This window comes from Rhinoraja longicauda, chromosome 8 (assembly GCF_053455715.1).
Source record: "Rhinoraja longicauda isolate Sanriku21f chromosome 8, sRhiLon1.1, whole genome shotgun sequence".
Classification (NCBI taxonomy): domain Eukaryota; kingdom Metazoa; phylum Chordata; class Chondrichthyes; order Rajiformes; family Arhynchobatidae; genus Rhinoraja; species Rhinoraja longicauda.
The window spans coordinates 54,291,384-54,352,331 of NC_135960.1; the positions used below are offsets into that span (position 1 = coordinate 54,291,384).

Here is a 60,948-nt window from a genome sequence, read left to right on the forward strand (position 1 = left end):
ATAATGACTAGAAATTATTTCCATAGTATATTCCAGAATTTCCATCTTGGGATGGGAAAGGGAAAAAATATATTTTGAACTGAAAAGGTAAAAGTCCGTAATAATATATTGGTGTTTGTACTTGCCAAGATGTGTTTTTTAAATTCTCTTTTCAAGGTGGTTATACCTCCTCTGGTGGTGGAAGTAGTGGCTATAGTAGGAGATACTGAACACATTTTACTGAAAGGTAAATTTGAATACCAATTCCATGAAAGTGTAGTGTCCACAATGCTCGGTGCAATGAATAACTATCTTATCCTGTATCATTCAACAGGCAACAGTTCTTAGCAGGAGAGGATGAGCCAGGAGTTGTCAGGAAAGCTGCAGGTTACTTTGAGACAGAATATCGACCAAGTTCATTGTAAAGGCTGCCCACAGGAAGAGCGATGGTCCGGTAGTCAGAGAAGTCACTGCAGCATTAACATTTCTTGTTCAGGACTGTTTCCTGTAGAAAGATTGCAAAAAGTGCAGTTGTTTGTTGCAATGTAGTTGCTATTAGATGTAAATTCCTGAGGTTTTTTTTAAACTATGTTCTAACAATGTCTTTATTTTCCTCATTATCATAGCTGTTGAGCCTTGTAATTTGTGGTAGCCAAATTGGGAATAAAAAGGATAAGAACTTTTTAACTAAATGATCTGTGTAGTCAGTTTTTCCTTGATTGTAAACCAAGACAGGTGCTCTTTAATTTTTAGCTGTGTCAATACTATGGGAGTTTACTGGAAATTCTAGCCAAAGGTAATATGTTCAGTCTTCTAAACTTTAAGGGCAAAATGATGTGTTAATATGATCTTGATATTTCAAAACAATTAAGCCACTCAATCTGTGCTATTGGTGTTCTTTTATAAAGAAAGCTGGCTAATAAATACTTCGTAATTTAAAATAATGTGCTGAAAATTGCAGTGCAAAATGTATTCAAAATATTTCTGAATTGGGAGGTATTTGTTTTCTGATCCAGTTGTTCGTTTTTTTTTAATCACATTAACAAGACAAACTGTACCTGAATTTGAATCATTGGTGGAACACAAGTCCACAAATAACTTGTCTAGTTTTTGATTATCAGACACAAATGTATATGATTTTTGGGGTGCAAAGTTTTTTTAAAAAGTTGGATAGGACAATTTTCTTTACCAGAAATGTAAAATCTGCTTGCCTTTGCGTAATAATGCAGGGAATTCCTATGGAAGCATGGGATACAGTTATTGTATCCCATGGAATTAAGAAATGGTGCTACATTGCTGTAATGAATCTTGAGTGAGTTGCATTAAATGGCAAGAATATTTTTATTCTAGTTGAATTGTATTTCATACCGTACACATTTCCTTGCTTCCTGTGATCTCGCAATGCCTAAGCTATTTTACTTTTAGTTATAATATTTGAACGTTCTTTTAAAATCTTGATTCCTTTCTCCAACTTGTATTCTGGCACGTGTGCAATAGTCCAAGATATTGATAATGTTTGGAATAATTAACATTATTGAAAAGAATAATGGGCTAAATGTCAAACGCTCACCTTGTATTGATTCTGTTGGTATGGTAGGCTGGTGGTTCCAGTACATAATTTTACTGCGTCATTGGTTTTGGTGGAGACTGTTTTTGCTTTGACATCCAATGGAAAACTAAGTAGTCTTTTAAATGCACTAACTTAAATAAGTGAATCGTGTGATTTTGATCACTATGGATTTTTGGGCAGAGGGTGTCATAAGAAGACTTTCAAATGTAATGTACCAATATAAATAGGACTGAGTGAACAGAATTGCATGCATTTCAGTTATTTTCAGATTAAACCCTGTAAATGATTGCCTCCAGAACTGAATTTTCCAAGCTGCAGATGCAAACTTTTTGTAGAGGACTGAAAAAAACTATGAATCTCTGCAGTCAAGCTACATTAGCACAGTAATACATGGCCGTGCACTAAGACAGGACCACTACAACCATATTCAAATTGGACATGTCAGCATAATTAAAGAATAACAAGGCAGGAGCAAGAGCCACATCGCCAAGGAAGGAAAAGCAGAACATTGTGCTGTTGGACAGCTTGTTCTTGGCCTTGAATGGCAGCTGAAGTATGGAAGAGAGTCAAGCAAGAGCATCCAAACTATGGAACCATCTCGGCCATAGGTACTAAAAGGGACATCAGGGCAGCATACACACTTGTAATAGGACTAACAGGCAGATCTGAGAGGAAAGTGCCGAGTGTAGGTAAGGTTTGACTTTTTTCCTACGTGTTTAATAACCTGGAGAAATTCATTATTTTGGATTAAATCGAGAGAATAATTGATCTGCTTAATTTACAGATTGGCTAAGAAGTCATCATCCATTTTTAATGTGACAAGTTGCTTACTACGATAATGTTCAATTTCAAGAAGGGTAAGATCGGTGAAAAATGTAGTTTAACTACAAGTGCTCCTCAACTTACGATGGGGTTACGTTCCGAGAAACCCATCGGATAGTGAAAATATCGTAAGTTGAAACGCATTGAATACACGTGATCACGGGGCCGGAAGCAAGCTATGGCTCACTAGGGGTTGCTGCCGTATGCACTATCGCAAAGTCGAAATATCTTAAGTCCAAGCATCGTAAGTCGGGGAGCATCTGTATTGTAATTTTTTCTTTCCACAAATTGATGCCAAAGTATGATATATTCTGCAACCAGATATAGTTACGAGACAATATGTATACATAATACATAACTTCGCCAAATCTCATTTAGCTCAAATTTCTTTGCAGACAGATCTTGCTCTAAACACATTATGAACCATTAACAAACACAGTTCTGATCAGTCAGCCTGCAACATGTTGGCAAAGCATGTAGGGTTGCATAATTTTAAGTTACAGAGAAGTTCATAATACTGGAACAGAGAGGATGGGTTTAATTCTTGCAGGATTTACATGCTTACTGGATTTGACTGCTATCTTCTGAAATTAAACCTGCATTTAATAAAGGTTTGTGATCTTGTCTTGTTAATGCTATACGACTGAATGTTCTGCCTTCACTTCTGGTGGCCCCTCATTTCATCTGAGGTTTCAAATTCTAAATCTGTTAATACAATGTGAAAATTGTAGGAAAAAAAAGAAAACTAAAAACTGCCTCTACAACATTGTATATGTGGTTTGAAAATGTTTAATTTTTATATGCAAAATATTTAATTGAGGTGCAAAATTTGTACTTAATTTTGTACACCAATCCCTTACATAACTTTTCAGCCTTCAATTACTATTCTTTTCCTCTGCAGCTCGATGTCACACGTGTAATTCAGAACACTCATTATTGAGACACAAAATGGTCTTGACAGAGGAAGCCACCTCTGATTGAAAATGGTGATTATAAATCATTTAGTGTGGCCTGAATACTAGATTCATCTCCTGACTGGTTGTTCCTTTAACAGGGTGGGGATTTGATATATGTCAGAAGGAACTGCAGATGCTGGTTTAAACCAAAGATAGACAAAAAACCAGAGTAACTCAGCAGGGCAGGCAGCATATCTGGAAAGAAGGAATGGGTGATGTTTCGGGTCGAGACCCTTCTTCAGACTTCACTATTTGATATAGTTTGGAAATAAGTTAAACAAATTTGAACAACCAAAATGTACATCTTCTAGATGCTTTAAGAACAGATGTTACTCCTCGTGGCCCCTTTCACCTGAAGCATGTCTTCTCAAGACAATTTTTCCCGTATTTTTTTAAATAGCCACCTTTCAATGGTACGTACTGGTAATGTACACTGCTTTTTGACTAAAAATATTTTTTGTAACTGATAGTCACATTAGCCTGTTCCAGAAGCATATTGCAGCTCGAAGTAGATGTTTAGGTTCATGCATTAGAGGCACACAAATGTTGGACAGAACCTTTTTAAACTTGATGATCAAGATTATGATTTGGATCTTTTGCATCATTTGGGCATATAATGTTTTTTCAATTTCCTGAACATGCCAACTGTTGAAATCACATTACATTTTACTAAGACAATGAGATACAACTTGAATCCATATCCTTCTGATGTGAGTGCTAATTATATCAAATGGTTTTTTTATTGTCTGAGGGTTAGAACATTAGAACATAGTTGGTAAATTGGTTGGATCATTCCACTTCACATCACTTACAGCCTCCAGTTAAAATGATGCTCCTACAGTTAATGAGTAGCGTTCTCATTGGAACTTGAACTGTAGAACTTTTTGTGCGTGATGGTACGTGCCACTGTGCAGACCATGCAGCTAGTTAAGGTTAAGAATGTTATAACTAATAGAAAGATTATTTGGTCCCTTAAGTTTGTCCTATGAACCACCTTAATCATGTAAGGTAGCTTCAACGAAGAAATCATGCTTGCGTTACAGCATTACATTTTGTAGCAATACACTGACAATATAAAATGCAAGTTAAATTATGCCAAACAGCATACTTTTTGATATATAATACTACTTTCAGTTTGGATTTCATTTACCTCTAATTTTGAATTGTTTAACTAGATTTTTTTTTAATTTTGGAATTTTAAGGATCTTTTGTAGCATTTGTGTAGTTTGGTTACACAGTATTGTTGCCCGCGCCCCCACCCCACCACCTGACCATCCCCCATTCTCCTGTGATTTAACAATCTCGACTGTTTTCAAAAATACTTGAACTGCCTGATTGGAAGACTTGGACTTGCATGTATGAAGCACAACATGTAAGGAACATGGTCAACTGAAGAGGCCAAGTGGGTGTTGGATGAAAACTTAATAAAGGCTGGAAATTGACCATTTAACTAATTCTAAATGCAGCAGTGCTAATTGCCTTTTTGTATCATCAGTTAACATGCTGCTGGGTACATCTTACAATGCACATCTGAATATTTTTATGTTTACTAGAAGAGCAAAATGAAAATGTGTTTATTACTTGTTATTTTGGTCACATGTTAATATGCTTTTGACGTTGCTACAAGCTTAACCTCACCACAGAAACAGCAAGGTTGGTTGTACATGAGTGGAGTAACCATTCCATGGAAGCAGAAGAAAGTAAATCTATCAACTCGCTGGGCTCTGTCCGGTGGGACAAGTTTGGTAAGGGCCCTCTGCAGAACATATTGCATTCCATCTGCAGAGCATGTTGCCAGACGAGTCTGTTTGAGCACTTGGAACTTTTAACACTTGAATTCGGTTAACTGCATACCAAGAGAAAGTATGCATTGTCAAATCCTGTTCACTAACGTTTGAATTATTTTGCTGCTCTAATTGAGAGTATTCTAATATATCTGATGTCTATTTCTGCTCTAAGCTTGTGACTTTTATTGGGAACTGTGAAATTCAGTACTGCAGCTGTATGCGATACTGTTTCTGGCACTGATATGCTGTTTGATAAGATCATTACTGATCCAGACTTCCCTCTTTTCCCAGAGCTTGCTTTCTCATCAATGAACAAGCTATCCTGATCCCCATATTCCCTTTTGGTGATTTATAAAAATTACTGAGTTTGCTCTTGTATGCATAACCACACCCATAGTCTTGGAATAAAAATGTCCAAATATTATAAACTAAAGGAAATTTATTGTATCCCAAGTGGCCAATCCTATGTCTTTATCATCCAGTTGCAAATCTCCCAATACTACTGCATATCAAATAGGTACAGGACCAAACCATAACCTGTTTCCTGATGCTGTAATGTGTATAATTTATGCTTTCCTTTTTTTGGGACTAAATTTATGGTCAATTGCTCTTTCTGGATCACTCAATTCCTCTTTCCCTTTTGTGGACAATCGTCCCTTCACTGTTCCACCAAGCTTTGCATCCCAACTATCTCTGCAACAGCAGTCAGTTATATTGCAGGTGATTTGTGATGTAATGGTAATGCACAGCAACTTAAACTGGGTGTTTTCTGAAAAGCTTTTTTGGGTCATTTGAGTTCTAAACTTAGTTGAAGTTTGGATCTGAAACAATGAGCACCTGTTTTGTTCTCTATTGGCCTAGGGCATTTCATTATACTGCAGGAGCATTATCTTGGAGCATTAATTTCTACAACCAAATTAGAATGAACGGTTAATTTTGTGATGTATTCATGTGTACAAATTGCTGGATTAATTTAATTAGATGTGGATGCCTTATATCGAAGATAACCACACAATCCTAGAGTAACTCAGCGAGTCAGGCAGCATCTCTGGGGAAAAGGAATAGGTGACGTTTCAGGTCAGACCCCTTCTTTGGTCTCCAGAAACAATGGGTCTGCCAGGGCAGTTCTGCTTATGGATTTAGGGGAAAAGGTTAAAACCTCATGCAGGGTTGGAGAAGACACGATGGCAAACAGCCGGCAGTGATAAAAAGTTACACATGGGCCACCACCAGGCAGCGAACCTCCACAGAACCCACTTGTCAATTTTAAATAAACCGGTTCCATGGTTGTCTGGTTGCTTATAGTTATCATTAATAGGGTTGAAATCTTCAAATCACATTTATTACTATAATTAAAAATATTGGACTTTGAGTAGCTGTCTTGATTTCCTTCATCTAAATATCACTTTTTCTCCCAATTATTGTATTGTTGAACAATTCCAATTCCTCAAAAAACCGCCGTGTTCAAACTTCTTGTTTGTACATTGAACTTGAAGTATTAAGCAGCTGAATTTTATCGTACATAAATGATAGAAAACGTGGTCTTGAGGTACCCTACAAAATGAACAGAGTAGAAGATTCAAATGATTATGCTAAAGAGCACCATAGCACATGCAGGGGAAAAAATGGTAAGAAAGCGTGCGTTTTTAAAAATGTATATCTAAGGTGACTGAAAGGATAAGGAATCAAATCCTGTAATGTGGGACATTCAATAAAATCACAAGATGTATTGAAAGTGGGTTAAAATGCATGAACTGGTACTTTGTAGACTGCAAGAAAGTCATGATATCCTTTTAAGTACAACAAATCAGTAGTGTCTAATTCTGAGCACCACACTTTAGGGCAGGAAGCTGATTTGAACTACTTTGATATTCAATGTTGAATATTTAAAGGTAATGGATGATTGCCTCATTGTAATCCAGAAACCATATTGTGGTTCTGTCAAATTATCCGTGAGAAAATGAAATCGCACATAACACAGAAAATGGTAACACCCTGATTTAAGAATTAATTGAATATATGGTAATGGTACAGTTGGAAATGCAGCACAAATATTTACTTGGGTGCTTTTTATCATTTGGGCGGCACGGTAGCGCAGCGGTAGAGTTGCTGCTTTACAGGGAATGCAGCGCCGGAGACTCAGGTTCGATCCTGACTACGGGTGCTGTACTGTAAGGAGTTTGTACGTTCTCCCCGTGACCTGCGTGGGTTTTCTCCGAGATCTTCGGTTTCCTCCCACACTCAAGACGTACAGGTATGTAGGTTAATTGGCTGGGTAAATGTAAAAATTGTCCCTGGTGGGTGTAGGATAGTGTTAATGTGCAGGGATCACTGGGCGGCACGGACTTGGAGGGCCGAAAAGGCCTGTTTCCGGCTGTATATATATGATATGATTCAAAGAAATTACCTTTTGCATAGAGAAATCCAAACGGATTTTTTTTAAAAATCCAGTTGGAAGAATGGTCAGAATTTTGAGTAAAGTCTGAGATGGCCATTGCTATCAGTGCTGCAGTACATGAAGAACCAGTGCTATAACAGAATGTAAATCTAATTATTTAAAGATAGACACAAAATGCTGGGGAGTAACTCTGGGTAGAGGGAATGGGTGACGTTTTGGGTCGAGACCCTAAAGACGCAAATTATTTGTATGTTTAAATATCTTTTTTAACACTTGTAGGATTACTGTCAAAATGTGAGTATTGGCGTTTAACTAAGATACCAAGGAAACACTGGGGATTTCAAACATGTTTGCTGTCACATTAGTGTGCGAATTGTGGGAGATCCCGGTGTTGCTATTCAAACTAGCAGTTGATATGTATTTGAGCAAGCAGGCATACTTGTGTATTAGTAATCGGGTAAACTACCTCTTTAATACCTTTTGAGATAAAAGAGGACAATGAAGGTTATATTGATTTCAAATGCTCAATTCTGTACAAGTTTGTAATTTATGTGCACTATTTTTATATTGTTATTGGTGTGCCTCTGATGTCAAGATGATGAGTGGGGAGGTTGGAAAGAGTTAAAAGTTTAGATGTCAAGGCTTAAATATCAAATTTCCTATGACCTATGATATCTAAACACAATACAAAATGGCCAAATTGGCAGGCAACATTAGCGAGGTGCACAAACATATCAAATGAGAGATAAGAGTGTCTGACTGCTGTAGAACTAGTAAATGGCATTTGGAGGAAGATAAGCAAAAAATAAAATATTGATAAATCCACTCAGGCAAGTTGATGGCACTAAACTGTCAGTGAGTTGGGCCAATAAGACAATATGTTTCTTGAAGTGGATGAACCAAATTATTATTTTTTTCAGAAATCCCAAAAGAAACATCTATCTCCCATTATCAATATGCCTTGGGGTGTTCCAGCTCTATTCTTAAAGCTTTTCCCTGTGTCCTGTCTCCTTTAAAATCCTTGTAATTTGGTCATACCTCTTGGTATAGTATCATCTTTAGATCTTCTGGTTAGTTTCAATTTATTTCTACATCAATAGCATTGGAGGCATTCAAGATCATCTTGTGAGAAGGTGTTGGGGACATGAAGGACCTTCAAACAGTCAACATTTTCTTAAAATTCAGGTTGTGATTAGAGGCTGCAGGTCGTTTTTCTAGTATCAGACATCAGAGAGCCCAGTAAGTGAGTGCCCACCAGTGCAGATGCCAGTGGACTAGTGTTATCAAAATGGTTGACTATCTTCTCCATCTAGATGTTCTTCACAGGGGCTACCCTGGGGATGAGGGATGTGCTGCTGTGGGATCTCTATCCATTTAAAATTAATCTGGATTTGGACTGTTTTATACATGCAGTTAGATTGAGTAACAATGGAAGGGAAATGTTAGCTTGAGATAGATTGCGGGTATTTATTAGAGTTTAAAAGGGCTTCATCGGATTTGTAGTGGATATGAAAAGTATGTTTGTTTTGGAAGTTAGACGATTAAAATTGTCTTGTGTCTCCTTGCCGCATCAGTCCAAAACAATTTAGGACCACATAAAACGGCCACATTGCTGTTTGTTTACCCAGATTGTGTTTACTTGACAAGGAAAATGTTTTGGTTGGGTATGTCTCTTAGAGTTTGCTTGTTTGTCAGCTGAGGCATTGATCCTATTGAACAAGTGCATTTTTGCCTCTGATCACAAATAAATTTTCTTATTCTCTTCTAATGTTCTCCCGTTCTCATTCCTTACATTTTATATTTTCCATATTACTTTCATTGATGCTGACAAGATATTCTTTTGTTATATTTTAAGTTTTTTTTATTCTGCCTTAGTTGGCAGCATTTGATGGTTGAAATCCGAAAGATTTGTTCCTTTGCCTCTTCAAGGTTTTCTTAGACCATTTATTTCATGCCTTGTATTTTGTTTCCCTGAGGGGAAGAAGTCAAAACATTACCAATACATGACTTTTTTAATGAATAAAAATGCAATTTTTAGCTGAAAATGCTCAGTTGGCCACTGTAAGATCTGAGAAGTTTTCCCTCATTCTGAAAGCAACACCAAACCAAAGAGCTGCAGTTTGGACATTTTAAACGGGAGACTGGGGCTGATAGCGGAGAAAGGCTGCGGTCAGTTTACCAAGGGATGTCACAATCTGTGGGTCCTAAGGTGGCTGCAGGACCTCGTGACCAGCCACAAAAGTTAAAAACTTACAGCCCAGTCTCTAGGTTTCTGCAAAGCCACGGCCAGAACAATGGATGGGTATTGGCCATGCAGAAACCTGCGAAACCAGGTCGAAGTCCAGACACTGGGGCGCTGACATCAGCATACTCACAATGCCCCAAGCCGACCTACACAGTTAATCTCGTTAAGGGGGCACAATAGCCCATAGAAAACTACCTGGTAGGTGATGGGAAACCAGTTAAACCCATCACCTCGCAACGAAATACCAATTAACACCGTCTGGCCATTCCCGGTACCCCCGGACATAAGCGCAGATCAGAGAGAGAACTCATACATATCTTTTTGAACAAAGATCCCAAGATCTGGCGGGAGATAGGACGGGTCAGAATAGTATAACTGGCCATGACTTTTGGGTTTTAAACTCAAGAAGAAATACTGCAAGAAGAAACCTGCAACTCGTGCGAGGCAGAAGTCAAAGGAATGCAGGAGGAAGAAAAGACAGGCAAGAAGAAGCGAAGTGCAAGAGAGAGGAACCGGCACGCAACTCGAGAAGAAAACCTGCAAGAAACGGAAGGAAGAAACTCAGGGGACAAGCACGACCCTCACGGAAAGCAGCGGAGAAGCAGCACGAACAGCCAGTAACCCCAGTAATAGCCCAATGGTGAGCATGTACCCCAATCCTGCATATCCTGGACATAGTTTAGTGTAGAGGGGAGGGTGGTTTGAATAAACGTGGGTGTGTAAAGGAATATGTGTTGGTCAATTTTGCGATGTGTCGTACGTTCCCCATCTTACAGTCGTGTATATGTCTTGTAGAACTGTGTTTTATGATTCATAGTCAAAAGTATTCATGTAATTCGGTATGTGTCTTATAGAACTATAAGTATTCATGGACAATAGTCCCAAGCGTTCAATAAAAGCCTTTTCCATTTAAACCCTGGTCTTCAAATCTGGTCTGGTTGAATTTTTCTGCACTATAAATGCTCCTGCATCTAAGTCCAGTGTCTAGAACCGTAAGGGGTGAGTGGGTCGAACCACTCACGGGGAACCAGTGTGCGCGGCCTGGTCAAGGGATCAGAGCAAGGCACGGGGACCTTAGGTCGGGCGAAAGCTCGGCGCAGAAACCTCTTACAGATAATGGCGACCACGAAGGGACACTGGCAGCAGGATGATAGTGTACCAGAAAAAGATTTTAAAACTAGGGATGTAATGGACGAGCGCATTGCGGACGGACTATGTTTTTAGCAAGGTGAATATCACCAAACAATGGATGTGTGGTTTGTTAGAGGACAAGCGCCCACTGGATGCAGCGATCCGGTGGACGGCCAGTAAAGCCCACAAGAGATCTGTAGAGAAGGCGGTCAGGCTGACCTGCTATAAAAAGCAGGTCCAGCTTTTGGACCGCGTGGTTGTGGCACAGGCAGCCCAGATCAGGGACCTTCAGGAGGAGGTAGAGGAGAAGGCTGCGGGTGGGAACCAATTGATCGAGGCTCTGGACTCTTTAAACAAGGAGCGCCGGGTCGTGACCAACCGCCACGAAGCCAGGGTAGAGCTGATGGAGTGCCAGATCACTGAGGCCATGCGCAGTAAGGGCAAGCTCAGAGAGCAGTGCGCTTCCCTGAGCCGCCAGCTGGAGACCCAGGAAGAGAACCTCAAGGGGGTTAGGGCAGCCTACAAAATGGTTTTAGAGGACAGGTCGGAAGGGGCCGACCACGGGGCCTGCCTCAAGGAGATAGAGGGTCTGCGGAGTGCTTTAAATAAAGCAAGCGGGCTGGTTTATCTAATGAACCCCCCAGCGGGCCAGTCGCTGGTGGTTGCGAAGGTCCCGGTTCCGGTCCCCAGAAAGACCGTGGTGGCTTCGGCCCCCAGACTCCACAATTCCCCTAGCTACGAGGCATCCTGGGAAAGGGGTAGTGTAGGGGAGAGAGAGAGAGGGGAACTCCCGGTCGAGGACTCGGCACCGGCGCCCATGTGCCCGGTCCTGGAAACCACCGCGCTGAATGAGGACGCCGGACCCATTCAGAGCGAGATCGTGGTGCCCCACAGCTCCCAGCAGTTAAGAGCTATGATCGGGCATGTTGCAAAATTGTCCGAATCAGGGGACCCTTCATTGCATTTCAGGGAGATAGAGCAAACCGCCGCAATCAACGGTTGCGACGAGGGAGAACGGGCAAAATTGTCGCTGTTCTCCCTGGACAGCTCGATCCTCCAATGCCTCTCAGATGAAAGCAAAAGAGGGACCAGGACCTACGATCTCCTACGGGACAAGGTCCTGGAAGTCTTGGGGATGGGCGATGAGGGTCCATTTGCCCGATTAGGGAAGACCCTCCAGGTGGAGGGAGAACCCCCAAGGGTTTTTGCAGCGCGACTGTGGACAGTGTATCAGAGCAGTTGCCCGCACGTCCCCGCCCGGGATGTCCTGGTCGGGAATGGGAGAGCCCAGTGGCTCTGATGTTTGGTATCAAACAGCCTGGCGGCCGTCAGGGAGCAGGCGAAAGCCTGGTTTGATCCCACAAATAGCACGGAGGAGACGGTTTTGGACCGTCTCACGGTAGGGTATAGGAACACCCGGAGTACGTCTACCCGACTAGTAAAAGGGAAGGTGCACGTAGCGGAGGCTACTGCACCGGCCCAAAAGGGGTGGCGACAGGAGGGTAACCCTACCGCACAGTCCAAGTGTTTTAGGTGCGGTAAGGTGGGGCACTGGCGGAAGGATTGCAGGGCCCACACCAAGGAAGATAGGGTTGGCACCACCCAGCGCGCCGAGGTCCCAGTTAAGCCCGAGATCATCGAAACGATGATCGAGGTGATGCGGTCCCTCATGACAGCACTGGGGAAAGTGGCAGTCGCTACCGGCTCCCCGGGTGCGGGGGGGGCACTGGACATTCCCCAATGACATCAGCCCGCCTACCTGTGTCCTCTCCGCTACGATGCATGGAAGAGGCCGCTTGTGGAGATGGTAGTGGAGAGGCAAAGGGGCAATTATCTGTTGGACACGGGGGCTTCATGCACCGTGGTCCACACAGAGGAACCCTTTGACTCTCCCCTGTCCACAGGGGTCCCTTTCGCACTGGCGGGGTTCACAGGGAAGGAACAGGTTGGCGCACGTTCCATCCCGCTGTCCATTCATTTGGGGGCACTCCATACCACATGGGAGTGTATCCTGATGAAGTGGACAGAAGGGGGTGGAAAGGGGATCATTGGATCCGATTTTTTGGTAAGCCATGGGATCCTTATGGACTTACGGAGCCACTGCCTTTGGGTGGACAAGGGCGGTAAGGGTGAGATAATGGTGATTAGGGGAAAGGAGGGGAAAGGGACTCTGTGCACCATGAAGCCGCCCGAGGGTTACGATCTCTAGTGCATGGTGGCGGAGGTCCCGGCCGAACTACAAGAGTGTGTGGGGAGCAACCTGAACGCGTTTGCGACCCACAAACACGATTGTGGTAGGGTAGTGGGGTTCGAGGTCAGCATAGATGGGAACCCCATGACCAGACCCCAGAGGCAGTACAATTTCCCCAAGGAGGCGGAACCCGATTTGGAGATAGCCATATCTTCACTGGTGCAGCAGGGCGTGCTGAGGCCGATAGCCACACACGTGAACTCTCCATTGTGGCCGGTTAGGAAACCAGATAACTCATGGAGGGCCACGGTGGACTACCGGGTCCTCAACAGTAATATCCCCGCCTGCGCACCCACGGTGGCAGCAGTTGCCGACCTCATAGGATGTATCCCAGCATCCGCGACCACGTTCACGGTGCTGGATATTTCAAATGGGTTTTGGTCCATTCCGCTGCGGCGGGGGGACCAGTACAAGTTTGCCTTTACTTTTAAAGGGCAACAGTATACCTGGAACTGCTTACCACAGGGTTTCCACAACAGCCCCAGCATTTTTCACCAGTGTATGGCGGATAGCCTGAGGGAGTTTAGCCAGCGCCACCAGGTCGTGCAGTATGTGGACGACCTCCTCTTGTTCACAGACACAAAGGAGGAACACGGTCCACTGCTGGCCGAGCTGCTGGCTAGGAAGGGTTTTAAGATAAACCCGAAGAAGGCACGGATCGGTCTGCCAGAGGTAAAATTCTTGGGTCTGACCATCCGCGCCGGGGAAAGGGCTATAGATCAGGCTAGGAGGGAGTCAGTGCAGGAGTTGCCGATTCCCTGTACAGTAACGGGTGTGAGGTCTTTCCTGGGACTGACCGGGTATTGCAGAGACTTCATCGAGGACTACGCGGCCACCGCAGCCCCGCTACCCCGACTCCTACACAAGGGAGTGGAGTGGTCTTGGGATGAGGGTTGCCAGGCCGCGTTCGAGAAGTTGAAAGGGGATCTGCAAACCGCACCAGCCTTAGGAGCCATAGATGGGGAGAAAGGGTTTTCTCTGGAGGTGGCAGCCAGTGGGGGACAGCCTGAGTGCCGTGCTGCTGCAGGAACGGCACGGTAGGCTGCGACCAGTGGTGTACTCCTCCAGGGTGCTCACCGATGTGGAAAGGAGTTTCTCCAATTGCGAGAGGCACCTTTTAGCCACGCATTGGGCTGTGAAGAGGGCTTTAATCTTCACAGGTACCTCTCCAATCACTCTCCTCACCCATCACACACCCACCCAGATGCTTCTGGATGGAAGGATGGGACGGTCAGCAGCGCCCACATCGCGCGCTGGACCCTCCTCCTTTCACAGATGAATCTGAAGATTGAAGGTCTGTGCGAGCCCAAGCTCGCGGCAAATTTAGTGTATCCCGGAACGGCCCATCGGTGTTCCGTGAAGGGGGTCTGGGACGTCGACATAGGTCTACGGGCTGGGATCCATCCCACAGGCCGGGAGATCTATGTGGACGGCTCCAGTCTCTAGGTTTCTGCAAAGCCACGGCCAGAACAATGGATGGGTATTGGCCATGCAGAAACCTGCGAAACCAGGTCGAAGTCCAGACACTGGGGCACTGACATCAGCATACTCACAATGCCCCAAGCCGACCTACACAGTTAATCTCGTTAAGGGGGCACAATAGCCCATAGAAAACTACCTGGTAGGTGATGGGAAACCAGTTAAACCCATCACCTCGCAACGAAATACCAATTAACACCGTCTGGCCATTCCCGGTACCCCCGGACATAAGCGCAGATCAGAGAGAGAACTCATACATATCTTTTTGAACAAAGATCCCAAGATCTGGCGGGAGATAGGACGGGTCAGAATAGTATAACTGGCCATGACTTTTGGGTTTTAAACTCAAGAAGAAATACTGCAAGAAGAAACCTGCAACTCATGCGAGGCAGAAGTCAAAGGAATGCAGGAGGAAGAAAAGACAGGCAAGAAGAAGCGAAGTGCAAGAGAGAGGAACCGGCACGCAACTCGAGAAGAAATACTGCAAGAAAACCTGCAAGGAACGCAAGAAACGGAAGGAAGAAACTCAGGGGACAAGCACGACCCTCACGGAAAGCAGCGGAGAAGCAGCACGAACAGCCAGTAACCCCAGTAATAGCCCCATGGTGAGCATGTACCCCAATCCTGCATATCCTGGACATAGTTTAGTGTAGAGGAGAGGGTGGTTTGAATAAACGTGGGTGTGTAAAGGAATATGTGTTGGTCAATTTTGCGATGTGTCGTACGTTCCCCATCTTACAGTCGTGTATATGTCTTGTAGAACTGTGCGTTTTAGAATTCAGAGTAAAAGGTATTCATGTATATGTCTTGTAGAACTGTGTGTTTTATGATTCATAGTCAAAAGTATTCATGTAATTCGGTATGTGTCTTATAGATATGTCTTATAGAACTGTATAAGTATTCATGGACAATAATAATAATAATGCATTACATTTATATAGCGCTTTTCATATACTCAAAGATGCTTTACAGAGATTTAGAGAACATAGGGAAATGAATAAATAGATAAATAAGTAAATAAGTAAACGAACCGAGAAAGGAGACAGAAGGTGAGGTGACCTTCAGTGGTTGAAGGCAGTACTGAACAGGTGAGACTTCAGCGATGTTTTGAATGTGGTGAGTGTGGAGGAGTCTCTAACGGTTTGGGGTAGTGAGTTCCATAGGGTGGGAGCAGTGATGGAGAAAGCCCTGTCCCCCCAGGATCTGAGTTTGGTCCAGATGTGGGGGGATAGGAGATTGGCAGCAGCAGAGCGGAGGGTGCAGGTGGGAGTGTGCCTGTGGAGGAGGTCGGTCAGGTAGGATGGGGCCAGGTTATGGAGGGCTTTGTAGGTTATGAGGAGGATTTTGTACTGGATTCTCTGGGGGATGGGGAGCCAGTGGAGTTTGTAAAGGACAATAGTCCCAAGCGTTCAATAAAAGCCTTTTCCATTTAAACCCTGGTCTTCAAATCTGGTCTGGTTGAATTTTTCTGCACTATAAACGCTCCTGCATCTAAGTCCAGTGTCTAGAACCGTAAGGGGTGAGTGGGTCGAACCACTCACGGGGAACCAGTGTGCGCGGCCTGGTCAAGGGATCAGAGCAAGGCACGGGGACCTTAGGTCGGGCGAAAGCTCGGCGCAGAAACCCCTTACACCAAGAAGAGACAAAATTAATATTTCATGGCTAACCTTTCATTAGAACTGAGCCCTAGGTTGAGTTTATGGTTTCCCATTTAAACTTCGTAGTCAGAGTTGGTAATCCCACTAGTCTGTACTAAGACTATATACTTGCACATCTTGCTTATTTGAGGGCCTGTCTTCAATCTGATTTCCCCCAGCATTGGCAGCAAATTTCCAAGTATTGACGACAGTATTTTTTTCTAAGTCTCCTTCAAAATTACTTTTAAAACTTCCTCTGTGCACATAACTCGGGTCTTCAATTTGGGCAATATCCTTGTGATCCCCACTGCGTTTTATCTGTCACTACTTTCCTATTAATATTATATGGCAGCCAGAACAATACTGGTGCGGTGTAACTACACTATTAACTATTATAAGTAATGCCCTGACCTGTGATTGCAAGCATGCCATATGTCACCTTCACCCTATCGTTACGTTGACAGAACAATGGATTTGGATCCCATGATCGCTCTTTCATCAATGTTCGTTGGTACGCTACCATTTATTGTAGATAAAAGGTCACAAAGTGCTGGGTAACTCAGCAGGTCAGGCAGCATCTCTGGACAAACACGGATAGTCCCCAGTGCACCTATCCATGTTCTCCAGAGATTTTGCCTGACCTGCTGAGTTACTCCTGCACTTTGTGTCCTTTTGTGTATTAACCAGCATCTCCCGTTCTCTACATTTATTGTGGATATCCCACCTCTAATTAAAGTGCCTCGCCTTGTTGTTGAAATTATGTTCTATCTGCGAATAGCTTTCCCAACTTTATTTAAGGACTTTGCTAATCTTCCTCGAACGCTGATCTTTAGTGTCATCCCAGAACTTAGCCTTCTCGACCAACCTACCGTGTGCGGGGCTTTGTTAAACGCTTCAAAGCGTCCGTATGGATAACATCGGTTTTCTTAGTTGCCTCTACAAACCAAAACAAAATCCCAAATGAGTGAAACAAAATTTCACTCGCACTAGGTGATTTCCCCAGTACAGTCATTTCCGACACCAATGAAACTTGTGCTGTTTCACGAGCTTGTTGCTGGGAAGAATCATTTTTACCAAGGGTGTATGAATGTCAAGGAGCGTGTGAGTGCGGAAATACAGACCGTGACTGAGGCATAAATCAGGAAAGTTTAAAACGAAAGACGTGGAAATGCTACGATAGAAAAGCAAAGAATGCATTTTAAATAATTTTAGAGGACATGGATGGATGGGGATGCGATAAAATTTCTATTCGTTTCGCTTAGCGATACAGCATGGAAACAGGCTCTTCGGCCCACCTAGTCCGCGCCGACTAGCGATCCCCGTACAATAACACTCCTACACATTAGGGACAATTTACCAAGCCAATTAAGCTACAGACCTGTATGTCTTTGGAGTGTGGGAGGAAACGGGAGCACCCGGAGAAAACCAACGCGGTCACGGGGAAAACCTACAAACTCCATACAGGCACGGAGCCAGTATCGAAACCGGGTCTCTGGCGCTGAAAAGCAGCAACTATACCACTGTGCCACTTTGTGTCTGACATTTCCACCTCAGGGAAAAGGTTCTGAATGTCTATCCTATGAATGCCTCTCATAATTTACAAAATTTCAAACGGGTCTTCCCTCAGCCTCGGATGGTCGGGAGAAAACAATCTCATTTTGTCCAACCTCTCCTTAGAGCTCATATCTTCTAATCCAGGTAGTAGCCTGGTAAACCTCTGTTACACCCTTTCCAATGCCGTCGCATCTTTTCTGTAATGGGGCGATCAGAACTGCGTGCAGCATCTTTTCTGTAATGGGGCGATCAGAACTGCGTGCCGTCGCATCTTTTCTGTAATGGGGCGATCAGAACTGCGTGCAGTATCGAGTGTTAAAAGTGGACCATTCGTAAACTATAGGAGCATGATTGGGCCATTCGGCCCATCAAGTCCACTCCGCCATTCAATCAAGGCTGATCGGGCGGAGCTGGCTGCGGCGAGGCAATGTAGCAGGTAAATGTACCCGCCTGATTGGATGGGACATCGGCTGAGAAGGGCAGAAGAAACTGCAGTTGCTGATTTACAAAAAAGACGCAAAGTGCTGGAGTAACTCAGCGGGTCGGGCAGCACCTCTGGAGAACATGAGTATGTGACGTTTCGGGTCGGGACCCTTACACTTTCTTGAGCAAGTCATAACAGAGTGGTCCCGTGACAAGATCTCGGTGCCTGGCTTCAAATCGCAGCCGCTGCAGCGGCCAGGTAAGTGCACCACGGCTGAGGAACAGAGCAAGCGGCAATCATGCCCACAGCCGCAAGTCCGCCCATAGTCAGTAATTCTGACTTAGTTTAACGGCAAACACAACAATAGACAATAGATGCAAGAGGAGGCCATTCGGCCCTTCGAGCCAGCATCGCCATTCAATGTGATCATGGCTGATCATTCTCGATCAGTACCCCGTTCCTGCCTTCTCCCCATACCCCCTGACTCCGCTATCCTTAAGAGCTCTATCTAGCTCTCTCTTGAATGCATTCAGAGAATTGGCCTCCACTGCCTTCCGAGGCAGAGAATTCCACAGATTTACAACTCTCTGAAAAAGTTTTTCCTCATCTCAGTTCTAAATGGCCTACCCCTTATTCTTAAACTGTAGCCCTTTGTTCTGGACTCCCCCAACATTGGGAACATGTTTCCTGCCTCTAACGTGTCCAACCCCTTAATAATCTTATACGATTCGATAACATCTCCTCTCATCCTTCTAAATTCCAGTGTATACAACGACGGGTTTGAACTGATAAAATAAAAAACTAACGCTGTTATTAGGGAAACATATTGGCATGAACAACGATTGACAGGTAGCGATGAAACCACGGTTGGGTTGAGGAAAGATCAGCGGCCGCAGTGGGTAAGATGCATAAATCACACGGGGATGGACCCCGAGCGGTGGGGCATATTTAGGCACCAATGTACGAGCCCGATGACCGGTTCAGACATCCACCTAAAACGTGCGTTAGTGCTCCTTCCTTAAGTTAGTGAGAGTTTCCATTACCGGGTTGGAGCAAAATAAAAGTTCCAAACGTCACCTATCCATGTACTCCAGGGATGCTGCCTGACCTCTTGAGTTAGTTCAGGCAGCATCTGGAGAGGGGACAGGCCACGTTTCGGGATCGACAGCCTCTTCACACTGATGGGGTAGTGGGAGAAAGCTGGTATTGAGAGGTGAGGGTAAGGAGCGCACGATTTGGAGTAGCGAGGGATAGGTTATGAGCAGAAAGAAATGGGTATCGGAGGCAAGGGTGGTGGAAAAAAACTGTGCGTGGAGCAGGGGGGAGGGCCAGTTTAGGGGTAGATAAGAAGGAAAGGTGGCAGTTTCTATGAACCCGGAAAATTCAATTCTCATGCCATTAGGTAGTGGCTACACAAGCAGAATATGAGATGCTCACTATAGACATAAAGTGCTGGAGTAACTCAATGGGTCAGGCAGCATCCCTGGAGAAAATGGATGGGTGGCGTTTCGGGTCGGGACCCTTCTTCAGACCCTCTGTATGAGTTGCTGTTCTTCACAGGGGCTACCCTGGGTGGACTGATGCGGCCCCACAGATCACAGATAGGAAAAGGTACGGCGTATTTGGAAAAATGTTAATTATGGAATCAAGTGGTTGAAGATTTTCTGGTTGGTCACCTTGCCATTGAGTCTCTGTCCCCCCATGTCATGGGAATCACCAGAGGCTCTCTGCAAAGCGGATCTGTCACAGCACAGGAACTGTCCCGTTTCCCCCACCCTACCTACCTTTCCTGTCCATATGTCTTTTAAATGTTATTGTGTCTGCCTCAACCACCTCTTCTGGCAGCTCGTTGCATATACCCACCACCCTCGGTTGTGTTTGGGTTACAGCTTATCCTGATGCACATCGATTTGTCAACAGATAAATAACTGATAACATTTTCTTCCCTGGAAGGAGGCCTCATTTTCTGGCCTTCCTTGATACCACAATCTCCAAAGGGAAATGTAGAACCGTTTATCACAAGCCTTTGTCGTTGATGATTTAGGCTTGACTAATCTTATTGAGAACAGATGATGCTTGCCCTTCACAACAACTAATGCCAACCATCTTAACTAATGCCACCACCCAGCTGGCAATGCCAACCATCTTAATCCAGCAATCTCTAGTGCTGTTCTCCAGTAACTCACGTAATGTTGTACAACGTTGCCTCTTACAAAGTTACTAAAGTGAGTAACACAGTCAAAGCACATTTAATAATAATAATAATTCATTACATTTATATAGCGCTTTTCTAAACACTCAAAGACGCTTTACAGGGTTTACTAAAACATAGAAAAGAAAGTAAATAGATAAATAAGTAAGCGAACAGAAAAGGAAAAATGACTTTCCCTATTGCAGTTAAGACTGTTCTTCGAGGCCAGTAAAAGTTTTATTACCATGTCGCTAACAAGCTTTTGTGTGAGATGCCATTTAAAAGTCCACATATGTGATATTTGCCGCCTATTTCTTATTTCTCACCACTTCCAAGTTTTTTTATATTTAGCCTGGTTCTCACTATTATTGATCCGATATGTTATACTCCCTCTGAGAAGTTTAAGTTGGTTCTTACGGAAGGCAGACGTAAAAATAATGCCACTTCTTTTTTTTTTTAATCAAAAATATTTATTCAAATATTAAAATAATATATACAATACAATAAAACCAAAACAGAACCCACCACCATAATACTATACAAACAAATATACCAATTGAAACTATTATACAATTATATTACAATCCCCATCCAGGATACATCCAACCACCCGCGGTGCCCAGCGGTCCCGGAGATCCTCCAGGATGCCCGTGGACGGCGCGTAGTCCCTCCCCGGTAAAGGGGTAGGCAGCTGGCTCGGGTAGAGCCCTTCCGCCTGGCGCCGCGAGTCGCGGATGGCCAGCTTGGCAATAATGCCACTTCAGCTGAGGAAGCTCCTTTTAACAGTCTGAAGAAGTTTCCCGACTCAGTTCATTCTCTTCACATCTGCTGGTGGACCCGCTGAGGTCCACAAATACGTTGGAACGAAGACTCAAGGCACCACAGATGCTGGAATCTTGAGCAAATCACAGTCTTTAATGGGAATGCAATACAGCTCTTGTGAGAAGGTGGAAGGTGGATTGTCCAACTGAGCCACGACTGAACGGAACCCTTTCTTGCAGTCTCATCTGGAAGCTTTCTTTATGGCCAGTGATGGCCAAGGCACCCACTCCCTTGGATTCAACGTCATTATGTCCTTTTCAGAAAACAATTTGGCTCAGGACTGTGTAGGAACTGCAGATGCTGGTTTACAACCCAGCAGCATGAAAGTTGATTTCCCTAATTTCGAGTAACCCCTGCATTCCCGCTCTACCCCCCCCCCCTTTTTCCACCTCAGCTGTCTTACCAGTTCCTCTGTTCGCATCGCTGCATCATTTCATTATCACCTCTTCTCCTGCCCACTTTGGGCCATTATGGGCTCCACCCTTGGTCGTCTGTTGCAGGCCCCGATTTGTTCTGGCCTTTACTTACCTTCAATTCCTCTCCCCTACTTTTAGTCTGAAGAACCCAACCCAAAACATCACATATTCCTTTTCTCCAGTGATGGTGCCTGTCCTGCTGAGTTACTCCAGCACTTTGTGTTTATCTTTGGCTCAGAACTTTCAGGATCGGTTGGTTGCTAATAGGCTGTCTGTGCTTCTGACTAAATCCCCCTTCTCATCATGACAATTGAACAACAATGCTCTCAGGACTAAATACTTACCAGGTCGTCTACATTCTCCCTCAAAATACCAAGCCAAAGGGGAAGAAGCCAATCTGGCTGGGAGCAATCTCCAGTCAACTATAGGCTGTTAGCAGCAGCAAACTCCTCTGGAATGGTGTGTGACTCAATGTCTTGGCCTACCATGCAACCAGAATGAGCAGCCATAAACAGGCACTTAATGAGCTGGGAACAGTTACATTGTCACGTGATAGGAGGGGATTGGGGTTGTGAATGCTTGAGGTGAAAAATGACATTAAACATTAATTGGGCGGTAGAGTGATGCAGCTGGTCGAGCTGCTGCCTCACAATGCCAGAGACCCGGGTTCAATCCTGACCTTGGATGCTGTCTGTGGAGTTTGCACGTTCTCCCCTGGATTTCCTCCAGATGCTTTGTTTTCCTACCACATCCCAAAAATGAGCAGGTTTGTAGGTTGATTGGCTGCTGTAAATTGTCCCTGGAGTGTAGGGAATGGATGAGAACCTGGCATAATACAGAACTGGTATGAACAGGTGATCAATGGTCGGCATAGAGTTGGTGGACCTAAGGACCAGTTTTCATGCTATATCCCGAAGTAATGACAGTTAGGCCAAAGACTTTGCGAGAATAATGTGTTCTCATTATAAAATGAATCACTGATCCACTTGGTTTTGTTTCTCTTTGCAAATAGTATACTAACTTATGGCAATAGGAAATTGAATTTCTGCTCCCACGATGTTCTAGGAATTGGAATTAAAATAATTGCTGGTAATTTAGCCCTGAGAGAAACACCAAAGACAAATCTAGAGACACAAGAAACTACAGATACTGGAATCTTGAGCACAACTGGAGTTAGACAAATGACAATAGGTGCAGGAGGAGGCCATTCGGCCCTTCGAGCCAGCACCGCCATTCAATGTGATCATGACTGATCAGTTGCTGGTGTAACTCAACGGGTCAGGCAACAGTGGGGAAGGGAATGGACAGGTGACATTTCAGGTCAGGACCCTGCTCTAGTTTGATTTATATTGAGCAAAATTGGCTTCCATCCAGTCTAAAAACGATTCCCTTCAATATTCTTTAATTCTATGGTCTTATGCCCATGACCAGTTCAGAGTATAACGCATAATATAATTATGCTTATAATTATAGGTATAATAGAACCAAGAGTAAAACATGTTTATTATCCAACTTCGCACCAACCCAGGACCACTTCAAACCAATTGTCCAATTTACATTTTAACAACACAAAACTCTGAGTTGGAAATTTTTTCATGTTAACCCACTCAACTTAAATTAAACACAATTGAAACAGGAAAAGAAACAGAGATAAAACAGGAGCCAAGGATCATAGAGTCATACAGCACTGAAACAGAGCCTTCAGCCCAAATTGTCCAGGCCAACCAAGATGCCCCAAATACACTAGTCCCACCTGCTTGCATTTCACCCATTGCACTTTAAACATTTCCTATCTTTGTACCTGTCCAAATACCTTTTAAATGTCGCTAAAGTACCTACCTCAACTACCTCCTCTGGCAGATTGGTCCATATACCCATCACCCTGTGCAGAAAAAGCTGCCCCTTGGGTTCCTATTAAATCTTTCCCCTCTCACCTAAACCTATGTCCCCTGGTTCTTGATTCTCGTACTCTGGGTAAAAGGCTCTGTGCATTTACCATATCTATTCCGCTCATGATCTTATACACCTCCATAAGATCACAACTCATCCTCCTGTGCTCCAAGGAATAAAGTCCTCGCCTACTCAACCTCTCAATAACATCATAGAGTATGGGAGACTGTGGGAAGTATTTTGACAAATCATTAATCATGATTGTGTTGACTGGCAGAGCTTACTCGATGGGCTGAATGGCATACTTTTGCCTCTGCTAATTTCCATGAACATGTTTGTAAAAAGTCAGTTATCCATTCTTATAAATGCAATAACAAAGGTGGAAATACTTAGCAAGTGAGACAGCACCTATGGAAATAATAATATAAGGGGTGTTTCAGGCTTGAGATAGGAATATAATTATGGTTAAAACTGAGCTCTTATTTCTATTTCCACAGGTTCCACAATGCAAGTGCTTACAATTTTTATAATTTCAGATTTCCAGCATCTGGAATATTTTGGGGTTTTTTGTATCAAGTTGCAAAGGCCACACTTTCACGACACAAGGCAACATTCTTGCACTAGATAAATACATTTTATTTAATATTTTTTTCTGACAAAGCAAAGAAAATGAAAACTCATACATTTTCAATTCTTCCATTTTACCTATTTTTGAAATGTAATAAAAAAGTATAAAACAGGCACTTGCAACAGAAGAAACATTAGCTTACTAAAATATTTTTAAAAATAATTCTATTAAAGTCCTTCAATTTAATAGCAAATGAGATATATATCTGCATATATAAATAAGATGTGCAGTATTTACAAAACTATACAAGAGCTCTAAGAAGAAAAACTGTAATAAGCAGAGCATAGAAATAATCAAAATTAAAGAAGTGCTTGAGAGGCCATTTACAGTCAATCTACAGCCATCACTTTTCATTTCATTCAGAGCCTCTAGAAACCATGAAACATTTGCTATAGTTTTCTTTTGCATAGGAGCCTCGGTAACATGAAAACAGTCATTTTAAACTTGCGCATCACACAAGTTTTGACTTCTCTTTTTTAAAAAAAATCCAATAAAACAAGTCTTTTGGAATTTCATTCTCTCTTTATCTCCAGTTTCTTGCTCCGGGGAACGAGGAACACATTGCCGTCAGTCGTCTGCTGTAGTGAGTATTCAGATGGAGAGTAGGGATTGCCATCTTCATCTCTCAACATGCTAAAAACCTCGTGGTACAGGTTGTTCAGCTGCTGCTTGAGATGGAGGAGGTTTTTGGCATGCTCCCCCTTTTCTTGGAGAAGATCCTCTTTCTCATCCTTAAGCTGATTCATATCATCTTCGAGACCCACAATATTTTCCAGTTTACGCTTGCGGCAATTCTGGGCCGCAACCTTGTTTTTGCCGCGGCGGCGGATGTCACGAATGAGGGCCAGCTGAGCCTCGTTCAGCTGGTACTTGGAAACCATTTCATTGAAATCATCGACGGGAAGGTTAATGATCTTTCTGATGGAGAAAGGGACATTGAGTGATTTGGCCCGTTGCTCATCTCGACTGAGCCGAGCTTCCATGCGTCTGGAATGCTTGTCTTTGACAAAGGGGGATTTACTGTGGCCAGGGCTCACTGGCTGGTCATCCTTTGGTTCTTTCGTGTAACGGTTGAGGCTAGAATTTGTCTGCACTAGATCAAGAGAGGGTGCCTGATAGTGGCCATCGTTTTGGAAATGCATTGGGTACATCTCTGCAAATTCTGGCTGTACACAGCCAGGGCTGCTTTCCATCTCATCCACCTCAGAGTCACTATAACCTTGGGATGGATCTCCACAAATGGACGATTGCACTGAATTACCTGGCGAGGTTCCACTGGGACTCGGGGTCATGGACAAGCCCGAGTCAGAATCCAGAACCTCAGGCACATTTGATGGCTCCATACAGTCAGGTTCTTTATCCACCTTCAAGTGAGAGATGTTGATTTGTTCAAGAAGGGAATCGTCCAGAATGCTGGTGAGGGACTCGTTCATGTTGATACCCTGGTAAATATTGCCGTTCCTCTGGTCATTCAGAGGCGTGGAGAAAAGCTGATCACTGAAAGGACTGTGGCCATATGAAAGGTTCATGACATCAGAGGCATTTGTTTTGAGTGGGTGGAGTGTGGGGCTTGCGGGTGGCATTATTTCTTCAAAGAGGGAGAGGAGGCTGGTGTTGGCACCAGCCACATGGTGACCTGGCAGATTTGTGCTGAAGTTAAAGGTGTCATTTGGCATCTCAGAAGGTGTGTTCTTGGAAGTATATCCTGCAGATCCAGTACTAGTGATGTTATCATTCTGCATGTACAGACACTATAGCAGAAAAAGAACACACACAAATATATCAGAAAACATCAACAAACAACCTCACCTCTTTACATTGATTTTATGAGGCAAGCAAGAGATTTTCTAAATTTACTATGGCATAAGACATGATAGGGCTATTAGATTCATAGAGCGTGGAAACTGGCCCTTTGGTCCAACTTGCCCACATTGACCAACATGTACCATCTACACTGGTTCCACCTGCCTGCATTTGGCCCATATTCCTCTAAACCTGTCCTATCCATGTACTGGTCTTATTGTTTCTTAACCGTTGCAATAGTCCCTGCCTCAACCATCTCCTCTAATAGCTCATTCCATACATCCACCACCTTGTGTGTGAAAAAAATACCCCTCAGATTCCTATTAAATCTTTCCCCATTCACCATAAACCTATATCCTCTAGTTCTCGATTCCCCTACTCTGGGCAAGAGACTGTGTGTCTACACAGTCTATTCGATTGTATACACCTCTTTTTTTATAACCCTTCCTTGTATTGTATTTAGATAAATAAAAACATAGAAATCTGAAGACATTTCTTTGCCTTGAGATAGACACAAATTGCTGGAGTAACTCAGCAGGCCAGGCAGTAACTCTGGATACGTGACATTTTCCTCTCCACTTTCCAGAGATGCTGCCTGACCTGCTGAGTTTCTCCAGCACTTTGTGTCTATCGTTGGAATAAATCAGCATCTGCCGTTCTTTGTTTCTACTTGCTTTGCCTTGAGATTGATTTTAACTCTACAATATAGGTTGCTAAAACAATACAAAATTGATGCATTTGTAAATGAGAATAAAGATGGAAAAGAAAAGAAACCAATCTCTACTGCTTAATATTTAGTTAACAAGATATTTCTGAAGGCAGATATACACAATACATATGTGATGTTTAGCTACTTTTAATGGAAATATTTGTCCAGGAACAAATGTGGAAAACAAGGATGTTCTCAAATAAACACCTCCTGTTCAGTTAGTATATGATACTAAAAATATAATAAATGTTGTGTTAGAATCTTTTAGAAGATTCCAAGGTTGCTAATTTGGGGCAGTTGCCGCTTTAAGGGGCTGAAACTTTCTATGAACATTTTAAAACAAAATCTAAGTTTTCAACAAGTGCAAAAGAGAGGCAGTCAAATACCAATGCAACTTTACTGTACTGGAAAGTTTTCACAGATCAATTCAGCATTATGAATGTCTGCACTGAGATTCAATCTCAAACTGAAAAGACGTAAAACTAAAAATTAATCTGGAAAACCTCTTGTGCACACACGATCCTTTTCCTCTAATTATATTTACTTAGACATCATTAATTTGGGATGGGCCAGTGTGAACTCTCCATATCAAATGTCATTTGTGTAAATTTGATGAAACATACTTCATCTTCGCAATCTCTCCCAAAATAATATATCTTCTCAAGTGTAATAACTATACTTAAATTGTACGGCATGTTGTATGATTAAATCCTCCAAACCAAAAAGAAGATAAACCCTGAAATATAAAAGCTTTTATTGTTTAAATGCCCACGTATTTTCGTTTAAACACATGCACTAAGACTCAAATTAAGGTCACATAATATGCAAGTGAAGGAAAAAGTAAATGGAGCTGGATCTTGAATGTCAGATTAATATCATCAGAGACAATGGCAGTGTTTGTTCAGTGGACAAACAGTATATTACAGGTCTGAAATTCTTTGGGTGTTTATTACATCCATGCTGCCTCTGTATTAAGTGTTGAATTCAGCTATTGTATTTACCTGAAGCTCCGGGATTGAGAGCAGTTCTTGCCAGGTTTGTTCCAAATCCTCCAGAGAGTTTGTTTCAGGTGTTGTGGATGAAAGGTTTGAAGTAGCAGTTTGTTGAGCTTGGTAAGGAGCCATCGACTGTGAACTGGTTTGAGCAGGAACTGGAACGGGAGGCTCAAGTGCAACTGTATGAGACTAGAAACAATATTTTTTCTTATTAAAAACACTTCGTAAGCTGCTACCCAACCCTTATCGTAAACTCTACATTTCCTGGGCTGTATTGCAAATATCTTTGAGGAACTATTTTGGTTCCCTGAATCTCAACAGTTACATTTCCTCATTGAAGCTATCAAATATGTTTACGATGATGACAAGAATAGATAGTTCAACAAAACTAGTATTACAGTTAAGGTTTTGCAAAAAAAAAGAATCAAACAGGTAATTAGTATACTTGATTTCCAAAACTGCTGAAGTTTAAATAAGGCCGGTTTTAAAACAACAGCTAAAATCTCATGCCTTGCAACTAGAGAAATTGTTTAAAAAAAATAAATCATTCATATCAAAGTAAAGCATTAGGAGTTGAACAGACACTTTTCTGAGGTGTGAGTTTGGTTGGTAGAAAGGGCTCACCTCTATTCCCTCTACAAATGGGAACGATTCCGCAAGGAGCTGCATACATTCATCAAACGACAAAGCTTCATCATCTCTCTCTGCTGTCTTTACAATCTGAATTCGTATTGGTTCGGCAGCATAATAAAAAAATTAAATGGAAGAGAACAGAAAAATTATTAGAGTAATTTTTATGAAATCGTTTATTATAATACATACTCCTACGTGTATTAAGGTAGAAATTTATATAAGCATTTGATACGTTTATAAATCAGTCTTTAGAAATCTGTTGTTGGAGCACAGAGCAGCTCCAAAAGCTTGTGTCATTCTCCTTTTTGGGCTGTAAAAAATGGATTTACCTGCGCAGATTCCGAGATTCCTCCTGGGATTTTGGCTTCACTCTGCTTTGCCGGCCGGATTGCGACAAATTCGCCCGTCTCTTCATCTAACTGCAGCTGGGCCAGTAGAGCGCTCTCACGTTCCTTCTGCAACCGTTCTTGTTTTTCCTTCTCAAGTTTCTTCTGTTTCTCTAGTTCGTGCTCCTTTTGTCTGTAGCTATAATCAAAATCTTCACGGACAACACCGAGATCTATGTCCTGCCTCCACAGGATGTCAATTAAATCTAGGTTCTGTATTAAGACAAAAGGAAAACACTCGTTCAATTAGCAACAGTCCAGTGGATGTGTCACATACATCATCAAGTGGCGGCAAGGGTTAAGTATTTCCACCGATCTAAAGATTAGGTGGAAATGGTTAAACCAGTTCCAAGTATCACACCTCTAATATTTACTGCTATAGCTAGTTCATTATTCACACTAGTAATCATGTTTCAGCTAGGTTAAAATGTTGGCTTCTTAGCAGAAAGAAAATACCGAGTGCTAAATAGTGCAGCAGAGTTTGAAATATGCAGGCTCTTAAACAAAACTGAGTGGTGCTCGGATAAGCATCAGAGGGCCAAAGGACTCCAGTTTAGTTTAGTTTAGAGATACAGCGCGGAAAGAGGCCCTTTGGCCCACCGTCCATCCTGACCAGCAATCACCCCGTACACTAGCATTATCCTATGCACACTAGGGACAATTTACAATTTTACCGAAGCCAATTAACCAATAATCCTCTGGAGTGTGAGAGGAAGCTGGAGCACCCGGAGAAAACCCACGTGGTCACAGAGAGAATGTACAAACACCGTACAGACAGCACCCATAGTCAGGATTGAACCTGGGTCTCTGGCGCTGTAAGGCAGTAACTCTACCACTGCGCCACCATGTCGCCCTGTTATTGCAGGTTAAAGGACATCTATAAACAAGCTGAAGTTTCACTGAAAAGTAATTTTTTTCAACGGTATCACATTCAGGAATTAGGTTCCCATGTTTGGGGATTAAGTTTGGTTTCATGACTGAATTTTATTTTTTCTCAACAATCCATACACTTCTGTTAGCCATACTTCATTCAGTTAACAATATTTAAAATGAAGATGGGATTTTTTTTGTGGTCAAAATTTTGACTCCAGGATTTCACAGTTATTGGAAGGAATGAACCAGATAGCTATTAGTTTTAAGATTACATTTAAGTATAAACTTAAGTATAAATTAAAGTGCAGCACAGTGGTGCAGCTGGTAGAGCTGCTGCCTCACAGCACCACAGACCCAGGTTCGATCCCGACTGCTCGTGCAATCTGGATGGAGTTTGCAGGTTCTCCCTGTTACCATGTGGGTTTTCTCCGGGTGCTCCGGTTTCCTCCCACATCCCAAGGACATGTGGGTTTGTAGGTTAATTCACCTCTGTAACTTGCCCCTAGTGTGGTGGGGAGAAGATGCGAAAGAGGGATAACACAGAACTGGTGTGAACAGTGGATCGATGTAATGGTGTGGACTTGGTGGGCTGAAGGGTCTGTTTCCATGCTGTGATTTTTCCAATCAAATTCAATTTAATCAAAGAGCAAAGGACAATTGTGAAATAATACCAGAAAATAATTGGTTCCCTTGTCTGAGTTTGGTTAAACATTTTTGAGTCATACAGTGTGGAAACAGGCTCTTTGACACAACTTGCCCACACCGACCAATATGCCCCATCTACACTAGTCCCACCTGCCTGCATTTGGCCCATATCCCTCCAAACCTATCCAATCCAATGCATTGGACTAAATGCTTCTTAAACGTTGCGATGGTACCTGCCTCAACTACCTCCTCTGTCAGCGCATTCCATGCACACACACCACCCTTTGTGTAAAATAAGTTACTCCTCGCGTTCTTATTAAATCTCGACCCCCACCCCCCCCCCACCTCCCCCCCCCCCACCTCCCCTTAAATCTATGTCCTCGGGTTCTCGATTCCCCTACTCTGGGCAAAAGACACTAATTTTCGAATTCATTTTCATGAGAGCAGATACTTAGTGAAATGGAATATGAAGCACTACAATTTCATATTGGTCACAATACATTTGGTCTTTTAAAGGTACTCCCTAAACAGCCAACCAAATATTCTTTCATAACAAAAAAATATTTTTGTGGAAAAAAAAGCTGCCGACACCAGATAGAATTTCAAAACTGGCACATGAACGAGCTCCAATACTTGATCTGGCATGCAAGTGCTGCAATTACCTTATTAATATTTGAGATGAATAGGGTATTCTATTTTGAGGGAGAGCAGGCAGGTATTCCTGGAATATAAAAGCTGCCTTTGTCGGTTGCCAACAAGGTAACCAGAAATACCTTCTCGTTTAATGTTTGGTGAGCATTTCAGTTACTGTTTAATTTCGCGGCAACAGCTTATTATAAAACTATTGGGATGGGATCGGAAACATTGTGTTAAATAAATTAAGTGCCGACGAGAAACAATTACAAAGGACAGTTTTAATAAAAGATGTATAATTTACAGATAGGGGAACTCCATTCCTCAGAAAGTAATTTAATACTCTTGCACAAACATTGCCGTTTACGGCTAAAGGGAAACAAGAGACAATTCATGCATTATGAAAACCTGAACAGAAGGCATCTTCATTTCCATGATTACTCAACGCAATTGCATCATCTTACTGGAACTGAAGCTCTGGTCTGACTGCAAGGGCTGTGCACAGGGAAAATAAATACCTGCTCAATCCTGTCACCACAAGAATGAGCTGCTTTGAGGAAGCATAGAGGAAGAAATTGGAGAAAAAAATAATAGATACCTCTTCGGCATGCATTTCAATTTAAACGATGCTATCAAAAGATTGTATAAGGACTACTCCTATTTGTGCAGTTTAGTTTAGAGATACAGCACAGAAACAGGCCCTTTGGCCCACCGAGTCCACGCCAACCAACGATCCCAGCACATGAACACACTAGAGACAATATAAATTTTACCAAGCCAATTAACCTACAAATCTGTACATCTTTGGAATGTGGGAGGAAGCTCCTGGAGAAAAGCCACGTAGATCACAGGAGAACATACAAATTCCATACAGACAGCACCCATGGTCAGGATCAAACCCGGGTCTCTGGTGCTGTAAGGCAGCAACTCTACCGCTGCGCCACCGTGCCGCCCTTCAACCAACCCAGTTCCTTTGTGATATAGGTCAGGTGACCTTGCTCCGTGCCTCTGCCACTTATTTGTAAGCCAGCCACAGAATATGTGACAGCAACTCTGAGATTAATTAGCCTTTAATTCTTGTACTTTCCCAGATGTCATACGAGGAACAAACAATGGTATTTGTGGCTCTGATACGGAGAACCATGGCTGAGTTAGTTGGTCATTAAGTTCCCACTACTGTGACATTTTTGTACAACTTCAATACCTAATTTGGAACGTGTTTAGCATTTTTGTTGCTATTTTTCTACTTTTTATTCCAAGTGATGATCAACATTCAGAAACAAGCCAATGCCTATTCAAAAACAGACTTTTAATGAACCCAAGGAGTGTCTTCCCTAATAACAAGGTGTTAGGAAGGCAGAAAGAAATTGCTTAATATTCCTCTGTAATTTTCTATTATGCAATTAAACGAAACTGAGTTTGAGTTTAGATTATTGTCACGTGTACCGAGGTACCGTGAAAAGCTTTTGTTGCGTGCTAACCAGTCAGCGGATAGACAATACACGATTACAATCGAGCCATCCCCAGTCTATTGATCTCTAGAATACCTTGCTACACAAATCAAACATTTCCTGAGTCACCTTAACCCTTTGCTTCATACACAACAACATACTGGATTGGACCCAAGGTCTCAAGCAATTTATGGAAACTTAAGACTTTGAGAACAATGGAAAACTCTGGGTTATCAAACTTGTGTCTGGACTCCAGCCCTTTACTAATGCAGGCTGCAATTGGTGAATGATGGCATGGCATGGGAAAACATGGGGTGTGTTGTGTTTGTTCTGGCAGAAGCCTACACCTGAGGAATCACAGGGTCAGCTCCTGGCAGAGACCCATAGGTATAGTTTTCTCTTCTTCGTAACATTAGACAAAGGTATGGAAGCAGCCCACGCATGTAAGCTGACAACACCCTGCTCACTCTCAAAACCCTTCTCCGCCTATTCATTAGTACGATACCATCAGATTGCTTAATCTTGGACAGGCCAAAATTTAACTCCTGACACAACAATGGAAAACCAAAACTTTCAAATCCTCTTCATAAACTCCATACCGTCTCACCAACATCCATTGAATTTACATTAAATTGATATTTGCTATTTATGCGACATGATATTTGCTGCACGCCAACTCCAGGAAAAATGCCAAGAGCAGCACAGCGACCTGTTCGTGACCTTCGTCGATCTGACAAAGGCCTCCGACACTGTCAGCAGAGATGGCTTGTGGAAGATAATGCAGAAGTTTGGCTATCCCAGCAAGTTCATCACGATTGTCTGGCAGTTCCATGACGGCATGATGGTGAAAGTACTAGATGATGGAGACGAGGCGGAAGCCTTTCCAGTGACAAACGGCGTGAAGCAAGGTTGTGTTCTTGCCCCTACACTCTTCTGCATGGTCTTCTCTGCCATGCTGACTGATGCCTTCCGTGACTGCCAGGATGGAATACACATCAGGTATAGGACTGACAGCAGGCTGTTCAACCTCGGGCGCCTGCAAGCTGTTACAAAGGTGAAGGAGACCATCATCAGAGATTTCTTGTTTGCTGATGACTGTGCCCTCAATGCCAGCACAGAGCAGAAGATGCAGCATGAAATGGATTGCTTCTCACAGGCCTGTGACAACTTTGGTCTCTCCATTAGCACCAAAAGGTCTGAAGTTATGTACCAGCCCGCACCTGGAAAGCCCTACCAGGAACCACACATCACGGTGAAGGGTCAGAATCTACAGGCAGTTGGCAGCTTTACCTATCTGGGCAGTACACTCTTGCGTGTGGTGAACATTGACGCTGAGGTCAACAACAGGATTGCCAAGGCCAGCGCTGCCTTTGGGCAACTCAGTAGAATGTTTGGGAGCAGAGAGGACTCAGCCTTACCACCAAGCTGAAGGTCTACCGTGCAGAGGTACTCACCACTCTTCTCTATGCCAGTGAGACCTAGACTGTCTACAGCAGACATGCCAAACAGCTCAACCACTTTCACTTGAGCTGCCTACGCAGACTCCTGCCTACGCAGCACTTGGGAGTCTCTTGCTCTGGACCATCCAACCTGGCGTAGCAAGCTCACCACAGGAGCCCATGCAGCAGAGAACAGATGCACTGCAGAGGCCCAGAGGAAACGCACCGTGCGCAAGCCCCGGGCTACCTCCACTTCCACTGCAGCACCCATCCACTTGTGTCCTACGTGTGGGCGTGCCTTCTGGGCCCGGATTGGCCTCACCAGTCACTTCCGGACCCACAGTCACCAATCCTCCAACTGAAAGTGAAGTCATGGTCACCTTCGAACCCGAAGGACGAACAACAACAAATTGCGCTAAAACAAGTGTGAACTGCAAGCAGCAATATTTCTGACCTTGTATCCTTTTCATTACAAACAATTCCTCTTTCCTCTTCTTCAACTTAATAGATCACCAATCTTTCCTTACCTGTCCATAACTTAAACCTTGCTGGAGGAGGCAGGTACTATCACAACATTTAAAAAACCATTTGGACCCGTACATGGATAAGATAGGTTTAGAGGGATATGGACCAAATGCAGGCAGATGAGACTCGTGTAGAGGGGGCATGTTCTATGACTCCTACTTTAGTCACCCTTGACTCTTACTTTAACACTGTCCTAGTATTCTTCCAATCTACTATGCCCTTTAAAGTCCATATGGCCTTAAACTCCACTTCTCAACCTTATCCACATCACACTGGGCCTTAACAGCCAGATGTGACCCAGCCATAAATTTAAAGAACTCATCGTTGTATTTCATTCCGTCCGTGGCTTTGCCAAGGACCACGTTGAGACATGAAACAAAGCATGCCCACACCCCGGCCTAAGATCCCATCTCCATTTATAATAGGTTAAAATACACTAACGCCAACATTTACATGCTTATTTTATATACCAATAGATTGGTCTTGAGGTGACTGACACTAGTACGAGGCTTGCGATACCTGGGTTTTGTTAGTAAAAGCCTCAAATGAAATCATTAATTACACTATTTCCACTGTTTTTCTTCAAAGCAACTGAGTTAGTTGGTTCTATTCAGTTCTATTCAGCCTATTTTTCCATGATCTGTGTGTTATCCTTGTTATAGAGAAAGGGATATGTGATGCATGCCAAAAAGAGAGACCAAAACTCGACCCAGTACTCATTTATTTATTTTATGTAACTTATGCACTGCATTCATTCTGTTATATTTTTTACTTTACAAATATTTCTGGCTGCCTTATTTGGTTTTGATTCCACTGCACGGTTATGCAACCCTGAAAATCTCAGACTTTTTGGTTCGAAAATGTCAACTTTTTACAGCTTTGACGTTCAGGGATTTTGGGATTGCAGAAGTGACGCAAGGTTGTGTGAATTTGTTCATCAAAAGAAATTGCACAAGAAATGCTACGGAAATTCATCTTGTGATCCACCCTCCCAACCACATCCCATGGTCACCAAAATCAATTACTAAATTGCGTTATGGAGAATGTTAAAGTAATTTGTTAAAGGTTGTAATCCTTTATTCAAAAAGTCTGGTTGTGTGAAATTGAAGTCAACTGAAGTAACGTCAAAGTTGGTGCAAGGAAGGGTATTTAAAATTTCATTTATAGGTATACCAACCTCACTTGGAGAAGATAAGGCAGATGGGATGTAACTGGAATTTGTGCAAACGGATAGCATGCCAAACACACAGTAAAGATGAGCAGCATTAACATATTTTACATCATGTTTATACAAGGAAAGTAGAAATCTGACAATAACTATGATTTGTGATTTTAAAAGTTCATGTATTTAGAATAATGCCCGTGGGTCATTATCTTAGGCATATCTCTCCTCCTCTCATGTCCTTTAAACCTAAACAGAGTCATTGAGCTGCACAGCATAGAGTTGTATATTAATTTGCACATTTAAAGTTCCTGAGAATAAAAGAAGTGGCAGATGATGAACATTTGATACAAAAACCCCCCAGAAAATGCTGGTGATGGGGAGAGACTGCAATATTTTCCAGATTTGTTTTGAAGTTCCTTTAAAGTGGAGGTTTTTTTTCTGGCAGTTTCAATGTTTTAATCAATTTGGATTCTCTAATTAAACATAATGTCCTAATGAACAAAGATATGACAAATAGCTGACTGTTTTGTAGAGCACATCTATTCAACCGTCTAGGGCAGTGGTGTCCAAACTGTGGCCCGTGGGCCATATCCGGCCCACCACGTGATTTTATCCGGCCCGCAGCAAGCACGTTCCGTGCTGCAGGTTCTGTGTTAGTGTGGGAGCTTTTATTTTAAAGCGGCCTATATGAAGGGTGATTTATTGTCACGTGCATCACACGCGCACGAGTCACCACCATATTTTGGCGCTGATTACAAAAAGTCCAAAGTCGGGCCCGCTCGCTGGATGTATTGGAGCTGCTCCCGATTCAGGCGAGCCCCAGGCTGCTGCAGGGCCTCCTCCGTCGCCCTAGACTGACTCGGCCTGTCGATCGACGTCCCTCTCCTCGCCCGACCGACCGCCTGTGTGTCCCGGGGGAAATGCCTTCTGCAGCCGACCTTGCAGGCGCTGGAGGCATTACCCCTCTCCTACTGGCCCCCTCATCGTGTCCGTCGTCGCCAGCGGCTCCCTCCTCCTCGGTTCTCCGGTCTTCAGGGCCGATGTCGGCAGTTTCCAAACTTACACGTCAGGTAAACTATCAAGTTGAGGGTTTGTATGCAGCTGCCGACTTAATAATAATTTTATATTTTAATGATTTCTTAGCGGAATGCCCACCCGTGAGTCACTGCGATGGTGACACACATGTGGTCACTCCGCCTTTACATCATATGATATTTCTATACTGTCTGCATGCCCACTGGTGGTCACTGTATTTTTTCTGTTTTATAAATAATTGTATACCTACGGTATATGTAAATTCCAATACTTCAAGCTCTTTAAAAAAATTGAATATTATTTATTTGTTGCCATATAAACCTCATTAAATTTATAAAACTGACATTTCTTTATTTTTTCCTACAGCCCGCAAAAATATGCCAAATGCATCAGCCCTCATGCTGAAAAGCTTGGAGGCTCCTGGTCTAGGGTGACCCTGAGCTTCCCTTGCCAGTCACTTTAGTTGCCCCTCCCACTTCCATTCCGACCTGCCTCTGGTTATCTGCATTATTCCAACAGGTTCCAAAGTAAACATGAGGAACAGCACCTTGTTGCTTCTGGACACGTTGATTGCAGCCTTGAGGAATCAATGTTGAATGCAGCAATATCTTACTTTTTTTCTGTTTGTATCAGTTCTACTGCAAGATGCCTCATCTGTAACATTAACTGTTTCTCTCTCCACACAAATACCTCCACCTAAGTGATTCAAGCAATTTATGTTTTTATTTCAGATTTCCAGCATTTGGTTTTAGAAATTTCAAGCAACAATTAAAGCTAAACAGAGATAAACAATTGAAAGTCTAAAGGTGTTCTCATCTGACTGCAGTGCTAGAATTTTTGCACCAGTATGTTCATAACTACGCTAGGCTTGGATCAGTAACAGCACACAAATCTGGAGTTCTTGGACCACTTCAGATAGATCAGCTACAAGTTAGATTGACATTTCAGTATGTTACGGGAGGGTGTGTGTTCAATGGTCAGTAATACGATCCTCCAGATTAGACACCGTGCAAACACCTTGTGTAGGAAGGAACTGCAGATGCTGGTTTACACTGAAGATGGACACAAAATGCTCGAGTAACTTAGCAGGTCAGGCAGCATGTCTGGAGAAAAGAAATAGGTGACATTTCGGGTCAAGACCCTTCTTCAGACACCTTGTGGGTCTGAGCAGAAAGATGTAAAAAAGAGAATCATATTTAAAGCGTGGCACGATATTCTTGGGCAATCAGTGTCCTTCCACATCGCCAATAACAAATATGATCAGGGTATTTATTGCTGTCTGGAGAAAATTTGCTTTATAAAGTCGGCATACTTCCATACTTTAATATCAGTGTTTAGGATATCGAGAGATCTAAAATGATGCAAGTACACTCGGTGGTCGGCTTGTAGATTGGAACAAGTCTTCTTTGCAAATCACAGCTGGTGGAGTTTCACTTTCAGCCACAAAGAGTGGTCTCATACTATATGAAAGTCATGCCTTTCTGTCCACTCAACTCCACCTAGTTTTTCCTGCAACTTCCTTTTTCATTTCAACTTTCCCGATATCCTAAACACTGATATTAAAGTAGGGCGGCACGGTAGCGCAGCGGTAGAGTTGCTGCTTTACAGCGAATGCAGCGCCGGAGACTCAGGTTCGATCCTGACTACGGGTGCTGCACTGTAAGGAGTTTGTACGTTCTCCCCGTGACCTGCGTGGGTTTTCTCCGAGATCTTCGGTTTTCTCCCACACTCCAAAGACGTACGGGTATGTAGGTTAATTGGCTGGGTAAATGTAAAAATTGTCCCTAGTGGGTGTAGGATAGTGTTAATGTGCGGGGATCACTGGGCGGCACGGACTTGGAGGGCCGAAAAGGCCTGTTTCCGGCTGTATATATATGATATGATCACCAACTGGATGACTCCCTTCATCCATATGAAAGACTCTAGTGTTACCAAGGAGTGGGCGGGGTTGCATTCCTAGAAAACGGTACATATTGCCATTTCCTTGGTGCAAAGCTGCACGTCTCTCGAAACAAATACATTTTGTGTTGATTATTTACTATTTGCCCACATTGGTTCTGTAAGAGTAAATATTATTCTGTATCTCAATTATTTGGGTAGCGGTTTGCGAATTCTGTAGGAACCCAAGTGGCAACCTTTTCTTTTACACAAAGGGTGGCAGGTATATGGAATGAGCTGCTAGAGAAGGTAGTTGAGGAAGGTACTATCACAAGGGCTAAACGCAGGCAGGTGGGACGTGTAGATGGGACATGTTGGGCTGAAGAGCCTGTTTCCATACTTTTTGAGTGAAGGTCCACAAGATGAATTGCCATAACACAGGACTTCCTTGTCTAGATGACTATTAAAGTTGTCTGCTTCTATTCCACTTTCTAAAATATGTCTTTCAAAAGTCTTTTGAAATTCCCAAGATGCTCTGAATGGGTTCAGATTTAAACATTCAGTGTAAATGACAGTTCCCCAATGTCTGAAAGTATTGTGGTCCAACAGATAAATTCGTGTCGGGTGGCCACCATATTTTTAGAGTGCAGACTAAGCAAGGGGCCAGTGGGACAACGGTGGAGTTGCTGCCTTACAGTGCCAAAGACCCAGGGTCGTTCCTGACAACAGGTGCTGTCTGTACGGAGTTTTATGTTCTCCCTGTGACCGCGTGGGTTTCTTCGGGTGCTCCAGTTTCCTCCCACATTTCAATGACCTACAGGTTTGTAGGTGAATTGGCTTCTGTAAATTGTCCCTTGTGTGTAGGATAGTGCTAGTATATGTGGTGATCGCTGGTCGATGCAGACTCAGTGGGCTGAAGGGCCTACTTCCACTGTAAACTAAAGTAAGGACCGTCAGCCTTCATTTTAATGGCTAGTAAATAGAGGTGAGAAGAAGCAGGGTCACAAAATGAAACAAGGAATTGCAGACACTGGTTTACCAAGGAAAAACACAAAATGCTGGAGGAGTCTAAAGAAGGGCTCCCACCTGAAACACCACCTATCCATGTTCTCTAGGGATGCTGCCTGACCTGCTGAGTTACTCCAGCACTTTGGGTAGATGTTATGAAAATCTGCAGAGGTATTGGAATAACAAGTTTGTCTCTAAAGTACTGCAAGGCCTGACTCTGACCTTTCAACGGTACACCTCTTCAGCAGAAATAAACATAGAAGACAATTGTAAATGAACGATGGGCAAGGCAGCAAGTTCGGTGAAAATATTTCAGGCAAATAATCAGTGGTCAGGGTCATTTTCTAAATAATTTATGTACTGAACAGGTTTTCTTCTTTTGCTGGAACATGGATCCAAATTTTACTTCAACTATGCTTCACTTTGGAGTTATGTTTTTTTCCTTCCATTTCAACACGCGCACACTCCCACCATCAACGACTCCACTACTTTTAATCCTCCTCTTCAATTATGGAATTAAAAACATTTTTATAATTCTGCTGCGATCCTAAATTTTCCTCGTCCCAATATTCAAACTTGGGCTTCATTGAGATTGTTAGTGTTGGTAAAATGATCTATTCACTTGTTCAGTGCCTAGCCTTTATTTGAACCTTTAATAACGTACTATGACAAACAAATAAAATCATTTTGCAGATAGATTACAAAATCCACCTCAATTATAGCTTTCTGAAAAAAGGATTAATCTAATTACGAAGATAAACACAAAAAGCTGGAGTAAATCAGTGGGACAGGCAGCATCTCTGGACAGAAGAAATGGGTGATGTTTCGGGTCAAGAACCTTCTTCAGACTGGGTGCCTGTCCCGCTGAGTTACTCCAGCTTTTGTGTCTATCTTCAGTTTAAACCAGCATCTGCTGTTCTTTCCCATAAATTTCATCTAATTACGAGTCCCTGTTAAAGGAAGTAACCAACACTCATTCAGTATCACCAACCACAAACTACAGAAGATGTATAAAAAAGTAAAAAGGTACGCAGTATGTTGGATGATGTGCATTTTCTTACTTCATTCAGATTTATCATGCTGGTCTCACAATATGGATGGTATCCTCTGACAGTTAAAAGATTTGCATCAAAATGCTATCAAAACTTATCATATAACTGACAGGAGACTGAACTGGCTAGAAGATTTTTTTCTCCAGAAAAGTGTTGAGGTAATATCATTAATGTCTGAGATTTGACATGGGGGATGCGGAAAAAGATGTTTCAACTTGTAGTGGTCTAAAACCAAAATAGAGCTCTTAAGGATAGCGGAGTGAGGGGGTATGGGGAGAAGGCAGGAACGGGGTACTGATTGAGAGTGATCAGCCATGATCGCATTGAATGGCGGTACTGGCTCGAAGGGCTGAATGGCCTACTCCTGCACCTATTGTCTATTGTCAAAAGTCCTACAGATAGAAGAATTATAAATCCAGAATTTAGAACATGTCTCTAGTCAGAATTATTAGAATATGGAGTTGTATTAATATACCCAGATGCATTAATATACCCAGATACCCAGATAAAGGTGTAGAAGCAGAGAGTGAACTGATTGGCCTGTTTTTGTGCAAAAAATATATATAATCATGCAATAACGCCAGAAAAATGATGGAGGATAAAAGGACAGTGCATCTATTAGTATCTGACATTATTTTTTGGTTGATGATCTCTGTTCTATCCCCATAGAACATGCTCCCCGTGAGGATTTTCAACATTTTATTTTCGTTTCCAGCATCGGCATTTTTTTTTTCATTTTTAATTCAAAGTATATTGTGATTTTTGCTATAAATAAGCAGGCTCATGCACCAGACCATACTTCATGTGTCACAATGTGCGGTAAACAAAAACAAACAATACATCACGCAAAAATAATCTTTTTCACCATGGATACTAGGTTGTTAAATATTTAAGTAGATTTCATGCCAATACACATGATTTATGAAACAACTTGCCCAATTCTTCAATGAAAAGTAAAATATCCACTTTTCATACATTGAAGCAGGTCAATTGTTGTGAGGGGAAGTAGACAAAAAATGAAGTACAAGCAGAGCTGAACGACAAGTAGAATGGTAGACGCACAGAACTGACTTCAATCTTTATCCGAAAACATCTGTATCAGATTACAACTATGAATAACATTACAGGTACAGCCATTTGGTAGAGGTAGATATTAAAAATGCAGTGCTCAAAAGCAGAACAGTGGAAGGAATGAAGAGACACACACACAAATGGTGAAAAGTATGTAATATGATTTGACATTAAAAAGATATTTGCTTACGTGCAGGAAGTGATATTAACACTAGACAGATGACTAGAGTATAGCAGTTGGGAGGTCATGTTGCAGTTGTATAAGATGTTCTTGAGGCCACATCTAGAGTACTGTATTCAGTTCTGGGCACCGTGTTATAGGAAAGATGTTATCAAGCTGGAAATGGTACAGAGAAGATTTACGAGGATGTTGCCGGGACTAGAGAGCTTGAACTATAGGGAGAGGTTGAGTAGGCTGGGACTCTGTTCCTTGGCGCGCAGGAGGATGAGGGGTGATCTTACAGAGGTGTATAAGATCATGAGAGGGATAGATCGGGTAGATGCATAAAGTCTGTTGCCCAGAGTAGGTGAATCGAGGACCAGAGGACATAGGATTAAGGTAAAGGGGAAAAGATTTAATAGAAATCTGAGGGGTAACTTTTTCACACAAAGGGTGGTGGATGAATGGAACATGCTGCCAGAGGAGGTAGTTGAGGCAGGGACTATCCCAACATTTAAGAAACAGTTAAACAGGCACATGGAAAGGACAGATTTGGATGGATATGGACCAAATGCTGGCAGGTGGGACTCGTGTAGCTGGGACATGTTGGCCCGTGTGGGCAAGCTGAGCCACTGTATCACTCTATGACTATAAGAGATAGTCAGAAATTCAAGACATTTACATAACGTGCAGTAGATATGGTATGTCCACTTGTGGGTAACACAGAAAAGAAAAACAGGCAGGTGATAAGATACCTGTGTCACTGAAATGTCAACCACCCTCCATTTCAGCTGTTCTAACACTAAAATATTTTTTGCTCATTTATTTTTAGTCCAATTTTCTTTCATTAATATATCTCCAGCCACTGTTTTCTGCTTAAAACATTTTTCTTCCCCTCGAAGATACATGGATAATTGTTTTCACTCTCCTTTCACCTTAATTGGTTCTTTTTTTAAATGAAGTTCACTTGCAATATATTTTAGATCAGTTTCTTCCCTTGGCAGAAAACACATATCATTATCACACCCAAAGATTATGCCACTGCACAAACATATACCAATACAGTGTAAGCTAACTCCTAGCATAACAAGACACTCAAAAGACTTAAAGACCAAAATTAACAATTACATTCAAGATATCTCAAAGCACATTTTAAAAGACCTTATCTGCTGGAAAGGGAACATGTATTTGAAAAATTGGAGTTTCAATAAGAGAAGGATCCTGACCCAAAACATCACCTATCCATTCCTACCTGACCCGCTGAGTTAATCCAGCACTTTCATTAAGTTTGTTTTTTGCCTGGTGTTTCAAAATTATCACACTTGACTGCATGCTTGCAAGATTAATCAGAGGCCCACAATATAAATGTAATTGCAAAATTCACTTTAAAGAGATCTTTTCAGTTTTTGTGCAATCTGGATACATATCTGAGAGAAAAGCAACAGGCCAGAGACAAATATTAGATTACAAAGATCTCATGTCACAGAATGAATTCCAAAACATTTTAACAATACTGGACACCTATTTAAGTGATGCATTTAAAATGAAGATAGAGGAATAAAAGGCCGAGCTTCATTAATGAGGTATTCTCAACTTGCCAGTTAACCCACTTGGAACTTCTCCAATAGATAAGCTGAGAACACCTCTTTACAGCTATGTCTGTTGCAAAGTCCAGGTTATATCTGCATTTTGACCCAAATGGCAAGCACGCTACGACTGGATTCAATCCCAAAGATACTAGAGGAGCAAGATGGACCACTCTGTTAAAATCACCTATACTGAGGTGTAGTACTCAAAGGAGCGTAACATCCGCCATTTTAGTAAGTAAAACCCGTCATTCGCTATGCCTCTCGTAGTGTAATCAGTGTTTTGGGAGAGCAGTATGTGTGATGATACCATAAAAATGCAGAATATATCTCATCTATCAATTCAGATTTTTTGTTATTTTTCTTTTTAAATGTTTCTGCAAGTTTCTGCCTACTAAAATGGCATCATGACATGCTACGGTTTTTAGGGTCGAGTGGTCTATCTTGCTCTGCTCTATTATCTTTGCTCAATCCTTACATTAAAAGCGAGAAGGGAAATGGACATTCGGCATGCTTCCCACTTCCTGATTACTATTCAGTAGTCATTGTGGAAAAATAAAATGAGGTTGCATTTTTAGGATAATAAATGAAGACAAAGAAAGAAGATAATCTATGGCATTGTGTCCATGTAAGCACTGGGAAAGAATGGAGCGTTCTGAGTAATTAGCCCAAATATTCCACATCACAGGCACTATTGAAGATAGACACGAAATGCTGGAGTAACACAGCATTCTCTATCTTTGATTAAAACCAGCATCTGCAGTTCTTTCCTACACATTTTGTCTTCTTCACAGGAGTGATTATTTAAACATTCTTCAACAGCTATTTTTTTTCTCACAATAATATGTGATTTTTTTTTTTTAATCCTTAAAAAATTGGTCAGAGAGGTAAGTTTAAAGAACACTGAAAAATAGATAAGGTGCAGAAGTTCAAGGATGAAATGTCAGAGGTCGGGGTCCAAGAAAGTGCAGCCACTTCTGTTGGATGAAACAAAGTTGGGTTGCATAAGAGTGGAATTGGAGGAATACTGGCATCTCTGGGGAGAAGGAATGTGTGACGTTTCAGATTGAGGCCCTTCTTCAGTCCTGTGAAGAATCTGGGAATAATTATATGAAAGGTAATATGTTAATTCAAAGTGGTTGTGCATGAAGCCATTGTATTCAAGTTTGACTGGACCTTTAATCCGCAATCCTCACATGGTTCTATCTATCTCCATGCCAACATGAAAACACGCCCAATATATAGGTTTCATATTTACAAAACCGCAAGATAAGATCCTCCCCTAACAATCGGCTGCACCCATTGTACGAGAAGGCATATATTACTAGAACGATTAATCTTGTATTTCTCCATTAAAGTACAGAATGCACCAGCCCAGACAAGAACAGTAAAACTCCAGATGGAACTGGTAACCAAGTGCTGGCATTAAATGGACACACCTGACTAGATGCCTAGGAGGGATAGTTAAATGTCAGTGGATGATTGACTACCCATTAAGTGCCCCAGACAATTTTTCTTTCGGTTGAAATCAATGGATGTGGAGATATGGTGGTGGTGCAGCAGTTAAACTACTGCACAATTAATCCAGAGTTCACCCAATAACCAGAGAACTGGAATCCAAGCCCTACCGTGGCAGTGATGCAAATTTCTGTATTTTTTAAAATTAATTTGGGGTGGCACGGTGGCGCAGCGGTAGAGCTGCTGCCTTACAGTGGCAGAGACCCGGGTTTGATCCTGACTACGGGTGTTTGTATGGAGTTTGCACATTCTCCCTGTGAATGTGTGGGCTTTCTCCAGGTTCTCCAATTTCCTCCCACACTCCAAAGACAGACAGGTTTGTAGGTTAATTGTCTTCGGTAAAATTGTACATCGCAGTGGGCCAAAGGGTCTGTTTCCACGCTGTATCTCTAAAGTGTAAAAAAAGTCTAATTGAAAGATACAGCATGGAAACAAGCCTTTTGGCCCACTGAATCCACAGCCACCATCAATCACCTGTTCACAGTAGTTCTATGTTATCCCACTTTCGCATCCATTCCACACACATTAGGGGTAATTTACAAAGACCAATTAATCTAAAAACCCGCATGTCTTTGGGAAGTGGGAGGAAACCTCAGCACCCGAAGGAAACCCTTTTCAGTCACAGGGAGAACTTGCAAACTCCACACAGACGGTATCCGGACATACTTGCAGACAGACATAAGATCAAATCCAATCTGTGACGTTGTGAGAACCAGCTCTACCAGGACCAATCACACTAGGTTCGCCACTATTTTTCAGGGAAGGCAATGGGACATTTTTGCCTGGTTTGATGATTATGTGACTCCTGACCTATCAAGGGGCTCATATCCTATGGAGTGGCTTGGTAGCCATTCAGTTGTGCCTGTGCTGCCCCTGGTGAGCCTGCTCTGCCCTAGCAGCTGCGGCTTGCCTGCAGTCCGTTTGTCTTTGGTGTTTTTGGTCTTAATTGTAGTGTTTAGATATGATGATGTTTTTTTGTGGTTGTGTGTTATGTGGGGGGGAACTGTAAAATTGTCTCTTCCGAACGGAGACGCGACCTTTGTTTCTGGGTCGTGTCTCCGTTTCCGCTGCGGCCTACCACCGGCCATGCACCTGGATCTGGCGGCCTCCACCTGGGACCACCTGGGCTGTGGTTCGCAGAGCCCGCGGACCGGACTCACCATCTGCGGAGCCGGCTGCCTTCGGAGGCTGTGGTGGTCTGCAGGAGCGGCTGCGACTCGTCTCTGGAGGCTTCTTCGGCCACGGGCCGCGTGGACATCGGAAGCTTGCAGGCCCCTGGGTGGGGTCCGACATCGGGAGCTCCGGCAGCGGCAGCGTCTTCGCCCGCCCCGAATCTCGGGGCTTGGGTCGGCCCGCCGCGGACCTTTCACCGTCCGGCACGGCCTGGAATAGGCCGCGGGATTTTCTCTGCCCGGCGGGGGCTTCAATGTCGGGAGCCACGACCGCCCAGACTCGGCAAGTTCAACAGCCTGACCGCGAGAGAAGACGGCAGGGGAAGAGAAAAGACATTCTGGCCTTCCATCACAGCGAGGAGGTGACTGGAGGAGACTCACTGTGATGGATGTTTCTTTTTGTTTGGTGTTGGTTTATGATTGTGTGTGTTATTGCTTATTTTTATTGCTTATTTTTATTGGTCTTATTGTTGGACTGTGGGTAATTTTTCATTTCACTGCACATTTATGTGTATGTGACAAATAAATTGACTATTGACATAGAACATAGAAACATAGAAAATAGGTGCAGGAGTAGGCCATTCAGCCCTTCGAGCCTGCACCGCCATTCAATACGATCATGACTGATCATCCAGCTCAGTAGCCTGTACCTGCCTTCTCTCCATACCCCCTGATCCTTTTAGCAAAAAGGGCCACATCTAACTCCCTCTTAAATATAGCCAATGAACTGGCCTCAACTACCTTCTGTGGCAGAGAATTCCACAGACTCACCACTCTCTGTGTGAAGAAATGTTTTCTCATCTCGGTCCTAAAAGACTTCCCCCTTATCCTTAAGCTGTGACCCCTGGTTCTGGACTCCCCCAACATCGGGAACAATCTTCCTGCATCTAGCCTCTCCAACCCCTTAAGAATTTTATATGTTTCTATAAGATCCCCCCTCAGTCTTCTAAATTCCAGCAAGTACAAGCCCAGTCTATCCAGTCTTTCCTCATATGCAAGTCCCGCCATCCCAGGGATTAATCTGGTGAACCTTCTCTGTACTCCCTCTAAGGCAAGAACGTCTTTCCTCAGGTTAGGAGACCAAAACTGCACACAATACTCCAGGTGTGGTCTCACCAAAGCCCTGTACAACTGCAGCAGAACCTCCCTGCTCCTAAACTCAAATCCTCTTGCTATGAATGCCAACATACCATTCGCTTTCTTCACTGCCTGCTGCACCTGCATGCTTGCCTTCAATGATTGGTGCACCATGACACCCAGGTCACGTTGCATCTCCCCTTCTCCCAATCGGTCACCATTCAGGTAATACTCTGCTTTCCTGTTCTTGCCGCCAAAGTGGATAACCTCACATTTATCCACATTATATTGCATCTGCCATGCATTTGCCCACTCGCCTAATCTATCCAAGTCACTCTGCAGCCTCCTAGCATCTTCCTCGCAGCTAACACTGCCACCCAGCTTCGTGTCATCCGCAAACTTAGAGATATTGCATTCAATTCCCTCGTCCAAATCATTAATATACACTGTAAATAACTGGGGTCCCAGCACTGAGCCTTGCGGTACCCTACTAGTCACTGCCTGCCATTCCGAAAAGGACCCGTTTATTCCTACTCTTTGCTTCCTGTCCGCCAACCAATTTTCTATCCACCTCAAAACGGAACCCTCAATACCGTGTGCTTTAAGTTTGTACACCAATCTCCTATGTGGGACCTTGTCGAAGGCCTTCTGAAAGTCCAGATATAACACATCGACTGGTTCTCCCTTATCCACTCTACTAGTTACATCCTCGAAAAATTCTATAAGATTCGTCAGATATGATTTGCCTTTGGTAAATCCATGCTGACTTTGTCCGATGATTTCACCACTTTCCAAATGTGATGCTATCACATCTTTAATAACTGACTCCAGCATTTTCCCCACTACCGATGTTAGGCTAACTGGTCTATAATTCCCCGTTTTCTCCATCCCTCCCTTTTTAAAAAGTGGGGTTACATTTGCTACCCTCCAGTCCTCAGAAACTACTCCAGAATCTAAAGAGTTTTGAAAAATTATCACTAATGCATCCACTATTTCTGAGGCTACTTCCTTAAGCACTCTGGGATGCAGCCTATCTGGCCCTGGGGATTTATCTGCCTTTAATCCATTTAATTTACCTAACACCACTTCCCGACTAACCTGGATTTCCCTCAGTTCCTCCATCTCATTAGACCACCGGTCCCCCGCTATTTTCGGCAGACGGTTTTTGTCTTCCTTAGTGAAGACAGAACCAAAGTATTTGTTCAATTGGTCTGCCATCTCCTTGTTCCCTATGATCATTGGGGTTAGGAAATAAATTTTGTCTTTTTCTATGATGACCTAGATCCTAATAAATAATTCATTAGAAACCGAAATGTCCATCTTATCTGCCATTACCCCCACTGATATTGAACTTTACCTCCCACTAAAACTGAACTACATATTAACAGATAAAAGTACAAATTTAGCCAATTTGGGTTTTTTAAATGGCCTGTTATGATTCCTTACTGGTTATGGTAAAATGCCAATATATTGAGAGTCTGTTGCAACCACCATTTACTTCCACACCCCTTAGAATCTTCCGGAATGAAACACATTTCTATTCAAGAAGAATCTTAAAGACAGCTCAACAGCTTCAGTAGAAAGGTAAAATTAAAAATACGTGTGCAAATTTTTCATTTACATTAGATTACAACACTTGCAAAGACCTTTGCTAATAATTAATTCAGCTAAATGCCAAACCGAGCAAATATTGGACTCTTATCTTCACTGTCACTTCACTTTCGAAATCCAGATAAGATATGCATGACTTCCCTCCATGGGCTGGGCGATTTCTTACAGTTTTCACATTTCACAATATTAACCTTTAGATGACTGCAGACTTGATCTTACTCTTAATTTACTGACATTAGATAGCACACCCTATTTGTAGCACATGTACCCTTGATGTCAAATGGAATATTTACTGTATATAGAACCTTTAAGAATGTATTTTTAGGGACATTTTAGAGCCGTGATTATATACTTTCTAAGTAATATTACAATTTACTTCTGATCCTTCAATCTTCCTGTTAAAATACATTGCAAATAACTAAAATATAACAAAAAGTATGAATCTCAGTCTACATCTCAGGCCACACGGCAGTGGTAGAGCTAACAACACCTGTTCCTTTACCAAGGCTGTTCCATTACTGCAGCACGGTGGTGCAGTGGTAGAGTTGCTGTTTACAGCACCAGAAACTTGGGTTCAATCCTGACTAAGGGTGCTCTCTGTACGGAGTTTGTATATTCTCCCCACGGTTCTCTCCAGGTGCTCCGGTTTCCGCCCACACTCCAACGATGCACAGGTTTGTAGGTTAATTGGCTTTGATAAAAATTGAATGTTGTCCTTAGGACAGTGTTAGTGTATGGGGTGATCGCTGGGCGGCGCGGATTTGGTGGGCCAAATGGCCTGTTTCTGCACTGTATCTCTAAACTACCACGAAACATGTGCATTTACCCAATTAACTGAAAAAACATTGCACGTATTGGAAATCTGGTCAATGTTGGAAATACTCAACAGGACAAGCTGCATTGGTGGAGAGAGAAACAGCATTAACATTTCAGGATGATGACTTTTCATTAGAACCGAGAAAAGTCAGAAATCTAATGCATTGCAAAATGCAGAGAAAAAAGGGCGGGAAGGAAGAGAGGTGTGGAGAAAACAAAGGAATCTGCTATGGTGGAGACCAAAAGAGACTGAATGACACGTGACCTGAAAAAGGATGGTGAAACTATATGGATTGCAGCTGAACTGTCTAGAGGAGATCCAAATAGAAGTAAATGTATTAAAACTGAGGAGAAAAAGAGGAACACAGAGATTAAAAATAATGGGAACATTGAAAAAGGACTGAATGCTAGAAATGCTGAACATCTGTGGCAGAAACTGTGGTGAAACAAAGAGTCAATGTTACAGGCTGTCGACAGGGCAAAGGTGGTTATCTAAAGTGGTTATCTGATTACTCCAGGTCCTCCAATTTCCTCCTCCCCCCCACCCCCATGCCACTCGATTCCCTTCTACCATCATCCATCCCTCCCCTGTTCCTTTCTTATCATATTCCCACCCTTTTGTTTTCTCCACTTATCACCTCCAGCCTCATTAACTATCTCCGCCCGTCTCTCCACAACCTGACTTGCCTGCCAAACAACTACTTACTTGGATCCACCTATCGCTTGCTAGTTCTTGCTTCCCCCACTTACCCTCACCTCTTTCTACCACTTATTTCCCATCTACAGCATCATTCTGAACAGGGGTCCTAACCCAGAATGGAGTTCATCCATTTCCCTCCACAGGTGCTACCCGACCAACTCAGTTCCTCCAGCAGTATGATTTTTTGGTAACTTAAGTTATTGTTGTTTATCAGCTGTCATGGACCAAGTAGAAAGTAGCAAAATGTTCCGCGCATTTACCGAGGTTCTCTGACAGAGACCAGAGTGAGATGGAGAATTAAGATGACAGGCAAGAGGTTGAAATACATAAAAGTGACTTTATATAAGCAGCAAGGGAAATAATATTTCAATCAATCCATGCTACATTACGAATAATTTGACATCTGGCACGGTCTGCCTGCAGAGGCATTCCGTGATTGGATTGAAAGGTTTTTAGTTCCCTCTAATTTTTAACCTTTTTCAAATTTGCCGTGATTGATGCTGGCAACAATATCTTAACATACCATCACTGGTGATGCTTGGTGCTCAGCCACCAAGCACGACATCTGGAGGCTACAACGAATCATTCGATCAGCTGAGAAGGTTGTTGGCTGCAACCTTCCCCCCTTGACGAACTGTACACTGCAAGGGCCAGGAAGTGAGCGGGCAAGATCATCTCTGACCCCTCTCACCCTGGCCACAATCACTTTGAAGCACTTCCCTCTGGAAGGTGACTCTGGACTGTCAAAGCTGTCACAGCCAGATATAAAAACAGCTTTTTTTCCACGAGTAGTAGCACTACTCAATAACCAAAAGTCTGTAGTCTCATTTTGCTCTGGTTTATTTTACTCACATGTTTAAACTGTAATGTATGTTCGTGTTGTAACTGGCGAGCGGAGCACCAAGGCACATTCCTTGTATGTGTACATACTTGGCCAATAAACTTATTCATTCATTCTAGAGCAAACCATTTTTTTCCACAAATCACAGAAGTTGTTCATCATCAATTTGCTAAGTGGACATAAAAAACGATCAAATATTTTTCTTTGCACAATTTTTCAATATTGGGTGTAATATAGATATCATATTAACACCAAGGTCCAACACAATATTTTAGGGAGAGAATGGTGGTAACTGGCACATCCATCCAGATTTACTACATAAAATGTTGAACTCCAGTCAAAATCTAAGGTAATTATTTCCTCACCTCAGATTTTATGAGCAGCAACTTCAAACATCCTTCAAAATAATTGCAACCCTTTTTTGATATCAACAAATGGTATGGGAATATATTTGAAAGATGTATTGTCCTTAATAGAATTGTCAATATATGTTTCATGAACCAGTAAAACCTGCAGTGGCCAGGAAATGAAAACATTATTTTAAAATGCTACAAAATGGCAACACGTCATCATTGATGAAAGGAACAGATGAGAAAGTATTTTGGCCTGGGGCCTTTCTTCAGATTCTTGATCATTCACCTCCTGTTGATGTCCCTCCCTGTAACCTTCCTCTTTCCAAATGCCTTTGAAGTTCTCACCTACACCTCAGGCCACTCTCATCAAGTCGATGAGCTAAGTTTGGGCAAAATAGACAACGAAAAACAGTGTGAAGGGTAGAGAGATGGAATGGTTGAGAGAGGGATTTTTTCCATATTTACAATCCTCAGGTTTTTCTGCAATCCTCCCATCTTTGGTATCCAACAAGCCTGCATTTTAACTTTCAAGTCCCACACTCTTGAAATCCCTCTCTCAACCATTCCATCTCTCTACCCTTCACACTGTTTTTCGTTGTCTATTTTGCCCAAACTTAGCTCATCGTCTTGATCTTCTTAAGCAACAGCATGTTACATTTTGTTTAATAATGTACCTGTCCAACACTATTGCACATTGTCATTTTAAAGGCCCTTCATAAATACACATTGGGATCAATTTTGTACAATTCTTTGAAGGTTATTTGAAGTTTAAAAAACTACTAAACAATCTTTTTCTTTTCGACATCTGATTTTATGAATCATTTTCTTCTCTAGTTTCTCCCTTTCTAGCCCAAATATATTCATTTACATTGGGTATTTCCATAATAACATTAGAAATTTTAAAATGATGCAGCGCAGGATGTATTCAGACAACTGCGTTGGATCCTAAAGTCCCACTTTCTAACTGCATGCCATAGCAGAGCAACTTTATTTATTCACATGTATTTATCCGCTTTCATTTAGAAAGGTGTAATTAAAACTGTTGTCACTATCATTTTGGGAAATGTATTACAAATTATAACAACTTATCCCCTTCTACCCGAAAAGTCACCCGTGAATTTTCTCCAGAGATGCTGCTTGACCCGCTGAGTTACTCCAGCACTTTATGTCTATCTTTGCTTTAAAAAATGTTTTAGCATGTTGCTTTTCATTCTTTGGCCAGTTGCCTCAACTCCATGTTTTCAAGTTAAAGACCTTTCTATCACTGAAAGCAATTTCTGATTGATCTTTCAAAATTCTTCAATATTTTGAACATCTCTATTAAATCACTTGTTCAGATAGAAAATGAGAGCAAACATAGCATCACTAATTACTCAATGAGACAGGACCTTTTTCATTCCTGAGGAGTCTACCAACCCGATTCAAGGATCCTGAAATACTTCCCAAAGCAGTGTGCCCAGGATTCACCAGGCCAGGATATATGGATATATTTATCGGGGTTTAGTGCAATGGTTATATCCACCAGTTCTTCACCGGAGCAAGTAGGATTTTGTTGCAAGACATCCTTTTTCTTGTTTAGGTGACAATGCCCAACTACCAGTAAGAGCTGATGCATGAGGTTATCAGATTAAAGTCACAGAGCTGCACAGCATGGAGATTGGCCCTTCGGCCCATCTTGTGCATGCTGACCTAGTTGGAATAGCCTGCCTTTGGCCCATAGCCCTTCAAATGCTTCCTATCTATATATCTGTCCAAATGTCTTTTAATAATTTAATAAAGCATTCGCTTTATCCATGTCCCTATTGATGTTGTACACATCAATAAGACCACACCTCAACCTCCCATGCTCCAAGGAAAAAACATCTCAGCCTGTGTCCAAATCATCCTTTAACAAGCCCTCAAGCCCAAGTAACATCCTTGTGAATCACATCTGCACCCTTTCCAACTTGATAACATCCTTAAAGGCGTATGGTATGTTTGCCTTCATTGCTAGGGGCATTGAGTACGAGGCAGGAGGTCATGATGTATATTTATAAGACATTCGTTAGGCCACATTTGGAGTATGGGATGCAGTTCTGCTTACCCCATTCCAGGAAGAATGTGATGGTTTTGGAGAGAGTGCAAAGGAGGTTTACCCAAATGCTGCCTGGATTAGATCATTTCAGCTACAAGGAGAGATTGGATAAACTTGGATTGTTGGCTGAGAGCAAGGAGGGACCCACGCTACTGAGACACCAAGAGTGAAGAGCATAACAGGACTCCTGCCACCGAGAGAGCAAGGAGACTTGGGGACCTGCATTACCTGGGGACCACAATCACCACAGTTCCTTCTACACACAGAGTCACTTCTTTCCATCCTGCTCCCCTCCCAAGGAGTACCTCTCCTTGCCACCCCACACAATGGCAACTGTGGCTACCAATCTCTCATTCTCCATTATCACGTTGATGGATCTGAAGGTGTTTAGTCCCAACAGCTGTTGGTGCTTCAGGATCTTGCCATTATTCCATCGTAGGTCAGCTCAAATGCTTCCATCCAATCAATGCCCAAGGTTATAGATATGTGGTTCTGGTTAAATTTCACCTTTCTGCACTGCCAACCCATGACCAAGACAGTCCCTCCTCTATAGGTGCTTAATAAGTTTATTTTGCCTTAACGGTGTGTTTCAGATATTCTTAGTATACATCTTGCCCCATAAATAAGCGATTTGCAGAAATATCAATGTTCACCTATCATGATATCCTTAATTAATCAAGAAATTATATATTGGCAACTCCCTGGGGGTGCACAATAGATTCCTCTACACATCCCGAACTCCATTCCTCTCATCAGATTCCTGTGCATGGATAGTGACCCATCTGAACTATTCTATAACATTTCTCTCTTGTATGTTTGGCATACAAAGACTACTGATCTTAGCAACAGTCACCATGAGAGTCCTGCACACCTGTGCCTTTCCCTTGTTGGTGGCAATTAAAATATTAGACCATCTTGAATGTGTGTTCCAAGGACATAAAGGCTTCCAACGTCTTCCGCTCGCACTTCTGTTATTCTGCATTGTCGCTCACAGAATCAATTGCGTTCCTGGCAAAAGGGCTTCGCAGTGACGACACTTGTTCTTTGCAGAAGACCATGCAGCTATTGTCATCCCTGCGGAGTTAATTATTGCCTGCACCTGAGGATTATTTCACATTTGTCAATCCTTTCCACACATCCTGCTAATCTCAAACATCACATCTGACATATCAAACAGCTTTGTTCAAATTCTCCAATTTAACAACCCACATTCGAAATGATCCTACAGAGGGCAATCCAAAAAAAGGTTGGCAATTTACACCTTCTTTCCAGTATCTTTAACCATTATTTCTCTGGTCTCTGGCTTTGAATGCCACATGTTTTACTTGAAAAAACAGGAACTGGATTAAAACATCCCCAAACCTCTTCAGCCATTCCTTCTCTCCTGAGATGCTGCCTGACCTGCTGAGTTACTCCAGCATTTTGTGAAATAAATACCTTCGATTTGTTCCAGCATCTGCAGTTATTTTCTTACATTACCCAAACCTCTTGCAATAACCTAATTGGAGACTTGGAATAGGTTTCGGGTCGGAACATTTCTTCAGACTGCAGGCAGGTTCTGACCTGAAACGTTCCCTATACATTTTCTCCTGAGGTGCTGCCTCCAGTATTTTGCGTTTATCTTTGGTATAAACCAGCATCTGCATTTCTTTCCTAGGCGAATAGGAGACTTCCTCGGTCGTCGGTGTTATCGCCACCTACTTATACTTACTACCAGTACTACTCAATCTCTTCCATCTGGCATAGAGCACAAATGGCAATGGCTTCTCATGATTTTCCATCTCACCATTCCATCCATCACATCCTTCATTTGTCAGTAACATCAATCAATCAATCTACAGAACCCGGCTCTCCTTTCCCGTGCGCTCAATTACTGCCCTCGCACTATCTTGTTACTTTTGTGAATGCAGTCCATAGCATCCTTTCTACGTTGCTGCTTTAATTACTCAAGTGAACAAGATAGAGCTAGTACCAAGGAAGCTTTATCAATGACTAACAGCGGTAGCTAATACAACAATGTATCAAAAGTCATATCACACAGTACTCCGAAGATCAACACAAAATGCTGGAGTAACTCAGCGGGTCAAGCAGCATCTCTGGAGAAAAGGAATAGGTGATGTTTCGGAACCCGAAATGTCACCTATTCCTTTTCTCCTGAGATGCTGCCTGGCCTGCCGAGTTACTCCAGCATTTTGTGTTTATCTTCGTACAGCAGTATCTGCAGTTCCTTCTTTCACGTAGTACTCAGTTCTTTAAAAAGGTATAGACACCACATTCTGCTTGCTACATTTGAATTTTATACATAATTTTAAGCTATTTGCCTTTGTTGATAAAGCCAATGATTCTGTATGCCTTTTAATGTCCCCATTGTTCTCATTTACAGTCTCATACTTTCAAAGAGTTTACACTGTCTCTCCATATTATCATTAAAAAAAATCTGTCACAGTTCTTGATGTTACATTTTATCTACTTTGTTAATCTATGTAAGTGCAGAAATGTGCAATTCTCAACCTTATTTATTCGTGTCACCAGCTACTGTAAATTCTTAATGAGTCGATCTAACTGCAGATCACGACTGTATCCAAATACCAACAACTACAACACTTACGACTTATGGATACCGTTGCAAACAATATTTCAGTCTGAAAAACACCACTTATGGATACCGTTGCAAACAATATTTCAGTCTGAAAAACACCACTTATGGATACTGTTGCAAACAATATTCCAGTCTGAAAAACACCAATTCACTGCCTTCTGCATTTTTAGGCAACTACACGTCCAATCAGCTATTTCTGCTTTAATCTGGTTGGCTTCAATTTTCCTAACAAATCTATTACATGCTGCTTTGTAAAAAAAAACACATCCACCATCTCATAACTTCACCAAAGAACTCACAAAAATTAGTCCGGCAACATTAGACTTCCAACAAATGAAATTAAAAGCTGATTTTGTCTCTCCATTTTCTCCACTATTACCATTATGCTGATTTATCTGTAATTATTGTTTTTATCTCCCTTTTGGTTTCCAAATAGGCAGCTCAGTGGGATAGCCAATAGAGCTGCTGCCTCTCAGCTCTGGTAACCCATGCTTGAACCAACCTTTAGTGCTGTCTGTGGAGTTTGCACGTTCTCTCCAGGACTGGGTACATTTCCCCTGAGTGCTCGGATTTTCTTCCACATCGCAAAGAAATGTTGGGAGGTAGATTCATTGGCTGCTGCTAACCACACCTAGTGTAGCTCGGTGATAAGAGAACCTGGGAGGGGAGGTTGGCACATGAGGAGAAATATGTCACAATGAAATAGATGGAGGAATGGAATTAATAGGTTTGCTCTGGGAGCCAGTGTTAACACGATAGCCTCAATGACCTCTCCCTCTAACATTTAAAGAAATATGGGTGCAACTGTTATTATCTTACATTCCTTTTGTACCTCTCCCATATCTCAGCGGCAATGAGGTAGTCTGGGCAGTCTTTGTATTTACCAATTTACTCCCTTAGCAATATTAAGTCTATTCCCCAGTCAGCTGTGATGACCTTTCTACCTCTCAGAAACAGGTCCGCCCAAAGCATTTTCAACCGCTAATTAAATATTTCCTAAGCATAATCACTGCAGTCATCGATTTTGCCAACTGCTGAAAACGTGCAGCACAGAATGGACTTCAAGATAGCAATCTAAACTAATCATTATTTATACACGCGTACAATTTTGCCTTAATGATATCATGGTTTCCTTCCCCACCATTCTTTCTGGTAAAGCTTGTAGTGTTACAATAATCTAGGACCAAAATAAGTTAACTGGAACATTCACTTTACTGTAGGTAGCAATTCCAAACCAATAACCCCAGGGTCTGATTGTTCAACTAACCATCATTCATTCTTTCAGAACCCTTGGAAATATCAAATTTCTTAGTTTCCATTACAACAGTGAAAGTTATTTCAATATCTAAATTGTTTCTGTACAAACACCAATGATACATTTCTGCACAACATTCCCCGCAATTCAATTTCCTACATGTAATGAGGCACCAAAATGCAAGCAAAAATACACAAAAATAATCAAGAGTCAAGAGTGTTTACTTGTCATCTGTACTGAAAATGGAACAATTAAATTCTTACTTGCAGCAGCATAACAGGTCTGTAAACATAGTAATCATAAATAACATAATGAACAAAAAGCATTCACAAAATTAAAAACACCCAATATTAGTTCAAAAAATCCCAAAGTCCTTGGTGACACCAGCAAATATACTTGAAAAATCGAGTATCTAAGTATCTAAGCTGATGTAACTCAGCTGTTGAAGCAGCATCTCTGGAGAAAAAGAATAGTGACATTTCCCTCTCCAGAGTGTCTAAGTAGTTGGGCTGAAGGAGGGAGGAATCGTATTAAAGTTGCCTGGATGTTTGTGCATTTCCGCTATTCAAATCATTCCACAGCACTGAAACCAAATAACCCAAAATAAACACAAAGTGCTGGAGCAATTTGGTGGGTCACCGCTAATCCGCTGAGTTACTCCAGCACTTTGTGTCTTTTTTTTGTCAACTGGCATCTGCAGTTCCTTATATCTAACACAAAGTAAACTTTGGTGTCAGCTCCAACCAGAAACAAAGACCTGCAGATGTTGGTTAACACATAAAAAGACACAAAGTGCTGGAGTAAATCAGCAGATCAGCAGTCCAACTTGGTCTGGCATCATCTCTGAAGAACATAAATAGGTGACGTTTAGGGTCGAGACCCTTCTTCAGATTGTCGTCAGTTCCGATCTAAGTAAGTCACTCACAAATGGATAAACCAAGTTTTCAATTGCACCCACTTTCAAGAAAATTCATCCATTTTCTTGCTAACAATCCCACAATATAATTTCAGTTTTGAATGACAGTCTTTCTTATTCAGATGCAAACATTTGTGATCAATATTAGAAAAGGGATAGATAGCTTTTTTAGTTTGTGACATTTGAGCCCATAAGCTGTGGGCCATTTGCAAACAAAACAAGTGCTGCCATCTTCCAAAATGCAATACAAGATTACATATAATGAATGTCAAGGAACAAAAATACCTCGTTATGCTGCACTGGACTAACAAGAGTACAAAAAATGAGCACGTCATCGATTACAATTTTCCTTCCATCTTCTTTTCAATTGGTCTACATAATTATTATAAGCTTAATTGCTTGATAGCAGCCTTCAACTCCTGATATTTCACCAGCAGCCAATATAACCAGTACACTACACGAAGAGATTAAAATTCTTCTTGCATTCATGACAACAATGGACAATTTCCTCCCAGAACCTCCCACTTCTTTAAGATTTGTCTCAAAATCTACTTAAACAAGATTTTCACATCAACGTCAATATCTTTCATAACAATATTACATCCTGCTTGTGAATGGCATTAGTGTCAATGACATTTTCACACTTTAAAAGAGTTTGCATAATATAAGCTGTTGCTGTTGGATGTCTCATGGCTCCTCCAGATATGCAGTACAACTTTTTTTAAAGATTAAGTGAAAGGAATTTGTTTTAATATCTCGAATGAGCCCATTCCGATCAGCAAACATCTTTCTGAATGGAAGACAAGGAAATACTATCCAAAATAAATTCACAAATTTTAAGCTATGAACCGCAAAAAATTACCTGCAGAAAACAACTTGACAATAGACAATAGGTGCAGGAGTAGGCCATTCCGTCCTTTCAGCCAGCACCACCATTCAATGTGATCATGGCTGATCATTCTCAATCAATACCCCGTTCCTGCCTTCTCCCCATACCCCCTGACTCCGCTATCCTTAAGAGCTCTATCTAGCTCTCTCTTGAAAGCATTCAGAGAATTGGCCTCCACTGCCTTCTGAGGCAGAGAATTCCACAGATTTACAACTCTGACTTGAAATAGCTGAAACATCACAAGGGCACAAACAAAATTAATAGAGACAATTTTAGGTTGGAGAAAGAGAAAATAATAATCCTTCATTGTCATTTTCAGAATGTGAATACTGTATATGCATTTTATTTTATCTGTTTAGTTGTCTTTATATTATTTTATTTTATCTGCTTTCATTCGATGTAAAAATATTTGTAAATGAGAACCTAATATGAAAACAACAATCAGAATTGGCTAAAATAAGCAGATCACCGAAGATACAACATCTCCAGATATGAGGCGATTATTATAGTTGTCAAACGAAACTCGCATTATGAACAACGATCTTTAGCATCCTACACTAAAAAAATGGTTCCAGCGCCAATGATCTATCTGTAGCTTGCGATCTTCACTATACAGCTAATATTTCACACCAACCATTAATCATTTATTTCCAATAAAAAATATTTTCTTCACAAACGCTGTGACCCATACTAAGGGTCAAGAGTATAGCAAATGCTCACTGAATTGTGAAAGTGTAAGAAATTAAGGTGATACACTCGTTCGAGGCTGGTATTAGAGGAAAAGCTTCAAGTTTAAAAGGGGAAAAACGAGCAGAAATTTTAAAAAACATCACTGCATTTGCTTATAAAAACAACTAAGCAAGACCCAACTTTTCCAGTCAAGCTTGTCTGTCACCTGCCATTCTGGACTTCTGCCACTTAATTACAGTAAAAGCTTGTGGGCGGAAGCAAGATCACACTGAGATCAGCTGAAATCCTCCCCTCGGGGACACAAGGCAGCCCAACGGCCAAAGCCTTTCACAGCAATCACAAGACTGTAAACGCTGTACCCAAGCGAGACACTGACATTACCATTATAGGACGAAGCAAGGCAATGTCCGCAGAGGCAACCTTATGAAACACCTTCCCCGATCAATATACCCTGGAATGACTTAGCACCATTGTAATAAGTTTGGCGCAGGATCGGAAATAACGATCTTGGTGAACGCCCACGCTCTAGTGTTTGGCTTCTCATTCACAAAAGAGTGGGAGTGGATGGGCCGGAGAATAAAACCATTTACCAGAATTGCAAGGCACAGGGAGGGCAATGGTGGCATCCACCTCTAAACATCAGTCAAAATCACTTGTACCAGAAGAATGATAGCCACACGTTTTGTGTTTTTAAAAAAATGGATTCGTTTCAGCGACAGGGAACTGTCTGAAAGTTTACCACTTTGCCTGGATGTTTTCCGCCCCAACAATGATGCTGACATGCGGCACTCGCTGTATTTGACAGGTAGGGGGGTAGGGGGGGGGGAGAGGGGGGGGAGGGGGAGAGGTGGCACTACCTGCTGCTCCTGCTGCTGCGCCAGCGGACGCTCAATCTCCATCATCCTTGCTGCTGCTGGTGCTGCTGCTGCCACTTTGCCCGGGACCTGTGATCACGTGCGCTCGCGCTGACTGCTCCACTGCCTCTGACGCAATTCCCAGGGCCAGGCCCCGCCCATGAGCTGACGTCACCCACCCCCTCACCCCACGCAACAGGTCGACGCTGCTTGTCAATCAGCAGCCGGGCTTCGTTCCATCCTCGCACTCAGCCGCTCCATGCTCGCAAGTCCCATCTTCCGACCGGCCGTATTTGTAACACGCACGCAAACTTGGAAATGCAATGAAACAAATCGTAGTTTGGGTCTTCTGACCA

At 42.4% G+C, this 60,948-nt stretch overlaps 2 protein-coding genes across 3 annotated transcripts in view; one reads left to right on the forward strand and one right to left on the reverse strand.

Annotated features, from left to right (window-relative positions):
* Positions 1–1,321, forward strand: part of hnrnpa3 (heterogeneous nuclear ribonucleoprotein A3) — a 10,224-nt gene extending 8,903 nt beyond the window's left edge. For both annotated transcript variants that reach the window (XM_078403994.1, XM_078403995.1), the window contains 2 exons: positions 157–226; positions 314–1,321. In XM_078403994.1, the coding sequence (XP_078260120.1) occupies positions 157–209 (53 nt within the window). In that variant the 3' untranslated portion in view covers positions 210–226; positions 314–1,321. The remainder of the gene's footprint in view (positions 1–156; positions 227–313) is intronic.
* A 20,890-nt stretch (positions 1,322–22,211) lies between these two features.
* On the reverse strand, positions 22,212–60,715 carry nfe2l2a (nfe2 like bZIP transcription factor 2a). The gene is made up of 5 exons (XM_078403996.1): positions 60,596–60,715; positions 28,650–28,919; positions 28,312–28,407; positions 27,694–27,876; positions 22,212–25,931 (listed from the first exon to the last, which is right to left on the reverse strand). The coding sequence occupies exons 1-5, from the start codon at positions 60,638–60,640 to the stop codon at positions 24,693–24,695; spliced, it is 1,833 nt and encodes a 610-aa protein (XP_078260122.1). The 5' UTR covers positions 60,641–60,715; the 3' UTR covers positions 22,212–24,692.
* Positions 60,716–60,948: the final 233 nt, after the last annotated feature.

Excerpts from the sequence above, each read along its gene's own strand:
- nfe2l2a (XM_078403996.1), bottom strand. The coding sequence starts at position 60,640 with ATGATGGAGATTGAGCGTCCGCTGGCGCAGCAGCAGGAGCAGCAG. Across the intron at positions 28,408-28,649 it reads GAATCTCGGAATCTGCGCAG|ATTGTAAAGACAGCAGAGAG; the intron begins GTAAATCCATTT and ends ATACGAATTCAG. Across the intron at positions 27,877-28,311 it reads CATTTGTAGAGGGAATAGAG|TCTCATACAGTTGCACTTGA; the intron begins GTGAGCCCTTTC and ends TATTGTTTCTAG.